This window comes from Cupressus sempervirens, chromosome 5 (assembly GCF_028749045.1).
Source record: "Cupressus sempervirens isolate cs-2001-9-10 chromosome 5, ASM2874904v1, whole genome shotgun sequence".
In the NCBI taxonomy this organism is placed as follows: Eukaryota; Viridiplantae; Streptophyta; class Pinopsida; order Cupressales; family Cupressaceae; genus Cupressus; species Cupressus sempervirens.
In genome coordinates this window covers 675261818-675333906 of record NC_143122.1, presented here as the reverse complement: position 1 = coordinate 675333906, position 72089 = coordinate 675261818, and the positions used below count along the sequence as shown (strand labels likewise).

General features: G+C 33.7%; 1 pseudogene; it reads left to right on the top strand.

Annotated features, from left to right (window-relative positions):
• Positions 1 to 40942: 40942 nt before the first annotated feature.
• On the top strand, positions 40943 to 43845 carry LOC149557750 (1-aminocyclopropane-1-carboxylate synthase 3-like; annotated as a pseudogene).
• The last annotated feature ends 28244 nt before the right edge of the window (positions 43846 to 72089 follow it).

Here is a 72089-nt window from a genome sequence, read left to right as displayed (position 1 = left end):
GATACTCTCGAAAGAAGAAATGGTACATCTTCCCATGAAAATGAATTATACCGACAAGATAAGATGTAATGGATAATCTATAGAGGTCACAATGATCAAATGGCATCAAATTAACTTACCGTTGTCAAAGGAAAAAATGATATGTTGTCTCATTGAGAAGGAATGAAATAACATATGCAAAGTATGGGTGAATCATTCATATAATCGAGCAAAGTTAAAATGATAGTTTGTCTCTATTTGTTTACATAGCACTAAATGCCCTAGAAAGAGTGTTTAAGCTATACAAAACATATCATTTCCCTTTTTCATTTGAGGAATTGGGAGAGGAATATGTTAGGCATGACACTACAAAAAAACGGTGGAAACTAGCTATCTATAAGAAGAAATTATGAGAAAAGCATGATCCTTTTATAGAAGAGGATGGTCCACCTTTCAATTTTGAGTTGTTTAAACCCCATTTTTAGTATAAGTATTAATATTTTGGATAAGTTGGGGATATTAACGTGCTTGATTTCATGTCAATATGCCCAAAGGTGTTGGCAAGAAACATCTAAATATTTTTTCCTAGACCATTTGATTATGCTCAGTATGTGTTGAAAGAATGCATGCATGCATAGTTTCTTTTCAACAGGACAATGAACACACACGACTCAAGTATTATTCAGTATTGATTCATGTGGTTCTTTTCTATGGATATAGTAGAGAGATGTGGTTAGATTAATTGAGTTTTTTTAGTAAGGGAATAAATGGAGAAGATCAACCGATTCTGTTGTGGACATCTTTTTGGGATTTAAGGTATGACAATTCTAATTTTGGTAAGTTTGAACAATGTTTTATAAGAATAATCTACCAGATGTACAATTGCACCTGTGACCAATCGATATCCATGGAGATCAAATTTTTTTTGAGGCCTAAAGTTTTGATGATAGAGGATTAGTCCAACACAAGTAGGGTGATTCATATGTACATACTAATTTTACTTGAATCAGAGTTAGTGGTTTTGCAGAGAGCCTATATAAATTACCTCATATGGTATTTGCTATATTTGCATCTCTTGAGATTGCAAGATAATTTAGTCTTTCAAATCAATTACATTTGGTAAGCTACACAAATACACTTTCTTGCCTAGATTTTTGAGTTTGCAGAGACTTTACACTTGTCTCTGAAAAGGCTTTTGAGGTAGCCAAAAGTAAGATACAAAAAGAATTCAATTTAAACTAGCACTTTCCTTCAGAAAGGGTATGAGCCTGGAGTCTATATCTACTCTTGCAAAAGGAGAGAAAAGTTTGAAGATTGTCTCCATGTGTCAGTGACAACAAAAGGTATATTCCAGAATATGGAGAAGGTAAAGGCCATTGAGGTTACTAACAATTAGAACAAGGAGTTAGACTGGGGAGATGCAACAAATCAGGGAATCAGAGGCTCAAGAACTACACAAGAACTAGATGAGGAGTCTCAAGAGAATGTATTTCTTCAAGGAACAAAATGTTACAATAAGGTTGCATATTGGGAGTTTTAGGATATTTTAGACTGATTTGTTTAGGTAATTGTTAAATTATAAATTTCATTAGGATTGAATAGGTTGTAAGTGTTAGATTTATTACATTAATCAAGTTAGTGTATCAGTGGATTTATTGAAGATAGGTTTGAGATTTATTGTACAGATATTATAATGTTATATTATCATGAATATGTTATGATTATATTTCTTTATTAGGAATAAAACAAGGATTAATTGCAGATTACATGCATTACTCAATTTTTCAATTACATTATTTTTTCTACGCTATTATTTTCTAAACAATGGATAAATTAACTACAATTCCCAAATTTGAAGGGCCTGAGTTTCACAGATGGAAAATTAAGATACAATTGCTTTTGATTGAAAAATATCTGTGGGACATTGTTAATAGAACTATTTAGAAAACCCAAGACATAGATGAAATAACAAAGTGGACAGCTAAAGTTCATAGGGCCTCTACATTGATTGGACTTGGTCTATCAGATGCATATTTGCACCATATTGATCTTTCAAAGACTTAAAAAGAAATATGGGATGGGTTTCACATTTTGTTTGATTCACATGCTTCTAGTGCAAAAATGTCCATAAAATAAAAGTTGTTTAGGTTGAAGATAAATGAAGGTGATAGCATTGTTCAACATATAAGTACTTTTCGTTCACTTCTTAATCAACTTGTAGGTGTGAACTCTAAAGTTGTTGATGATGATGCCAAAGCAATCCTACTTAGTAGCATGCCTTCAAGATTTGATCATATTGTTTTTACCTTGAACAAAATTAATCCTAACCTAGAAACTATAATTTCTTCTTTAATTGATGAAGAAAGTAGAGCTCATAAAAGTAATAATTATACTGAGGATTGTGCTTTATTTTCTAGAAAGAAATCTCGTGTTACTGGCAGAAGAGAACTAAAATATTTTATTGTCAGCAAAGTGGAGATTTTACAATACATTCAAATAATGATGATTGTGATAGTCCACCTAAACTTGATACAAGATTTGTGCATTAAAGAATAACAAATAAGTAAATATGAGGCTAGAGGCAATGGAGGTTGGAGGATTTTTATCATCTCAAGATAGCTTCTCTCTCAGAGATGATTATTACATGGGAAGAAACTATTTGTGTCCCTATAAAGCTGGGGCTTGGAAAATTCATCCTTGAAGATAAGAGGGCACTTGATAGATTTGTGTACCTAAAGAAAAGAGGGGGCTTGGTTGCATGATTGTCCTTCTATGGAGTTAAGTTGGCAAGATTTGAAGAATGGCATTAGAGACACTCAGAGGATATGTCAAATTTTGGAGGAAAGGCATCCATGTAGTGGCGATTATTTCTGTGGCACTTGAGGAGGCGTTAGACACACTCGGAGGAGATGTGGACTTTCAAAGGAAAGACATCTCATGTGCAACACCAAAGGAGGCATCAAGCATACTCCATGGAGATATGAATTTTTGGAGGAACTATGTCTCCTTGTGTAAGGAGGTGGAAACAACCTTGATATGAAGACAACTTCAAGATTTACAATCTAAAGTTGGGATATTAGGATATGAGGCCAACTTCAGGATTAGGATTTTCAATTTGAAGTTGTAGAGAGAGATCTACTTTCAAAGATTGGTGAATGAGCTTCATCAAATTTTCCAAAGGAATAATATTGGTGAATGCTTTCACTTTTATTGGATTAATGTAATAAGGGGAGAAATATTGGACTTATTACATTAATTAGGTTAGTTTCTTATAAGGGGGAATGTTATATTTGTTGGATTAATGTAATAAGGGGGAATGTTAGATTTATTAAATTAATCAGGCTAGTTTCTAAGTTTAGTTTAAATAAATAAATTAGTTAAATGTATAGTTTTTGGAAGTTATTCCCATAAGTAGTTTGTGCAAGGGAAAATAAGGCCATATAAAGATGCTCAGACATCAAGTCTGTGTGTATCCGAATGTATCCAAGAAATCTGAATCAATAAAATCAGCATTTTAGATTTTAGCTCTTTCAATAAGACCATAACATTATTTCTTTTTAGTGACATTTTTATAAAGTGTAAAGAACTTAAATCTATTTTATTCAATATGAAAGCAAGAGAATCAAGGGAATCTATAACACACATTACCCTTAATAATTGAAGGAAATTCATAGAACATGCAAATGCTAATATAGAATGAGAAATTTTGAATATGAATCCGAAAGGAAAATACAGTTTTTAATTGAGTCACATGTCATAATTTTCCCATGTGGGGGTTCATGTAGCTGCTAAAAACTTAGGGTGCACACCTTTTTTTTCCCCTTCCCTATCTCACCATTACAATTCTTCACTATGTTTATATTTATTTGGTTTTTTAGGTGCTCATAAATATTCATAAGGAAAGTCTTAGAAGGTTTCATATGTAGTGCCATGCACTTTTGACTTATTGAGATGAATATAGTGCTAAATGGACATTTTTATAATAAGTTTGAGTATAACTTGGTAGTTTGAAGTTTCTTGTACTTAAAGTTAAAGATCAAGTAGTTAACAGAGAACTTTTTTTATTTTTTTCAAGTGGGAGAAGAATTTATCACTTTCCATTGCATCAAAATATCAAACTATGAATGTCTGATAATCCATGGGAAGTCATTAAGCTATGTTAGGAATCTCCAAGGAGGTGGTGGCCACCATGTCAATAATTCCCCTCAATGTAAACTAAGCCTTCAACACCCACTAAAGGTAGAGTCAAATCTATACTCAAGGTTCTGATACTAATTGGTAGAATTATTTCCGCTGCATAAAAAATATCAAACTATCAATTACTATTATAAATGTTAGATTTAATTGAATAGAGAGAAAAAACCATATGATGAAAATATCAATGTTGATGGGGCTATTGAGATGGGTTTTGTAGACAAAAGGGTAGTGTAACACAACCCAAACTCATTTTCTTTATTTGTTAGGTTTTATTCAAGTTTTGAGATATGATGTTGTACTTTATATTCATATTTATATAAGGCATTTTGATTAAGTAAAAATAGTTTTTGAAAGGACCCAAAACCTTGTACAAAGGGACAAAAAAGATATAACAATGAGGATCTTAAAACAACTGTGGAATACAACAACATTATGAACCAAAGCCACCAAAGGATAGCAATGGAATCATTAGAATCAACAACAAAATAAGAAGGGTTCGCAATAACATTTTGAGTCAAACCCATTGTAGGGACAATATTTGAATCATCAGAGACAACGACACAATCCTCAAGCAAGGAAAGATCAATATTGGAAGAGCTATCCAACCCATCCACATATGTGGATACTTTTTGAATTGTATAGTGATCATCTGAAACCCCCAACCACCAAGAAGGTGATTTCTTCAATCTTACCTTGTCAGAGGAGCATTGCACATCAAGATGGCTGGTCTTATGATGTTTCCTTCATTTGACGAGAATACCCTCATAATCAAGAAGCTAAATCTAAGAACCAGTTGGAGAAGCCAACTTAATCTTTTCAGGGAGCCCCTTAGAGACATCCATCTCCACAAGGATGTGAGCATATGTTGTCCTATAGATATTGGAGTAAATTGAAGCAACCAACAAGAAATCCCCAAGGGTATCCTCCATAACCACCAAGACTGAATCCAACCAAAAGTGAAGGGGAATATTTGATGACCTTACCCAAAGAGGAATCTTATTAAAGGATTCAATAATTAGATAAAAATTTTGATACCAAGGTTTGGCCATCAAGGGGAATCTTTCCTCCCAAAAGAAACCATGGAACAGGATGGAATTTTGATCTTCAACATTTTCAAATTTCACAATAAAATAACCCATTTCCATAGGGTAAATCTAAACTAAATACGAAATGATTAATTCCCAATATTTGGAAATCCAAGCATGCAAATCTGAAAGAGAGGGAAAAAAACCGCTAAAACAAAAAAATAGTAGCAGTAGAAGAGTAATCCTCCACAATATGTGGAAATATCATCACCAATTTCTAAATCTAGATGAAGCACAATTGGTTTACTTACAAAAATAGGCACAACCAAATTACTCACAGACCCCTTCTTTAGAATAGAAGGACCAATACCAACCTCAAAAGTAGCCACATTCGCATAAGAAATTATAGATCTCCCCACAACAACTTGAGCCATAGAAGGAGGGCAGAAAACCTCCACAATTGCAGCCAAAGGATGATGGGAATCCCTAGAAGTAGCTTGAGAATGATGGGTGGGAGAGACTACATGTTGAATCCTAGCATGGGAAACATGGGAAGTAGCAAGCATAGGAGCCAGAGCGGGAACCTTCATTTCAAAAATACTAGGAGGTTTGTTATATACTTATATAAGGTGTTGGATTATATTCTATGATTCATTATCTAGATAAAGGTAAAAAAAATGTATTATATTTGATGATTTGTTGTATCTAGTATGCACTGTAAATTGATATTTTCATGTTTTGCAAATTTATTGGATATTTCCATCTTATTTTGTCACTCATAGTATTGAATTTGAAATATTTTAGATTGGATAGCATCTGTGTATTTTATGTAAGTATGTACATGCATATTTTTCAACACAAATTTATTTTCTGTCATATTCCATCACCTGTCATTAAGATAAGGATATTTTTTTTATCATATTCGATGTTTTATCATCAACATAAGAATAAATGTCTTGGATCACATTCTATGATCTATCATCAAGATAAAATATTCTATGGATTTGAAAGTCTATAGATTTGAGTCTAATTTTATTTAAATAGACATAAATATTTTGTATTATTTATTATAAATGTTTAATCATAACTCAATGGCCATATTTTATGTACATTTGAAAGGTTTGAAATTTGATATTGTGTAAAAACTACCCCTTGCAAAACCTATCCATGTCAACAATCTCCATAAAAAGAGAAAATTTCAATGAGAGTCAAGGTCATTTGAATTTTGACCAGCCAAAATTAATTAACATTAAATTTAAAATCATTACAATGAAATTTATATATATACCACAAGTCATATTCCCCAATACCAATATGGTTTCAATAGGATGACTGAGATGAAAGGAGCTCCAAACATGTTCAAGAAAATACAAGTGAGAGTATATTGTAGGAGCGCTTTTTCACCCTACCATGGAGTTGTTAATCTTCCTTAATGTCCTTTCTAACACAAAAGATACCCAACCTGGCATTGAGGAAGAGTAACCAAGCATAACTAAAAGAGGTAATAGAATAGTGTAGCAAAAAAATGTCCCTCTAAATGAGACAAACTCACATTGTTGAACATATCTCCATCAATAAGTATCACAAGTTAATCATAACGAGATTCTATCGAATTAGACAAATCAGGTAACTCAAAATGCATGAATTAAGGAAAACCACAAATTTCTTATCAATCATCGATTCACTAATTTAGAAGACACTTAGAGTGTGACTACTAAAGAATCACATAGTCATTTCACAACTACCCAATTGAATTTAAATATTACTGAATTTTTCCAAATATGAAAACTTAATTGAATTAATGAAACAATATCTAGTTGACTAATCTTTTTTCCAAGAAGGTACTTTAGGGTTCTAGAAAATTTCAATCTCATAAAATAAAACATGTCACATATAACACTATGGCTATTTGGTTTCTATGCATCATATCAAAATAACAATTAGTCCTCACTTCACATAAGAGACTCAATACTAAAGTAGATAACAAGAAAATATTCTTCTATGTTAGATAGTTCATTCTTTACTCATGAGAAGTTTCAATATCAACAAGTTCAACCCTTATGTGCATTGATGCCTAGTCACTTGGGTGAAGCATTTAACTACTATGAGAAAGGTAGCCTAGCCAAGCTCAATACCTTTTATGTCAAAAAAGAAAGTTGAAAATCATCACATAATAATTTGTAAATTTAATAAAACTTCAAGTGTGACCCATTTATTCATAGATTTTAAGAATGTGGACCAGCCACATAATCATCACAACAACAAACAACAAGGAAAATAATCTACTACTATCCAACATATAAAATAACACGAGTAGTCTAAGAAATGATGTAGATTTTTCAATGAAAATGTATGACTTTGAATGGCATCTTAACCACTCAATTAAACCATTTCTCTCCTTTTAACTTAAATGCATAGAAGTGATTTTGGCATACACAACTAAAAAATGGAAGACATCAATGTGATATCAAAAGAGGCACATCACATTAACTAGACTAGTATTTCAATTAGAGGCAAATAAGAGACACCAAGGAAATGTTGAGAAATTTATCTATAAAGGAATTATCACTTTACCATTAGGGTTGATGGTCTCGCAACCAATAGAATAAAATTGAAACTTTCCTATAAAGATAGTGGTAACCTATACAATTAAAATAATAAAATCAATATAGAAAAAAATGACTTGTAACTATCACAATTACCTTGAGGTTATCCCAAAATGGAAAACCAATTACTTATAGTCTAATTAACATTGTAACATTGATTAAAAAATGTGAGACAATTTGAAGATCTCTCCACACACTATGGTATGGTCTCACAATTACCAAGTAAAGGTCACTTATATAAAGGCATAAATAAAGGTTGAAATAAATCCCTTCACCATCAACTTATCAAATCATGTAAGATGAGCCCAACTCTCTCTCAATGCTAGTGGGTTGGTCATTGAGATAAGAGTTCAATCATTTCCAATAACTTGGATGCTAGTATACTTTAAATATTTAATTTGAGTAACAAGAATACTTAGAATAAAGAATGAGACATCATTTATGAGTGAATGTGATGATTTTATTGAATAGAAGAAAGTAAACTACCGGCTTACAAAAGAATGTTTAATATTTGTGCAAGCCATCCCAATGACAATTTAAATGAAACACAATATTTACGAAAGAGAGACCAAAATAAGGAAATGCATTAGCTGAATTTAGACTAAGCCTAGAAGGGTAATTGTTGGCCTAGGAAAAATAAATGTCAAAGATATAATTTGTGGCTTCGAAATTTAAGATTAGGAAAGACCACATTCTACATATCCCTTACACCCAAATTATATTACACTAGTTGAAGCATCAATTAAACAAAGAAATAAAAATAGTGATGATTTTGTGTTCCACGTGAATATTTATTCTATGATTATATTATTTTCCAATAGTAGTATATTATTATGTATGCTCCTTTTTCATCTAACAAGAAAACTTATGTTCTAATTTAGAAAATCCTAAAAAGGTTTAATCCTATGGAAAAACTACAATAGACTTTCAATTCAATATACAACTTCTTCCCATAACTCCAAATGATGAATTAATCATGGGCCTAAATAACTAAATAATTTAATTTGATATTGGGTGGTAGATCAACCAAACTAACTTATAGTAACAAAATCTAAATCATTATACATTATGTAAGGCACCAAAATATTTTAAAAGAAATATTGTACCTACTTGATATGCAACTAAAATTATTGTGCAACCTATACCGTTGAATCCTATACAAGAAATTTACAAATAGAGTAATTAAAATGAAATGTGCAAGCATAAGCAATGCATGATTGATCTATAGAATTATTTAGGCATAACTCCAAAATTATTACATACACAATTATGTTGTGATGCAAAATTGCTTCTTGTGGTAGTATTGAGCTGTAAGGGATTACGAATTGTAATAAGGTTGTAATCACTAGATTGTAATAATATTGGACTTGTAGTTTGCTGGGCGTAGCCCAGGGATTGCGTGAACCACATTAAATCTTGGTTCCTTGTGTTCATTTCTGTGTGATCTATTATTTTCTATTATTGGTTATATTTGCATATCTTTTTAATTTTTGTCCATAGTTTTATCCTAAGAAAGCATATAGAAGCTACAAAGCTTTATCAAAAGTAACTATTAATCTAAAAAACCTCCACTGAAATAGAACCTAACTAGGTAGAGAAGGTTGTAATCTACATTAAATTAGGAGGCACACAAAGGAAAACAATTTAACTCAAAGATACAAATGGCATAAAAACCAAAGCCTAAAGAGATGATCAATCAAACCAAGGAAGCATGAGAAACAACAGAAGACCCCCCTAATGCAAACAAGGGTGAGGTGACAGGCAACTAGAAAAGTGGGCCAAAAGAAATGCATGTCAAGGAACCATGATCAAGATGCACAAAAGAGTACATATGTGTGTACTAAGGTGATCAATCTCAGACACGTCATGAGGCTAACGTAATGAAAATGACACTCACTAGACAGAGGAAGATGGAAAACAAAGGCAAACATCAACCCCCCATGACACTTTATCAGATTAGTGCATGTACAATAAGGCACAAGACATAATGAATCCCAATAATGCAATAACCTGCATGAGTTTCCTCAAATGACACTACTCAAATCAGAAGGAAAAATAAGGCAAACAACTGAAATGAAAATACAAATGCAGTATGGTACTTTATCTTAGTGCATTTGCAAGAATGCATACAAATGGTGTCTAAATAAACTAGAAGAGATAGAAGACTAATACAAAAGATAGTACAAGTCATGAAGAATTATCTGAAGCAACGAAATCAATCCCCAAACTTGAAACAACCAAGTTATCCACTAGAATGCAAAAATGTATAAGACTGAATAGAATGTTCCTCGAGCAAAATTTGGAAAAATAGCTAGCATCATTGGAAAGAGCTCAGAAAGGCCTTTCCATGATATAAAGATCTCACAAATCAGACATCGGATGCTCAATATATGTCTCCTAGATTGCAAACATGTACCCTTGACTTTGACAATAGAAAAAGCCATTAAAAAAAAATCAAAATTGAAAATGAACTACATGACTATGATGGGCTCATAATTAGCTTTCTGGCAATTTCTTGTTTTCAGAAAAAGGAGTCTGTATGCCTAAGATATCAGAAAAAACACAAACATAGGTCCAAATAGAGGCCAAGGAGGTGATAGAAAATATTAATGCAGTGCTGATGTGGTGTTGATGTTAGCAAGCGATGAGCCCAAATTTGACGGTAAAATGACCATCGATGCAAAAAAAATCACAAAATGACCCCTAACAGAAAAAAAAATCCAATCACTGCACACAAAATAGGATGTCGAGAAAAGACATTGTCATTGGATCAAAGGATCGACGTCAGATTAAAAATTGGTCGCCAAAGAAGGAATGCAAGTGTTTTTAGAGTAGTTGTCAAATAAGCCAAAACAATGGCCTTGACAATAGATATTAAAACCACATACATTGATGGACAAAAAAATGGGTGGTCCCACACCAAATAAGTCATCCTACATGTCAAGAGTTTTGGAAAAAAATGATAGATAAATCATCAAAATGCATCACAAACTCGCCCATGTATATAATGTCGCCCACAAAATCTTAGAAATTGATAACTAGTTTGTATCGTGTTAGAAAAAAAGGTCATGGGGCTAAGTTAGGAAGATGAGCTCACAGAATTAGCGCCACCCAAGACCTAAGCAAATTCAAGTGTGATGTCATTGATAGAGGATACAAAGTCTGCATGAACGAAGGCCAAGGTATATTGTGCATAGAAGGGCCTCCAATCATGTTGGTTGCAATGGCAAGAAGACTGATGTAGATTGTTCTACCGAGCCCCAATCTACTCAAGCCACCCATGTCACCAATACTCTTGTCATACTACAATGTAGATTATATGAAACTGGCTATGAAGCTTACAAATTCCCTACCCCATGCCATGCATAGCCCTCCATACACCATACCATTCACTCTACATTGCAGAAAACATACTGAGAGTCTTTTGCCTTTATAGTCAATCTTATTAGAAGGTAATATTTTAAAATCATTCTAAAGATTTAACTTAATTTTCCTTTTTACTATTAATATAATATAATATTTATCCTTCAATTTTTTGACATAGTATGAAATGGTTTATTGATAATATTTAAAAAATTTAAATTTTTTACAATATATTTAATTTAAATTTTTGAATTAAGTTATTATTTAATTTTTTTATAATTTTTAAGTTATTTTAAATTGTTTGATTCAAATTGAAAATTTCACAAATTCTTAAACAAAATGGCTTATTGATTATATTAATCTACTATAATATTTTTGTTCCACTTAATTTAATTTTTTCTTTAGTTAAATTATGATCTTTTAAAAAAAATTCTTAAAAATTTAATATTAAATTATCGATTTTAAAAATAAATTATATTATTTTTCTTATAGAATCTTTCTTTAGTCTCATTTTTAAATTAATTAATTAATCAGTCATTTTTAAAATGTGTTTGAATCAATAGAATAAAGAAATTAGTTATGTATGAAAAAATAAATTCTAAATAAAGTTCACATTTTCCTAATGTATATGTTAGTTATTTTTATATTTTGATAATGTTATAGGCAGGTTTTTAGTTTTGTCATTTTCATCATACTACCAATTTTCCTAAGCATTTACTTGTTAGATTAAATTATTTAATTTATTTTATTATCTCAATATAATGAATTATAATAATAAAAATACTTTACAATCAACTAAATCACAACAATAACATTAGTTAAATTTGTTGATTTTAAAAATAGATAATATTACTTTTCTTATATAATCTTTCTTTTGTCTCATTTTTAAAATAATTAATTAATCAGTCACTTTTAAATTGTATTTAAAAGAAATATATCTAAATATTAAGTTTGAAATAGAGTAAATAAATAAATTATGAATGGAAAATTAAATTCTAAATAGAGTTCACATTTTACTAAGGTACTTATTATTATATTTTGATAAAGTTATAGGTGGGTTTTCAATTTCTATTATTTTCATCATACTACCAATTTTTCTAATCATGTGCATGTTAGATTATATTATTTAATCTATTTTATTATCTTAATTTAATGAATTATAAAAAAATTAATACTATACAATCAACTAAATTACAACAATAACATTGGTCAAATTTATTAGTTTTAACTAGTATAAAATCAAATCAAAACAAATAAAATTGTTTTAATCTTATATAATAATTTTTCTTTATGTAAGGTTGATATAATCTTCCTTTTCAAATTAATAAGAATAATATTTAAAAAAATGGCTAGCAGACATAAGATTGTGAAAAGAGTGAACTGTGCAAAATGTGTGAATTTCACCAGACCCTTCCCAAATAAACATTCTAAGTGATATGCATTCGAACAAGAAGAGGCATCCAAATAGTTTTCCCATGGATTGTGAAGCCCTAAAGCTTAGAATAGGATGGAGGATTCAAGTTATACAGGAAAATTAGAGGTCAGTACTTCTAATTACTTTGCCTCGCTAATAGATCTTTAGACTGAAAGGGAGGAAATCACAACACAAGGTTTTGGTTGGGATTCGTATGCTAAAGGAAGGGGCATTTCCCCAACCAAAGTATACTCTGTATCAAGCCTAGATAAGCAGACTTTCATGTTTAATTCCACCAAATATGCTAGTCAAAACCTAAATTCTCTTTACCTAGGGCAAGAGGGTTTCACTTTCCATCCTTGTGCAGGTGTTCCCTCACATTCACTAATCCACCCTCCATTGTTTTCTCCATCATTCACATCCCTCCACATTGCAAAGAGACTACTAATATTCATCAAGATCCTTTGTCCTCTAAAGTCTTCCATCAATCTGCAATAGAAAATGAAGACACGATTCTCTTCATCAGCAATCAAGATAGTGAAGAGCATTGGGAAGAATGCCAAGAGGTAGGTCTTTTCACCTTTATGAATGGTCCCATAGTAGAAATGCACAAATTGATTGAATGGTTTGAGGAATTTTGTGGCTCCCAAGTATGCATCACTCATTATTTTGATATAATTATCTTTATTCATTGTTGTGATGAGTTGGTAAAAAAGGAATTTCTTATGGTTTTTGACTATATGTTTAGAGGTCATGCTATATATATTTTTGATTGGATCCCTAATTTCAATGAAGATAATCTTCATTTTACGATTCCAACCTAGTTTGTAGTTAAATCATTACCTCTAGAATTAAATCACATAAGTATTTTAAAAAGGATTGGCAGATCATTAGGAAAACTGATTGGTTTGGATTTGTCATATGAAAGAAGTAATAATCTTAAACTCTTAATCAAATGTCAAATTAATAAAACAAATCTTAAACCTATAAAACTCATCACAAAAAGATATACATATAACTTAAAATTTCAAAAGTATGAGGGCAAAATATTAGATATCATCAGGCTTGATGATGAGAGAAGGTTTTCCTTCAACATGTTATCAAAAACCACATATCTCAATAGGTCTTTATCTTTGATCAAAAGAAGGTAGCTCAGGATGATGCAAGATGATCATGATTTGGAGGATCACAATATAAGTTATGATTCAAATATGACAAAAGTAAAGATAGAAAAGAAGAATAACAACTCATGTCAAAAGAAAGGGAGTCATTAGGTCAGTCTGAATATATCTGCAAAAAGGGATACTTGGAATCTTCAGTTAGATAGGATCAATTCTACAATCAGTTGTAAATCCAATTAATCTCCACTAGAAGCACCTAGACAAGATAATATTCTTAGTGATAAGGAAAGGCCTCCTAAAGTAAGTGGTAGACCTAGGCTTTAGAGCATTATTATGGACAAAAAAAAATAGAGAAAGAATGATAGGAAAAACAAAAGAAAGAAGATAAGTGTTAGAGAAGATCAGTGTTCATAGGAACAATAGGTACATATGGAAAAGGGAAAGAGATCACTCAAAACTAATTCAGCCAAGCATAGGAAGGCAGAGGTTAAACTCAAAGATAAAGACATAGAGTTTAATTTAATCACACTTGCGAAGTTGACAAACATAAAGGGACTTCAAAATTTCAGCAAGCAAAAGATACAAGGGATAATCAAGAGGGCAAGTTAGAGGAAATTGAGAACTTTATGTTATTTAACTCTATGGGGGAAAGTAAAGAGGAAGTTAATATTCAAAAGGATATGGATCAAATGGAACTTTGTTAGCTCCAGGTGCAAGATAACAAAATGGTAACTCCAATCACAAAAAGACAGTTTTGGCAAACCTCAATAGCCACAATAAGCTCACCATTTACACCTACTAGCAAGCAATAGAATAGAGAAAGGTATATAGAACACGTAGATAAGTTGCTGATAAAGGAATTTCATGAATTCTTGAACAAGGATAGTACTCTGGATCCAGTAATGGATGACTTAATCATATCAAAATCAGAAGAAGTTAACCTAAATCAGCTTATTGATGAATTAATCCAAGTGTTTTATTTTGAAATTGTTGATAAAAGTGTGGATGCTTAGAAGGGAGAACTTATTCAAAGAATCCTCAAATTAGGTGGGAAAAATTACACTTGTGAAGATCTAAGAAAAGACCTGTTAAATATTGAAAATGAGGATAATAATCTAAGACAATCTTAGATGATAGTGTCTCGTTTAGGTATGGAGCAAACGAATAGTGGTAACAACAATGACATCAAAGTGGTATATGATTTAGACTTAGAAAATCGGTCTGGTCTCTTAAATCAATATTTAAAAGAATTTGTAAAGGAAGAATATGAAAAGAACTCAATCGAGAAGACCTTTATTGTTCAGAAGGATGAATCTAATTTAGATTAGCTTGGAATCCATATGAATCAAGAAGGTCTCAAATCTCCTATATGTGGCAAAATAAAGGGTAAAAGAGGAAGAAGATCACTAAAGGAACTCAAGGAAGTAGATGGACATAGCAGAGAATAGAAAAAGATAGACCAAATTTTGAGCAATGGGAATGGGAAGTGCCTTCCTAAGTAGGTATGAAAATCACTACCTAGAATGCTAGGGTTCTTAATGCCCCTAGCAGAAAGAGGTTACTAAAACATAACCTCAAATCCTTTGAATCTGACATTGTTTTAATTTAGGAAACTAAATTAAATAAGCTAGAAGAAGTTAAATTAGGTAAGGTGATAGGATTGTGGAGTTCTATATTTCAAGAATTGATAGGGGATTTTGGGGGTTTAGGTATTCTTTGGGATCCTAGAAAGGACTATATAAACATTCTAAATATTACTAGTAACTAGATTAGTGGTAGTGTATAGAGCTTAAAATCAAATCTTAAATTTTCTCTCATCATTGTTTATGGACCAATTGGCAACATTGGTAAAAAAATAGTTTGGAAAGATAGTGTCTTATTTATGAATAGCAATAAGGGTAGTCTGTTTGTTTAGGAGGTGAATTTGACACAATCTTAAATATTGATGAAAAGGTAGGTGGTATTCATCTATTATCACAAGCATCCAAAGATTTGAAAGATTGGTGTGCATCGCATAATTTGATTGATATCCCAATTAGTAATGGAATTTACACATGGAATAATAGGAGAAATGATTTTGCATATATTGCAAAAAAACTTGATAGGTTCTTGATTAAAGGTGATTTGGATGTTAGTAATCTAAACATTCAATCTTCTATTTTTCTTATTGCTAGGTCACATCATTTTCCAATTAGATTTGAATTTTTAGAGCCTCACAAGCCTGTTAGGAATCCATTTAAATGTGAGAAAATGTGGTTCTTAGACCCAAACTTCATCAATAATATTAAAGTATGGTGGGCACAAGATAACTTCAAAGGCTCAAAGATGGTTTTTTTTGTTCCCAAATTGAAAATGCTCAAAGAATGAATATTTAGATGGAATAAGGAACACTTCAATAACATCTTTAAAGAAAAATTAGATATAGAAAAACAATTGAAAGATTTAACTTCAAAAGTAATTAGTAAAGATATGGACAATGACAACTATCTATTAGAGAAAGATTTATTAGCTAGGCAAGAAGATATTCTATCCAAAGAGGAGATTTTTTGGAGACAAAAATCAAGAGAGAGGTGGCTAGCTAAACGGGATCAAAATACAAATTTCTTTCACAATTCCACATTATATAACAGATCAAAGAGTAGAATAACATGTGTCAAAAATCATTTGGGTGTTCTAATTGATAATCCATGTAAAATTGCAGATACCTTTGTCAAATACATTTAGAATATTTTAAATAATCACGAAGGTTCAAATAGAACAACACAAGCTAATCTTCTAAAAGTTATTCCAAAACTTGTCATACTTGAAGATAATAAGGTTCTAAAAAAACCTATAACAATGGAAGAAGTCAAGAAGGTAGTATTTGATATGAATCTAGATAAATCCTTAGGCCTTAATGGATTTCAAGCTTTCTTCTTTCAAAAATGCTAGGATATTATAGGTACAAATCTTTGGAAAGCAATTGGAGCATCCAGGAATGGGGGTGTTCTATTATCAGAATCAATTACTCTTTTCTCAAGATGATCCCTAAAAAGTCTAAACCTGAGACCTCAGGTGATTTTAGACTGATTGCACTTTGTAATACGGTGTATAAAGTTTTTTTCCAAGGTCTTAGCTAAAAAGCTTAAAGGTATCCTTCATAAAATTGTTTCAGAGGAACAAAATGGCTTTATGCTAGGTAGATCTATTCTTGATGGAATTATTATCATTCAAGAGATAATTCACTCAGCTTGCTTGAATAAAGAAGAATGCATGTTCATGAAACTGGACATTCAAAAAGCATATGATATGGTTGATTGGAGGTTCTTATGTAAGGTTTTGGAAGCTTTTGGGTTTTCCCATCAATGGATCAACCTCATTTTCAAATTTATATCGACTCCCAAAATCTCCATTCTTATTAATGGAATGCCAGATGGTTTTTTTGATATATCAAAGGACATTAGACAGGGAGATCCATTATCTCCCTCTCTTTACATCATCATGGCAAAGGAATTTGGGAGAGTAGCGACTGATGCACATAAAAATAAAAGGATTTCAAGTGTTATGGTTACTAGAAATATGCCTAACATTGCTCACGAACATTATGCAGATGACACTATCTTACCTGGCAAAAGTACCATCAAAAAGGCTCCTAGTTTGAAAAACATCATAAAAATGTATATGGAAGCCTCTAGATAGAAAGTTAATGAGCTTAAATCTAAGATTGTCTTTATTAATACTAGACTTGATATAGAACAACAAATATGCAAGATCATGGGATATAAAAAAGGTGTTTTTTCCTTACAAATATCTTGGTATTGCTCTCAAGAAAGGAATGAAATCAAGTAAGGTATGGTGTAATAATTTGGAAAAAATGGATGCTAAGCTCAACTATTGGAAGGATAAATGGCTAACAAAGGTTGGAAAATGTACCAAGATCCAATCAGTATTATTAGCCATTCCAACCTTCCCTTTAACTTGTCTTCCTTTATCCAAGCAGAACATCCTTAAATTTGAAACCAAGATGTGGAATTTTCTATGGAAGGACTATGAAGATGACAAAAAATTGGCACTTATCAAATGGGAAAACATATGTAAACCTAAGGATATGGGTGGATTAGGGATCAAGAATTTACAATGGAAAAATGAAGCCCTTGGGGTGAAACTTATTTGGCATCTCTATAATGAAAGAGAGCACAAATGGGCCAAGATTCTTTAGAATAAATATCTTAATGAGGATGACCCTCTTTCAATTTTTAGAATGAAAAACCCACCTAGGGGGTCATAAAGTTGGAACTTCATGATAAAATGTCACCATTTGATTTGCAAATTTTTAACTTGGGATGTCAGCAAGGGTGATGAGGCCCTCTTTTGGGAAGATTCTTGGGATGGAAAACCCCCCTTTCTTCAGAGTAGTATCCCATCAGAGCTCAAAAATAATTTGATTAATCTATGGGGTAACAAAGCTAGTGACTACAAGACTTTGTTTTATATAGATAGTACTCCTAAATGGGTGTGGAAATCTCTGGAGGGTATGGGTATGGATGTTGAGATAGTTAAAGTTTTCAAAAATTTACTAGAAGATAGGAAGCTTAAGCAATCATAAAAGATAGATGAACTAATTTGGGCAGCCTCTATTGATGGTAAGTATAGCGTAAAAAATGGATATAGGGCTATATTTGAATCTCAACATTGGAAAAAGGTGGATATTCCTTTAAAGCTCTGTTGGGATTCGTCATACCTTCCAAAAGTAGGATCCTTTTTATGGTTGGCTTTCCAAAATAGAATTCTAACTATGGATAGGTTATTTAAACTCAATTTTTAGGGTCCATCTAGATGTGTTTTATGTAAACAAATTTACGCTGATGCGGATCACATTCTTTTTAATTGTCCTTTTTCCCAAAACTGCTAGGAATGGCTTAGGCACATGTTGGGATGGTCAACCCCTTTCCCAAAATATTTTTCTAATCTTCTTCAAGGTTGGCCCACGAATTTGGTAAAGGGTATATACAATAAGCTATGGAATATCTTCCCATCCATTGTCGCATGGGAAATTTGGAAGGAAAGGAATCACTGTATTTTTTCATAACTTAGAATTGAAACCTGAAGAGTTAATTGCAAAAATAGAAGTTGTCATTGTTGAGACTACTATTTTGTACTATAGGAATGTGAGGATAGAGGAAGGATCCTTTTCTATTTGGGATGGGCAAATGAAGAAGCATATGTCTAATTTGATTAATCTTCCACTGTTCTATATGAAGAATAACAAAGAGGCTAGAGAAAAATGTAGATGGATTCTACCGCCGAATGGTTGAGTCAAATTGAATTTTGATGGTGTTGCTCAAGGTAATCTAGGTGTAGCTGGTATTGGATGTATCATTAATGATGATTTTGGACATTGGGTAGCAAAAAAAACTATGTCTATCAAACCAACCTCTAACAATCTAGCAAAATTAGAGGCTCTATATCAAGGTCTTCAATTGTGTCTCATTCTTAAATTATCTAAGGTTGTAATAGAAGGAGACTCATTGATTGTCTTAAATGCTGTCAGGAAATGATCTACTCCTAATTGGGTACTCAATTCTTAGTTAGAAGAAGTCCTTGTTTTGCTGAATAAGCTTGAAGATAGAAAGATATGTCATATTTTTAGGGAAGGAAATTAGAAAGAAAACCACTTAGCAAATATGGGGGCGGTTGGAGTTAAATCCTTGCTCTTCAAAGATGGCTCATCTTCTCCAGGATAATCTTGGTTGCCTAGCTTATATCTTGTTTTGTTCTTTTCTCCTATTTATTTATCATTCTTTTCTCTTATATATATATATATATATATATTTGTGTGTGTGTGTGTGTGTGTGTGTGTGTGTGTGTGTGTGTGTGTGTGTGTGTGTGTGTGTGTGTGTGTGTGTCATATTTTTAGGGAAGGAAATCAGAAAGCAAACCACTTAGCAAATATGGGGGTGGATGAAGATAACTCCTTGCTTTTCAAAGATGGCTCATCTTCTCCATGATAATCTTGGTCACCTAGCTTATATGTTGTTTTGTTCTTTTCTCCTATTTATTTATCATTCTTTTCTCTTTTTTATATATATACACACTCCTTTGTATATAATTCTTTTTAATTTCATAAATAATCTATCCTTTTATTGATTAATCCTATCTCTTCTTTGTATGGTTTTCCTATTTTCTACTTTGGCATGCCTCAGTAGAAATCTTATTAATACATGTTATACTATCTTTTTATAGTGCTATTGAATCTTTAGTATTCTTAGCTTGATCATTAGTCATAATGAATTAGGATGGTTTTCAAATATCCTTGTAGTCATGGCTGGGTTTAGTTTTTATCCTATGACATAATCATTTATAGGCTAGGGCCAGTTCATGCTAAGTTCTTTTGGATGACATCATTTTCTAGTGTCATGCTAGGCTATTTCTGGATGCTTCCTTCTCCTTTTATCTGGGTGTCGGTTTCTATCTGTATCACTTTTCAATCTCTTTCCTTGGTCATGGATTTGAATTTTGTAGAATAGCCTAATGACATTCCATAAGTGATAATGGTATATTGGAAGTGAAGGAGCTGCCTCAAATGGCTTTTGGGATTTTGATAGGGTTAGTACTTTGGTAGCCAATAGGAAACCTTTATAAGTTGGTTTCTAGTGATCCTAAGGACTAATCATTTTATGAGATTTCTCTACTTATAATCTCTATTTGATTGACAAGTAGTCCTACTTAGACTTATATGATTAATGTTTCGATCTTGTTTAAATATTATGTTTATATTATTATGAATATATGAAGATTTCTTATTTTTATAATTTCTCTGTTTTAGATTTGTTCATGAATGCCCATAGGGCTTTCAATTTCTAGGTTTTTTTACTCTATTTTAGGGTTCATTTTTTTCAATCATGGTTGGATATAGTGTGTTATTAATTCTAGGGATTCTTATCATGTGTTTCCTACTCTCTATCTTCATTCTTATATATGTCACTCTTAAGATAGCTCTATTTAATTGTTGATATGTTTAAGTAAGATTTTTCATCAAATTTCATTGATTTGATGCATTTATGCTCTGTATTTAGGACATGGAATGACAATGCATATCTGCATCACCTCCTCGAATGGTAATAAACTCATATGGGTGGTATACTGTATAAGCAATTATCTATTATATTTCTTTATATTCAATTACTTTTCTCCACGGAGGTCTATTATTGTTGTCATTTTCAATATGTCCTATTCATTTTGATTTGTTTTAGTTATGATCAATTGAGGGTTTTTATGATTGGTTATTAAGGGGTTTGTCGTAATGTGATAAGTTGTTAGTATAGCTTCATAGCTTGTTTGAATATTTATTTAGATGGGTTTATGCAAAGTAGGATTTTAGATTCATTTAGTCTTTCTCTGTTAGTGATCCCTCAATGCATATTGGATGATCTAGTTCAAGGTTTGATTGGAATTTTCAGTAAAGGCTAATAGTATTTTCTCTTTTAGTCTTGTGAATCATTTAATTCTATTTTGCCTGTATGGAAGTAAGGTGGGCTTTTTTTTCCATAAATTCCTATTTTAATGAATCGATATGCTCATAGCTATTTGATTGGAGATTATGGATGTCTATGGTATAATGCTCTACTTGTTTCTCGAGCTTCATTTTTGGTTGATTTCTTTGAATTAAATCCTATATCGAATTCTCTTAAAAATAAGGAGGTTCTCCCTAAGATCTTGTTTTAAGAAAGGTACTCTGTGCTAAATAAAACTTGGTGATTATCTAGGATGGGTTACTTTAAGATATTCATTACTAAGTTCCCCTCATTATGTTCGCATAGTATTGGTTTAATTAGTGGAATTCATAGCATAATGTGATTAATGCTATTGGTTTTCACTAATTTCTTCTCCTATTATGCTTATGTTACTATTTAGTAAAATCCCTTCATCTATTTAAAGCAAACTAGAGGAGTGATTTTCTGCATAAAGGTTAGTCTTGAGAAGAGGAATAAGAAGTCTTAGGTAGTATGAGTTTGTTACATGTGATGGATACTCCATCCATATGAAGTCTAGGAAGAGGGAGATGTCATTTTGGGGTAAGGTCAAAGAAACGAGGATTAGGAAGATGGTCAAGATGAAAAATAGGTGTATTCATAAGGCCATTAAAGTCATTGTAGGGAAAGAATTTTTGCTCATGGTAGATAGGCATAAGAATAATACATATGTAGTTTCCATGTTTATAGTCATGGTCCTCTATGTTGACAGAGATGTAGTGGCTATTATGGATCTACGTTAAGTGGTGTTTAAAGGGCATTTCATTAGGGAACTAAACATGGTCCTAGAAAATATTGATGATAACCTCTAAATTCGAAAGAAGAGCAATTATGGAGTCAAAAAGTAAGGTGCCAAAGTCTACACAATTTTGAAGATCAAAGATCATTAGAAACTCGAGGAAGGAGATAGAAGATTGTGAGAAATTGGATGTTTCTCTTGGGAGTTACCAAGATTCAAATCTATTTCGATTGGCAAGGGGTGGAATAATACTTACATGTGGAAGGTTTCAACTGAGGAAGAAGTTTTTAGTTTTTGTCCATTTTTTGACTCACATGTGTTAACCTATTTTTGGCTGCTAAGGGAAATTTTTGACTATCATCTATATATATATATATATATGTAGGAAGAGTAAGTTGTTTATGTCCTTTTCTATTAAAAAGAATTCTAGCAAGGGTTTCCTTTATCCTTAGAAGATAGTTAATGCATCACAAAATATCAGGGTAAAATTCTCAATTTTTGGTTATGATTATTGTAAATAGCTCAATGATCAATGATTATTCACTATGTTATGATCAGACCAAAATCTTATGCCTTTGAGCTTCCAAGAAAATTAACAAACTAGCTTATATGATTCAATAATAATAGAATGAATAGAACCAAAAAAATTAAAGTAATTCCAAGGTATCTAAAATAAAGGAAATAGAGATAAAGCTAACAGGGCAAGATAATTACCCTTAGATCAAGAAAATTGATGAGCTTGGTTTAGTGGTATGTAAACAAAACAAAAACTTAGAAGAAAAAATAACAAAATCTCAACAGACCAAGAGAGAAATAAGTAAGCTAGAATGATAATTGCATCAAAGGGAGTTTGGATTGATAATGGAGGCTCGAAGAAAGAAACAACTGAGATGTTGAAAACAAATAAGGAAAATATAATTGAAATTGCTAAAAAAATGTAACAAAACCAAAATTGCAATGCTAAACATGTGCTTAAATAGTATTGGCTTTAAAACCCTTTTCATCTTGCACTAACCCATGCACATATAGGGCTCTTTTGTTATCAAGAGCATATGGAAAGCTTGTGAAGCTGTTAAGCCTTGGCTTTGCTAGTCTAGTGATGAGTTTCATGATGGACTCTCTTTGAACCAGCATAATATTTGGTGGTCTCCCCTATTTTCCATTTAGGGTATTCCCCTAGCCAAGACTCAAGGTGTCAATGCTTTGCATTTTTTCAAATGAGGCATCAAGAGTCCTAAATATCTTTTCTCTAGGGTCTCCATGAGTCTTAGATCTTGGAAAGATATGCAAGTCTAGTATTGTCTTGCTCATTTAGATTGACTGACTGTTGACTTATTGCTTTCTACAATTCTAGATCACTTAATTCATAAAGTGGATATCCAATCCATTCAACCTTGGTGGAATGATTAGAAGTGGTATCCTGTCACTCCTTTCACCAACTACAAACAAAGGTTGGGTTATAGATGACTTTCTCGCCATCTACCAGTGGTGGAGTATGTGGCCTCACCCCGACCCTTCGTAGCCTTAGTTGTTACTTTATTATTTCGATACTCATGACTCGAGATGTCGAGACATTATCTAATGCTTAGAACATATTATATTATTTCATGCTATGTGATGTTACTTTTAGATATTTGATGTTTTTCATTTAATGTTTTATGTATATGTATGTTGATGAAATTAGTAAATGTAGGATTGATAGTTTGATTTACGAGATTTTAATGGTTAAGAAATGAGAGAAACCCTGATTGATGTATGTTTCAATTTATGTGAATTTTTGATACGTATATACATATGTGCATGTGATTTTATGGGACTACTGATGTGTGCAATGAGTGTGCAAATATTTTAGCCAAGACAACTGACGGAGGAACATAAATGATCCCTATGTGCTAATTTTTGAAACTTTGTTGATCGTAATCAATTTATTGTGAGATGTATGTATGTATTTTCCTGTGATCAGTGAATGTCAATGTTTGTAACTATGTCCTTTTAGTGTCGCTTGACACTCATAAATTGTTTATGCTCTTCACCGTACTAGTTAGGGTTAGCTATGTAACCTTTGGACATAAGTCAGATTTAGTTAGTGTTAGTTTGCTAATTTGGTTCTTAATCGAGTTTAGTCATCCCTAATCTAGATTAGTGCTTAATCCTACCTTTCTAGAGTTGTTAGATGGTCCTATTTATCCCTAGCCTTTGTTTGGCTCTAAACCTATTCTTAAGGCTTTAAAACTTGAAATAATTATACCCAAGGGGTATGGGTATGGGTTGGGGGTCTTTTCCAACCCCTAAGCCCCTTTTATTGATTTTTGAGATCACTCAAAAAGTCTCTTTTTGCCTTTGTACGAAAATTGACTATGGCTACCATGAGTTTCATCACCTCACCTCCACTTAGTGTTTAACCATAGTGTGGGTTGAGTTAGGAGCTTCTAGATTTGTAGGTGGGTGGGTGAAGTTATTGATCCTTTTGGTGGTTGAGTTTGAGGCTTATTTAGAGGCCCTTCTTGGACTAGTGGAGGTGGTTACCTAATCTCTACATTTAGAGAGGAGTCTTGGAAGATTGAAGGAAGGAAGGGAAAAGCTCTACTCAAACTTGTTCATTGCCATTACCTCTTTGTGAAGGTAGGAATTCTCATCTCCCATGTTCAGATTTTCATGTTTGTTTCATGCTTATGCTACCTTGTTGATGTTTGAATGCTTGTATGATTGTGGGTATGTTGGGAAGATTGAAAACCATATTTTTTTTGAATGCTTTTCTTTCATGTTTATGTTTGAATTTTGAAATTTTCTTGTATGGGTGTTTTGGTATTACTTACCCTTGGATAGGGCAGAAGTGACCAATTTTGGAAAAGGTCCTTTTAGTTGGACTCCAATAGTGTAGAGTCTCTTCTCAGGACAAAAAGAGGGAGAGAGGGTAGGGTGTTATGGGCCCCTACCTGTTAGCACAAACCACATATGAGTTTTGGCATGTAAGAATGGAAGAACGAAAGTTCTTGATTTATAGCCCCGATTGGGCACCTGGTTTGGTGTTGCGTCTGACATCTCCTGTTGGAAAAATCCACCTTTCCCTAGTTTTGATTCATTGTGAATCCTATTGTGAAAACCTTGTATGAATATGCATGTTTCAATTGTCTCTTGGTCATGTTTGTTGTCACCTGATCAGATTCTATTCCCTCTATGGTTCTAGTAATGTATTGCAGAAATTGTTATGAATCCCTTGATGAGGGTCATGAAGAAAATTCAATTAAATTGTTGTAATTTGGGATTGAAATCCTATGTAATTTGTATTTCAAACTTTTTTGTAATGGCAAAAAAGGCAAGTTTTCTTCCTAGTTCTTTCTCGGCTAAGCCTTTGAATCAGGTTTGCCAATAAAATTGCTGATTGAGTATAATTTGGTTATCATGTGATTTAATCTTAATTTTAAATTAGATGGATGCACATCAAAAATAGGATGGAAATGATGTTGATTTAATTAGACTAATATTTCAAGTTTCCTTGTATGTTGAAATTTTTTTTTTTTTAAAAATCATATTATGGATGTAGATTCATTTTTCATGATTATCAGAATCAAACAATTCTTGTATTATTGAATCAAATGAACAATTCTCATCCTTGGTATATTAAGTTGTAACAATCCTTTTAGATTTTCTTTGAAAATAAAAATAAAATAATATTACCCCCTCTTGGTAAGATATCAACTTAATGATCTATACTTAGAAAAAAATTCTGAAAAAAAAAAAAAAGTATTCCAAGAGAGTGAAAACTCTTTGGATTTTTGTATGAGGAGGCAATTTAATTCCCCTCATTGCAACAGAGAATCTTTAAAAGATTCTTTCTTATATTTTGTTTGAAAAATAATTTTAAATTAACAAATTTATAAATAAATTTATATATCAATGCAAAAATAAACTTTTAAAATATCCTAAGTCTAACTACATCACTTTATGTCTTAAATGCTTGCTCATCTTTCCTTGGGCGTCAGTTGGTTGTGCACTTTAAAATGGTTTTTGTTTAAAAACAAAAACAATTTTCATCATGGGGGGGTGACTACCATGTCACATCTCCCATCTTCTCCTTTACTTCTGAGCGCTTACTTCATGTTTTGGATGGGAGTTAAATTGTTTTTAAGAAAAAACAAGCATTATAAACTTTTTAAACTTATGTATCCCCCTCCTTCCTAGGCGTTGATGGACAAGATGCCATCATGATGTGATGATGTCATTCTGCCATAACTCTCACGGAGGTCGATGCATGTGAATTTCCAATGGTTGTGTTAACCTTGCTTTATGTTTTCTCCTCCTCTTTTACCCTTTTTCCTTGCATGGGAGGTGCTAGTTTTGTTGGGCCTATCTTAGTATTGCCCACGTACTTTGACCAAGGCTAATGGGACTTCGTTTTGTAGACCTTAGGCTACATAGGGCAGCTTAGGAATCTGCCAAGGCATGTTGGGAATGAAGTTTTTTTTGTTGTTGGGGGGGGGAGGGGGGGGGCGTGGTGGGTGGATTTGATAGGTGGGAAAGGAAACCAACTTGTCAAATGGGCTAGGTTAGTAATGATGTTAGGTTAGTATAGGTGTTAGTAATAGGGTTAGTGTTAGGATAGTTTATTTTGTTAGTTAGTTTAATTTATTTAAATTGTAGGTTATTTTAGATTTAGCATGTTAGTTTTAAGTTAGTTTAAATTAATATTAAGTTTTTAATTGTAGTTTTGAGTTGTTCTAAATAGTATTAGTTGTTAGTATTAGTCAAATATCTCTCATCATTTCTCCACACTTAGTCAAATAGTTCATATCCTAACTCATTTATGCCTCCATGCTTTAATGGGCTGGTTACATATCGTAGCACATGTTTACAAGGAATATAATGACAGAGGCGACTTAAACACCTTACTTTGAAGTTACTCTTGAATATAGAAAGGCTTAAACATCACACACTAAACTTAATTCCTAGATCAAAAGTGTTAAATGGTCAAAATTGACCTTTTTTTTCCAAGCTTAATTCTTCTCTTAATATAATGTTTAAGAATGACTCTCAAACACTTACACATACCCGTCAACATTCACATTCATACTCAAACCTCAGCAAGGCTCTTATCCTGCGGTTGAAGGATGATAAAACAAGTCACTAATGAGATCACATCTACAGTCACACCGATCGCATGAGGGATCAATATTGTAAAACATTCATACTCAAACCTCAGCAAGGCTCTTATCCTGCGGTTGAAGGATGATAAAACAAGTCACTAATGAGATCACATCTACAGTCACACCGATCACATGAGGGATCAATATTGTAAAACAATCTGTCAAATAGTTTGCCTCCCCAATTATTTGGCCTGCGACTCTCCATTTAGAATAATGGCGCAAGGCACTCGTGTACATACTCCAAATTACATGTGATAATGCTACTTTCGGATTGCAATAGCACCAAATTCATCTTCAGTGTGAAGATCTTTTGAAGATTTTCCAACCGAGTCATTATATTTTTATCCACTGAAATCGATGCTCCTTGGTGATTAGGCTAATCCTGAAAATGAATTAGCTTTTACTCTTTGCGTCTCTATCTGCATTCACAAATTCGTTAATTTCTCTTTTCAATGATGGAACTATCTGTAACTTTCTTCATCGACCACAAGGACATTTCAGTAAGGAAGAAGCTGAATTTTGGACAGTTCCGACTCTTTGATCATTTTCCTTCTCCAAATTGATCTAGTGTGTATGCATCATTTCATGCAACTCGGCACCATTTTCTGTGCTTCCATCAGAGTGAAGGGAATATTCATGCATTCTGTACTTTGGCCTGAACATTCAAATAACTACATTATTGATGTTCATTAACCGTTGGATTCTTAACCTCTTATATTTGGGCGAAGACGCTAAGAATCATCTCCAATCTTAAGCTCTCGTTTTTGGACATAGAAGTTAAGAATCATTTCCAAAACACAAGCTTTGGGACTCATGCTAAATCCTTTTAGTTTTTGATGTTAAGGTTTGGGGTTTCTAACATGTGTTTTGAACTTCGTTTCTTAACTTCTTAAAGTTTTATAAATACTCATTTTAAGAGCTTCCATTAACTTGCCATAACTTTTAATCCAGATATCAGATTTCTAAAATTTGAAATGCTAAATATAGCTGAAGCTGAGCCCGAGACACTAAGATCATTAATCATTTGAACTCTCCATTTCCAGCGCCATTTTGAACTATTTTCAGCCAATTCTACCAATGATTTGATTTGACATGAAACTTTTGATTTAACTGTATTTAATTGGGAAAATACAGATGTGTCAGGGTTACCTGTGGTGGGAAACTAGCTTAGACTGAGGGAGAAGAAGCCTCGTCACACATTAATAAAGCTAGCTAAAAAATATGGTCCTATTTATTCCATTTGCACTGGAAATGATTCTTTGGTTGTTCTGAACTCATCATAGGCTACAAAAGAGGCAAGCAAGAATCAACATATTTTATTTCTTGTTTGGCAGAATTAATGGTAGATGGAATCCTATTTCACCTGCAAAATAATCATAAATCAAAGAGGGTTTTTTATAAATGCGGATCACTGGCTATTTTGATCTATGCAATAATATGGTTGTCCTTTTGGTAGTATAAGTGGAGAGATGACTAAAATGGTTTGTAGAGCATCCAGAACGCCATCCATCCACTCACTATATCTTGTCTCCAAGCGCTCAGAAGTCGGAAGCAAGCCCCCAAATTCTAAGAATGTTGAAGAATGTTCGAGATGAGAAGCTGGTTGGAATAAAGGTTTTAGTTTTGTTTTGTAGTTATGATGTTCAAAAATTATGTATTTTGAAATCAGGGGCTCTGCAACTTGGAGGGCACGCTACCACCAAAAGATGGTGGAGAACATTAATAATGCATGGAAAGTCTCCAGGTCTGCATCATTCCTCTGTTGCTGTTACAAAACCGATTGTCGCGACGTTGGAGGAACCAGCGTCAGGAGCAGTGAAGACTTTTTGGCAAGCGTTGAAGAACGACTTAGTTATTCTCGATGGAGCCAAGATCGACCAGAGGAAAGGAGAAGACAATGGAGGAAACCAATCGTCAAATTCAGTTAAGAAGCTACAGTCCTCTTCCCGTAGTCTCGTTCCTAATTTGCAAATGAAAAGTTGTATTAAAGAAGAGATCTTAAAATTACATAACACTTCTATTTTCCTGCCCGCCCAAGACCTTTACAATCTACCCTCAAGAGCCTTTCTGAATGAATGGTTTCACAATGTCTGGAGTAAGGAGCTTGGCTTCCACTTCTCCTTCCCACGAATGGTCCAAAAAGGTCTTTTCCTCGTTTCCTTTAACAACCTTGAATCCCTGAAGAAATTAGTCGATTTTTTTTTTTTTGGAGAATTGGACAATCCACCTTTAGGGTTATTCCTTGGTCGACATAAGAAATTATGGCCGAAGTTTTAGCACTCTCAACACCTAGATGGATCTCTGTAGGAAACTTTCCACCCTTCCTTTGGAACTTGATTCTTCAGGCACTAGAACCCCTTGGCAAGGTCATCAAGTTCGACCAATCATCCTCCATGATACCACATTCTGATGCTAGGATATTAATTGACATCGACCTAGGTAAAGAATTTCCCAGTGAAGTATTTTTTGATATCCAAATTCACATATACACTTGTCCTATCACCTTCTTGGGTGATATTAATGCTTGATTCCTTTGTAGTAAAGAAGGGCATTAGAGGAAGAGCTGCCTAATTCTAAAGAGTCACAGGAAAAACTCTAAATCTTCTTGGAATTCTGAATTGTGTAATAAACATAGGGGCCACTCTCTTCCTACGCTCGCATTTTAACCTGCTCCTCTTTCTAAGAATCTTTCTGCAAAACTTGACAAGCTTTGTACGAGGCATTCCAAACCCTTCCTATCAATCTTCCAACACACTTTATTAGTAACACTTTTGACATTGAGGTCCTTGTCCCTGATACATCTACACTAGGTTTTTCTAAAGATGGCCCAAACCATCAAACAATGAATGCACAAAAACTTATGCTCAAAAAGATAAAAAAGAGGTCATAACACAAATTTAGAAATAGTGGTACCTATTCCCCAGTTCTACCTCCTCAGAATGAAGTTGATGTTTTTCTTTTGGATAACATTCACCCACTCCCCTCTCTGAAGAAGGATATTAATAATAATAGCATGGAGGTTGATAAAGACTCTCAACCCTCCATGACAGTGCACAAGGGATCCTCCGCGAGTCCTAGGGAAATCAATAATTCAGAAACTATAAATGATAAAATTAACAACTTTGAAGTCCACGGTTGTTATCCTAGCTTCAACTGGTAATCCCCTTCCTATCCAAGATGCTATTCAAAACACTAGAAAACTAGCCTCCACCATTCATATTCCAAAGAGAGAAGAAGACCAATCAATTGACAAGTTAGAGAATAATTTGTGTGAAGAACATAGTCAAGAAGGAAGAGAAGAAGGTGATGCACTATATGTCTTTAGAGAAAAAAATAAATCCATAAAAATAATGAGAAGATCCATAGATGGTGGTAAAGGTGGTGGAGGATAAGTTTCTTGTAGGGTGAAGCTGATAAATCTGTATCCAGGAAAGGAGGTAGACATTCTAACTCTATTGCTACTTCCAAACTAGACAAGATACAAAAAATGTAAACTACACAACTTCTTTAAGAAAGTTGAACTAATGATTGATTCTGACACAAAATAATTCACCAATGAATGTTAAATGTATTACTTGGAATGTCAGAGGATTAGAATCCCTTGACAGGAAATATATTATCAAGAGGCTCCTCAGAGCTCACTCAGATGTTGATTTTCTCCTACTCCAAGAGATCAAAGCCTCAGGGTTCTAATTTGATGTTGCTTGTAAATGTATATGGAAGGATGGAAAATTATTCTTCACTCATCACCCTAAAGGAAGAGGAGGTTCTACCATCCTAGTCAGCCCAAGATGGTCCAATTGTGTATTAGACTGGGGGATTTCTCCTTGCAACAAAATGGTTTGAATATCAATTCTTTTCCATGGAAAAGAGACTATAATCAGTTGTATATATGCGCCAAAAGATTTAGACACTAGAGAAAACCTTTGGAACTGGTGTTGCCAATGTAAAAATATACTGTGGAAAGTGGCTAGAGATTTCAAAATGATGAAGAATCAATAGGACAAGGTGGGAGGACATAAGGTAGAATGGAAGAATGGAGAAAATGTATCATGGAACTAATTCTTCAATAAATTAAAAGTCTTTGATCCCCTAGCAGGTAATAAGGATGACCATAAGGGTATATGGTACACGTGGACCAAATTTTAAAAGAGAATAAAGAGAATATATTCAAGATTAGATAGATTCTACGTCAACAATGATACCTTCTCCTTCCATTTGAACTCTAATGATGATGCTACCAAGGTATACCCCTTCACCCTTTTTGACCATCACCTTGTCATTTCTTAGACTATACTTCTTATCCAAGGCCCTTAGGTGCCTTGCAAGAGAAAACTTGGCTTTTTCCTTAACACCTCTCTTCTAAAAAACAATGAGGTTAAAAATCTTGTACTCATCATTAGATGGTACAATACTCATAGTCAGACATAGAGATGATATTCAAAGATCTCAAGTTGGAAAATACTTTTTCAAACAGTGGGTAAGAAAAAGGCTAAATCTTATAAGAAAATTGAAAATGCTCTACATGAAGAACTTGTGGAGGCAGAAAACAAGCTACAACAAGAACCTCATGACTCAACATCACTAAACAAGCTAGTTATAGGTAGAGACTCCTTGATCAACTTTCATAATCAAAAAATTCAAGGAGCTAAAGTGAGAGCTAGAATGGAATGGGTGGAACATGGTGACAAGGGTTCCAAATATTTTTTCCAATTGTTAAAATATAAAGAAGCAAAAAAGAGGATAGAAATGATTGTAGAAGGAGTAGATACCATCTCAACCTAGGACAAAACCCTCCAAGAATTTGCTAAGTTTGATAAGGTACTATTCACTATAGAAGAGGAAGGGAACAACATGGAGGAGATAAGGGATAAAGTTAGTAGTCTGATACCAAAGAAAGTGCATGAAGAGGATAAAGAGAGATTGGAACAACCATTATTTAAGGATGAGATTGTTGAGGCAATTAGGCAGATGAGTAATGGTAAAACCCCTAGGCCAAATGGTATCCCAATAGATTTCTACAAGAAGCATGTTGAATGGACCTAAAAAGACATACTAGGAGTATATAACCAAGCTATACAAGAAGGGTCTTTGGGTCCAAGCATAAAAAAAATCCTATCAAGCTTATAACCAAAGAGGGAGATAAAACACTCATTCAAAAAAGGAGACATGTAGCCTTATTGAATGTATCACATAAGATATTAGCTAAGGTGCTAGCCAACAGAATTAAATAGGTACTACCTAAGATTGTTTCGCAAACTCAGACAAGATTTGTTAAAGGAAGGTACATTCTGAAAAACCTTATCGCATGTTGAGAAACTATTGAGTGGCTAAAAAAATTAGAGCATAATTCAGCCATGTTCATAATAGACTATGAAAAAGCATATGATAGAGTGGAATTTGGGTTTAATAAAATGGTGCTAAAGTGTTTGGATTTCTTGAAAATGTTTATCAATATGGTATTTGTTCATGTGAAGGATTCTTCAACAACTGTAGAAGTCAATGGTGCAAGGTATTCCAACTTTCCATATTTATTCAACAAGGTTTTGCATTAGCCCCCTACCTATTTTTTGCAGTTGTTGACTCTCTCCATTATATTCTAAGGGATTCCTCCCTCTCCTTGCCTATCAAAGGTATTCTATTCCCCAATGATGAAGTAGTTTCTAATGTTCAGCTTTCTAATGACATGTTCTTACTTACTGATCTTTCAGACACTAATGTCTATATCCTTTTCAATAAGTTAACCATTTTTTGTAGAGCCTCTAATAGCAAGATATCCATCAACAAGTCCATAATCTTGGGATGGCAAGACTCCCCAGCTAATTGGTACAACACATATGGATTCTCCTAGGGTGCACCTAATCAATTTTTTAGGTACTTGGGTAGACACTTCTTTGTATCCCCTAACCTTAACAATATGTGGAACTGGGTCAAAAGTAAGACTTAGAAGTAGTTGGGAAAGTGGAACAAAAATTACTTATCCCTTGCCCAAAGGGTGCAAATTTATCAGAAAGTTCTTGCAACTTATACTATCTACTACTCATCTTCTTTGTTATTTAATGTATCACACTTCAATTATGTTCAAAAAGTGATAAGGAGTTTCCTCTAGTCCGATGGAAAAGGCACTAAAAAAAGACATGTGGTAAAGTGGGAATATTGTGTTAGAAGGAAGAAGATATGTGGTTTAGGATCGAAAGATTTGAGATTGCAAGGATGTTCTCTTGCGGTTAAATGGATATACAAAGCTCTCTAGGGTAATGACCCCTAGAAGGTCCTCATAATAAACAACATCTACAATGGAGTCCCCCAACTAGGAAAATTATGGAAAAACCTTCACAGCCATGACCTCCTATCTAAAAAGTGGAAAGTAAAAGTGGAGTGCGAGGAGGGGGGGGGGGGGGGGGCGCAGAGGGGGTCTAATATATTCAAGGCAATCTAGAAAGGATGGGAACATACTAGGCATTAGATAGGTAGGAATAAACTACCTGACAGTACCTCCCATCCTTGTGGTGAAAAGTCCCCATGGTGGAATCTAGAAAGGAATGGAAAGCCATTAGCTCTGCTACAATGATGCTCAGCCAAGTACTCGAATAAATGCAGTATCTCCAAGTTCAATGACTTTGTAAAGGATGGTTCTCTGATCAAATGGGAAAACCTAAGGTCTGAACATGCCCTTCCCCCCTCTCATATTGGAACCTATAATATTATGAAAGATGCCTAGTTTCGGGCCGATCTCCCCTTCCAATTTGGAAATAATATCTATAGACTACCCAAATTAAGATGGTCAAATATTTCGTTGGTCATAGACACTCAAACCAAACTAGTATACAACCTACTATCAGACTCCTTGGATATTATCAACCACCTCAATGTTGTTTGGCATAGTAATCTTGATTAACCCAAATGGAATAAGTTGTTATATTATCTTTGTCATAGACCTATTGAACCAAAGATTACCTATTTCTTGTGGCAAGCCTTGTTACACACAATCCCAGTCAAAATGATAGATGTTAACCCCTTCATGTGCATGGCCTATCATCTACCTGGATCTATTAACCACATCCTGGCTAATTGTACCTTTTCCAAGGGAGTCTGGATGATCTTTGGTATTAAGTTAGATTATCACATATCTCTCTTGCATGTCATTACCACTCATATTCTAGATTTACCTAAGAAACTTAATGTTGTTTGGTTGATTTTCTCTTCTTTGTTAGTTTGGCAATTGTGGATAATGAGAAATGTGGATAGATTTAACAGTAAAGTTGGGCTTCTTACCGAGTCTCTGCAAAGACTCATTATCAAACAAATGTGCATGTAGGTCTCAATTATCTTCAAGGTCAAAGGAATGAACTATCAATAGAATACAGAGGATTGCACAAGAATTTTGAAAAGGGAGAGCATAACCTTTGATATCCTAGTAGAATAGTTTGACACGTGAGAAGGAGATCGCACGCTTTGAGAGATGCTTAATTAGATTAAGCTGAAAAGGAGGATTGGTAATGAAACAATGGGTCATGAGGCACTCCATGTTAATGAAGAAAAAGAGAGGGATGCATCTATGAGCACCCCCCTACACTTAGCACCATTACAAATCTACATAGAAGGTAATGCTAGGAGGAAAGAACCTAATACGATTGGTGACTTGCTAGACAATATGAACCCCAACAATAGGGCAGAGAAATCCTTGATCTTCCTTTATCATGCTTCAAAAATTAGGGCTAGAAGGAAGCCAACCATAACTATCACTCCTATCCTGATGCCTCTTGATATACCACCATATCCATTCTCAATAACCCCTTCAACATGTTACGCGGTCATAAAGTATTTCAATTTTTGAACCTGTTAATCCCATGGTTATGTGTGAAATATGTCCCATTTTAATCATTGGAATGGTCATTTTATCTTTAAGTTTTTGTGAGTTTCTAAATCTTCATATCTCCGGCTCATTCCTAGCTTCGCCCAGCACTTGAAATTTTCAAAATCTGACTTCTAAACCCCAAGTTATCACAGGTTAATGGAGTGACCCAAATTACGTGTTTTCAAGTTTATCATTAACCATTAACCTTTCAAACAGTTTAATGATAACTTTCAAATTGCGCATTTTGGAGTAGGCTAATTAACCTCTCCAAAAACACGTATTTCTTAACCTTTCAAACAGGGTAATGATAACTTTCAAATTGCACATTTTGGAGTAGGTTAATTAACCTCTCCAAAAACATGTACTCATTAACCTCTTTGAAACAATTATTAACCTCTCTATTTAGCTGATTAAGGTCAAGGACTAGAGGAACCATTGATGATTGTAAATAAAGAAATTTCCCACAGTACCCTTTTATGCTTAACAATAAAGATACTCCCTTCTTATAACTCTGTTCACCCATATAATCGAGCATGGTTTGATAATTAACATGGCAGACCTTTGGATGGTTTTCAGAATAGGACAAAATGTACCTCCCTACAATTCACAAGTATCCTCAAAGGTGGAATCATAGGGTCTTTTTCTTCATTCGTAGTAGTTTCCGTGTGTGCTTGTGGGATATGTTGGTGTTTGAGGAGGTGTCATTTGAATCTTGCGAAAGAAAGGAATTTTGTGCTAAAATGGAGGCTTTAGAGCAGGGTTTGAGAATCCATCAAAGGATAATCCAAAGTGGATTTTTATGGGATGATGTTCTCATGACTTGCCTAATAGACATGTATGCAAAATGTGGAAGAATACATGATGCTTGAGAAAATAAGTAATGCAAATGAGGTTTCCTGGACTACTACGATTACTAGATATGTGCAGAATGGTATTGTTGATAAAACTGTAAAGCTTTTCTAGGAAATGCCTGAATCTAATGTGGTCTCATGGACTACAATCATTGTAGGATATGCTCAGAGTGGACTTGTAGAAAAGACCGTGGATGTCTTTAACGAAATGCAATTGGCTGGCGTAAAGCCAACCTCGACAACTTATGCCAGCATCCTACCAACACTCTCTTCCAATCATTTCCATGAAACAACATGCCTTAGAATCTGGTGCTATTCAAAATTAGTGAAAGTCTTCGAGAAAAGAAGACCACTTCATGGAAACATTCACAAAAGGCATGGGTACTAGGTGATCCGAGTCTTTCTATCACATGAATTGCTCAGCAAAATGTCTCTTTTCTCAGTCGTTGCTTTTCTTCTTCTCTCAACCTATGACACTCAATGACTTGGCCATTTAGAAATAAAGAAGTCTCAGGTGCCAATGAATCAAAATATTTAAAATTCAAAGGGATTGTGAGCTAAGAACTCGGCATGAATGAAGCTCACACTCATCAAATCCGCGCTTCATATAAACGTATTTTCTTCCACTGTCAAAAGTGTAGAGATGACAGGGTGGAGATTAGTTAGTGAAGAAGTGTGCAATGTGTTTGACATTATGTCCAAGCTGATTCAATGGTGTCAGTGTAAAGAAGGTGAACAAGGATCGATAACCACTTTGAAGAATTGGTCATCGGGGCTCACAGCTAGGATGGTCTTTATCTCTATGCGATACACAATATCAAATGCCTAGTATCATTGATTAATTTTTGATGGAAAAGCCTGCCAACTGTTTGACAGAATTCCCAACCTTCAAGATGTGAATGGTAAGGCATGAAAGCCATGTGATCAAGTTTTTCATCCCTCATCGGGCCATGACAAACCACGTGAACTATTTGGACGAAGATCTCTATTCTTAGCCATGGCTTTGCTCCACCTCTCAACCCATTCAAAAACATAGACAAGGCATGAAAGCTGATCAAGGAATACATTTGATATGATAAAGCTTGGAATGTTTCAAATGCATAGCATGCCATGGTGAAGAAATGGTCTTATGTGGAATCACAATCATTTGCTGCACCCCCCTTTGCAGTGTTGTTTCAAATCTTGATCGTCTCCATGTTAGGTTTATTACATTAATCAGGCTAGTTTTTGTGTTTAGATTAGATGAATAAAATTAGTTTAGTATATAGTTGTTGTGAAGTTATTCTCATAAGAAATTGTTGTAAGGGAAAATAAAACTATATGAAGATGCTTAGACATCAATGTAATTGATTTAGTATTATTCAGTATTATTCATATCATTCTAGTATGATATTCAGTATGGTTTCCGCATCAATTCAGTTTGTATCTGAATGATGATCTGAATCAATAGTTTCAACATTTTATATTTTTTCTCTTTCATTTTTATATTCTTAGTTTCACATTCTTTGGGCCTATTATAGTGATATCACAGCAGGTTAATCAATGGGTAGAAGAGTGCTTTTAATAGATTTTGGATGACTAGACCCTATTTTTTATGAATAAAACAGGAGGCTGGAGGCAATGGAGGTTGGAGGATTTTTATCATCTCAAGCTAGCTTCTCACGTAGAGATGATTACTACATGAGGAGCCACTATTTGTGTCCCTGTAAAGTTGGGGCTTGGCCAATTCCTCCCTGATGATAAGAGGGGAATTGATAGATTTGTGTCCCTGAAGAAAAGAGGGGGCTTGGCTATGTGATTGTCCTTCTATTGAGTGAGGGGGGGGTGCAGGATTTCAAGAATGGCATTTGACACACTCGGAGGAAATGTTGAGTTTCGGAGGAAAGACATCCAAACATATTAGTGGTGATTGTTTCTACGGCACTTGAGGAGGCGTTCGACACACTCGGAGGAGATGTGGACTTTCAGAGCAAAGGCATCTCATGTGCAGCACCAAAGGAGGCATTAGGCACACTCCATGGATATGTGAAATTGTGGAGGAACTATGTCTCATTGTGTAAAAGAGGTAGAAACAATGTTTTATGAGGCCAACTTCAGGATTTGCAATCTAAAGTTGGGATATGAGGGCAACATCAGGATTAAGACTTGCAATCTGAAGTTGCAAACTATTTTCAAAGATTGGTGAAAGAGCTCAACTTTAGGATTAGGATTTGGAATCTAAAGTTGGAGACTGGTGAAGGAGCTCAACTTCAGGATTAGGATTTGTAATCTAAAGTTGGAGACTACTTTCAAAATTTGGTGAAGGAGCTTCATCAAGGTTTATAATATTGGTGAAGGTTTTTCAATTTTATTGGATTAATGTAATAAGGGGGGGAATGTTGGACTTATTACATTAATTAGGTTAGCGAGAATAATTGTTGAATTAATGTAATAAGGGGGGAATGTTAGGTTTATTACATTAATTAGGCTAGTTTTTGTGTTTAGATTAGATGAATCAAATTAGTTTAGTATATAGTTGCTGGGAAGTTATTCCCATAAGGAGTTGTTGTAAGGGAAAATCAAACTATATGAAGATGCTCAGACATAATGTAATTTATTTAGTATTACTCAATATTATTCATATCATTCCAGTATGATATTCAGTATGGTTTTAGCATCAATTCAGTTTGTATCTGAATGATGATCTGAATCAATAGTTTCAACATTTTATATTTTTTCTCTTTTAATTTATATTACAATAATAACTCTAAAAAAAGCCTAATTAATGTAATAAACCTAATTATTGGCATGCTAAAGTCTATTTTTGTTGCTGGTGTTATTGGCATTGCACTTTTCACAGATGTAGTATGTTAGAGGGTAACAACAAAGAGACAGGCAGCTAGAATGCAACATACATATTTAAGTTCCTTGTCATACCAAGACATATCCTTCTCTGATACACAAATGTTGAGGTCGAGAAGACTAATGTTGGGATTGCTCACAAACTTAGCACCATTAGAAATCCACAATATATTTGTGTTCTTAAGTAAAGAGAGCTGATAGAACAAGGCACTCATTCATATTTGATAAAGAGGAGAGATGGTGCACATACTTAGATGGCCAAGAAACAAGAATTACAAGAAGATGAAACAAAGGATTCTGATAGTGATAGTGAGGATATTGTTGAGGATGTTCCAACTAATATGTTTGACAGATATAGTCACAAATCTGAGACTTGATGAGCATATAGTCACTATTCGATGGACATAACTAATGTCCAATTTTTAGGTCATATAGGTTAATTTTGTAGAGGTTAATTAACCTCACCTAAATCACGTATTTGGGAAGTAGTTATTAACCATGAATAGGTAGTTATTAACCTCTATGTCTATATAAGGACTCTATTTGGCTTTGTAAAAGGGGGGGCGGGGGACTTTTTGGTTTTAAAAATAAGGGAACACTATGCTGAAATTTTGATTGAGAAATAAATTTTGGAAAGTATGTACACTTTTTATCTCTGAAATTGAAAAATCTCTATTGTCTTCTTGGTGCAAGGATACGAAATGAGATGTGCTTTGGTTTTCTGATTCTAAAATCAAAATTTTTATACGTTGTAGTACACATTCTCATGGTACTATGCGAGTGTTTATGAATGACAATGAATGTGCTTGGTAATACTGGTCGTTTTCAAGCATAGTCCTTGATCACCTTTGTTATCAATCTTGTTTACCGAAGAACGTTGTGAGGACGTGTGGTGCATTCGTCCCGAATAGCTTTCTCTTAATTTTTGAAGCTTTAGATTCTTTATTTGAAAACCCTTTAAAAATCATATCATACGAGGGAGCTGCCCCTCTAAACGCAGAGGAAGGCTGCATACCAAGGGCCTATCCAACTGCTGTGAATAGTTTGCCACACACTCCGTTGGGCAAATTCTATTGTGACAAATCTGTTTACCAACACAACATCATCAAAGTAGGGAACATGTGCTTCAAATGGGCTAAAGGATTTTTTTAGCTTGGACTACCTAGGTTGAAGAATGATTGGGTCTAGTTCCTGAAGAACTAATTACCTTATATTAATTTTCATTGTAGACCAGATGTTATGTGGGAATAGATCTTTAATTGTCTACTACTCCTTACTTTGTGACTTTTATTTTGGTGAACTCTTCCATCTGATGTTACTCCTTTTTTATTCGGTTATGCTTAATTTTTATTTTTTTTAAATGTAATTTTAATCTTGAAATCTTGAAAAATCTTAGCTCAATCTAATGAAAGTTCAGAAAAATGGTATATATTTTTACTAAAAAGAAATGTTTAAATCTGATTTAATGTAGAAAATCGAAAAAATTAATATTTTTGTTTTGATTGGTTCATTGACCATTCAAAATTGAAACTTAGCACTAACGACACATTCATAATCCCATCCCATTCTTTTGACTCCACTACTTTTATTTACAAACATAATAAGTGTTAATTTGATTAGACAACTATACGCTTATATTCATCTTATTCAGTGAATAGTCTAATGCATCTAAGTCAAGTTAGTTTTGACTAACTACACCCTCTGTGAAATCTGAGTAAACTATAGAAGGATAAACCTTCATCATTCCAACTGGATGTGTTAATGGAAGACACCCACAAACTGTTTTAAGAGCCAATTTCAATATGTCTGCAGTACGACTTGGAATAAAATTAATACAAACGACTGTTCAAAGTTGGACCGTGATTGAACTGTATTTACCCGAACGTAGTAATTTGAATAGGGCTTGACAAATCCGACTTTTCAACGTCTTTGACTTTCTGATTCCTATATTAAAAATAGTTCCATCAAGTATTCAACTTTGAAACGGCATTTAGCTATAAAACTCTAAAAGAAACAAGCTTCTATAAACGTTTCGCACTTCAAATTCTAAGGCTCTGGCCTTTCCCCATAAGGGATAGTTAAAAATTATAATAGTTGTATCCAAGTGCTAAATAAATGATCAATAATTAAATGTTATATGTCAATTGTCTGTACATAGAATTATAATACATTCTCACGTTCACATTTATTTGTTTGGTCAGTAAGGGGCCGCCACCTGGTACTTGTGTCCCCTTAGGGCAAGTTCAGGGAAAGCTACAAATTTTATATCACTCGGATTTGAACAAAGGTTAAAATGAGAACAATCTTATGCGAAGAAAACATGAACTGCCTGAGTGCAAGTTTCAATGATGTTGAGAGTGAAACAAGTCTGTCTAAGATGGCAAGTGAATACACGAGGAGGATTCTCCTTACTTTGCTGGGTGGGAGGAGTATCGAAAGAATCCATATGATGAAAAGCTCAATCCTCATGGGGTTATCCAGATGGGCCTAGCTGAGAATACGGTATTGCAAAACTGTCCCAAAACATGTTTTTGTTAAAATAATTTCATTTAATTTAATTTTTTCATTTTTTTGGGGGGTGGAAACTCAAATGTGTTCTCCTTCGAAGGATGTTAAATTTTATGGATTCGTAGTGGAATTTTTTTAATGTATAATAATTTTTGGGCTCCATTTATTATAAAGATAAAATATAGATGTTTAAATTCATATTCTATGATTCATGGCTAAGATAAGAATAAATATATTTGAATAGTATTTTAGGATTCATCATCTAGATCCACATTTGGGCTTTTGTATACAGTCGGAGAATATTTCAACATTAGCTTAGAAAGTTAAATTTGACAGAATATAAAGTGAGTTTGAACTTTTCTTGATGGTTTAAGATATTACTTATTTGTAGCTGATCAGGAAGACAAAATTATGCTCAAAAAGAAGAAACTAAACGACGTATTTGGAATAATTGTCTGAATTTTACTGCCCAAATTTGCAGCTCTCATTTGATCTGATGGAGAAGTGGTTGATAAAGTACTCAGAGGTGACAATTACTTCTGAGCACAATTTGGATTCATTCAAGGACTTGGCCATCAATGGGGATTATCATGGATTATCAGATTACAGAAAGGTAACAATCATCCTATATTGTTCTTGGTTTGAAGTTGTAGATTTTACAATAAAATTATGAAGATATAACTTTTATTGCAGCACATCTAAAAAGATTATGAAGAGCTGAATATAAAGAATTTAAGCCAGAAGCAAAAAAAAATATATAAGTTTTATTTACTAAAAAATAAAATAAAATTCTAAATATATATGCATATTTTAGCACATTCGTTATTTAAATAAAAACTTAAAAATTAACTAAAATCATTGTCAAAAAAATCTCCGTTTTTTCACCAGCATCAATTATCGAAAGAAGTTTTAATAGATTTGATTAGAATGTAAATAATGGTAGATTGAAACAGTGTTAGGAGGCTAGTAGACACGTAGAATCATCCTCATAATATAAAAATATTTAAAAATTCATTATTTTGCAGACAAACATTTTGTGTGACACCAAAGATTGGAAATGAAGACAAATAATTCTTTTTATTTTAAAAACCAAACTTTACTTCAGCACATTTATTTTTAATGAGTTCTTATTAATTATGATTACAGGGTGTGACATATATCATGGAGGCATTGAGAGGAAATAGAGTAAAATTCGATCCTGATAGAATAGTAAATACAGCTGGGGCAAGTGCAGCCAACGAGGTGTTAATGTTCTGCCTTGCTGATCCAGGAGATGTCTTTCTAGTTCCCTCTCCTTATGACCCTGCGTAAGTTTCATCTCACAGAAATGATGTCTTATATATATATATATATATATATATATATATATATATATATATATATATATATATATATATATATATATATATATATATATATATATATTTGTATGTATGTATATATATAAAAGTTTTGGTAGGTATATATTTAGATAAATTAGTTTTATATACATTAGTTTTCTATATATAGGGTTTTAATTCACTAGTTTATTTATTATGGTAGGTATATTTGTTTTTTATTTATTTATTAGATTTGAAGTATTTTGGTTTAGTTCTCTTTTCAATTATTTTCTTTTCTGTAGCATTCTCTCATCTGAAGATAGATCAGAGAGTGTAATGCCAAACCTTAATTCTAATGAAATTTACATAGTCAATCTAGAAATCAAATCATACATTTTAAAAGAATTATAGAAATGTTGATGTGTTTCAACCTTATGATAGTTATAACAATTAGAATAATGATGGATATATTGCAAACAGTTCTTATCTAAAGTTTCCTTTTTACTGTAGTTTTGATAGAGATCTGAGTTGGTGTGCAGGAGTAGAGATTGAGCCAATTCATTGTCACAGCTCAAACAACTTTCAAATAACCAAATCTGAAGTGGAATCAGCTTTCAGGAGAGCTGAAGTTCTTAATAAGAAGGTGAAAGGAATGCTGATAACAAATCCATGCAACCCATTGGGCACAACATCAAGTTCTGAGACATTGAAGATGCTGCTGGCTTTTGCAGATAAAAAGAAAATACATCTTGTTTGTGATGAGAATTATGCAGGCTCTATCTTCAACTATCCAGAGTTTCACAGCATTGCAAATATTGTTGCAAAGGAAAATTACAGCCCAGATAATGTGCACATTGTGTACAGTTTATCAAAGGAAATGGGTCTTCCAGGCTTCAGAGCTGGGGCAATTTATTCCTATAATGACACAATTGTCACAATAGCTAGAAGAATGTCCAGCTTCACCATGATTTCAACTCAGACTCAGCATTTATTGTCCACTATGCTTTCTGATCAAGAATTTGTTAGTTATTACATGGCTGAGAATAAGAAGAGGTTACAAGAAAGGCATGGATTGATTGTTTTAGGGTTGAGGCGAGGTGGAATGAAAATCTTAGAAGGGAATGCAGGGCTTTTCTGTTGGGTAAACATGAGTCATCTACTTCCATCAAATGATAGAGAGGGGGAGATAGAATTATGGAAGCGTTTTTTGTACGAGGCAAAACTGAATATTTCTCCTGGGTCTTGTTTCGAGTGCATGGAGCCTGGCTGGTTTAGAGTCTGCTTTGCAGAAATGAATACGTCAACCATGGAAGTTGCATTGGAGAGACTTCAAAAATTTGCCGAGAAATACATTAAATCCACATATTGACCTTTGGTAATTCTATTGTCTAAATAAAGGGGATTCCAATGTTGCAATAAAATGCTCCTCCTAAGCCTATTCTTCCACAAAATACAAAGCCACCCATTATTCTTCTCTTCCTCTTGACAATTTCTGAGATTCTATATATATAGATATATCTATGAGAGTTAATGTTCTAACTGTACTCACTAATAATTGTTGAACATGTCGCAAGCCTGCTAATTTGCTGGCAACAGAAGTTTAGTTTAGGATTGAGTCAAAGGGTTTTAGTTTGAGTCAAGTTCTTATTGTAGATTTGTTGAGTTAGTTGTCATAAGTTTCAGTTAGTGTCAAGTTTGTGTGTGTGTTGTCAATCATGAAGTAGTTTGTTGTCAATCTAAGTATCATTTATGAATGTTGTTGAGTCAAGCTATTGTATAAATTGGCATCTATTATTCCATAAAAAAACAAGTTAGAAGTTCCATCTCTCTATTTAAAATCTTTTGTTCTATTTTTCCAATAATATCGTCTATAACATCTTAACATAAGTCAAAACAAATATCATACATCATAACTAATTGAAAATTCTCTCTCTTAACTACTATCCTATTGATTCAAAATAGCAAATTTAATCTCAGTCATGCCATGCAAGTCACATCAATGGCAATGCTCTCTCCAATTGTAATCAAATTTTTTAAATATATGTATTAGTCAATTCAACTAAAAAGTAGGCTAGCGAGATAATAATTTAAATTTATTTTATGTATTTAAGAGTATATTTTTTCTTATTTATTTATTATATCTAAAGACTTAAAAGTTGTATGTGGTTTTATTTTAAAGATATTAAATATTTATATAAATATGTAGATTATAAAAAAAATTGTTATCATACTTTTAATTTCTAATTTCTTTATATTTTTAAAATTCTTTTATGGTGGATAAAACTCTTATCTGATTTAGAGAATTGTCAAATGATAATTATAAATTGTGGAAATCTAATTTCTATAATATTCAAAATACATTAATTTGAAGGAAATTTCAATCAAGTTAAAATGTTTAGGAGATATAATTCAAGTAGAAAATTAAGAATTAATACATAAAAACACAAATCAATAAGCACACCTGAAATCTAAAAAAATAGATTTAAATTAAATCTCTGATCATCTACGTCTTATCCTATATCTAATTTCTTTATTCTAAAAATTGACAAAAAGAATATATGAATCTGCAATCTGTTTGCTAATCCAATATCTGAAACCTTATTATAAAATTATTAAAAAAACAAAAATACAAAACAAAACGAAACAACAAACAAGAACAAAAACAAAAACAAGCCAAGCCAAACCAAACCAAAAAAACCTTTGAATGGATGAATTATTACTTTATCTCTAAAGAATATGAGATCTTGCTTATAGAGTAAGTTTAATGTTTGAATCCATTGATCTTTCAACTACTCGAATCTCACCGACTGCAAGTCACACGTAAAACTTTAAAAGCGTGTCATTGAAGAATAAAGCAGGAAAAAGCAACCAGCTGGCACTGTTATTTATCTTGTCAAATTCCATTTAGATTATTAACAATCTCCGCGAAAATTTTGATGTATGCCATAGTGCATTCCACGTTAATATTGTTTGACTTCTTTTAATAAATTTCTTAACGGAACAGGTAAGGCCATGCCTATTTGCATATTTGACATGATTTGTTTCGGATATTAATTAATTAATATATGGTCGGAAAGGATATTTGACATTATTTGTTTTAGATTTTAATTAATTAATATATGGTCAGAAAGTCATTAGAGTGTTTATGAATTATATAATTTAATAATGTAAAATTTAATACAAATCATTAGATTAATACAAATCATGTATTAGCAAGAATCTAAGAATGGAATGTCTATGATAAAGGAGCTATTAGTGTAGGAATACAAAAATGAGTGGAATAGGGATATGTAAATTCTTAAAATTTTGAATTCTCTATTTGGGTGCACCAAATCGGAATTGTTAATAGGAATAAATATTCCAATTTTGGCCAAAATGAGCATTTGCAATTCCACCTAAATATAATTATAAATATAAAATATAAATTTTTGGGTCCACAAATTCTCCATCTCCATCAAATTTTGACGAAACAAGAATAGGATTATGTATTCTTATTTTCTAGTCTAGAATGTTGGAATATCAAATGTTGTAGTTGTTTGCCCCTAGAGCCAAATGCCCACCTACCACCTCTGACAACTTGCACAACAAAAAGAAATTTGAATGCGGTAGGTGAGTTTCAAATTTGGAAAAGAGGGGGAAACATTTTTTGGAAATGAGACAAAAGGAATGTATTGATTCATTCATTCAGTGAAGCAGATTAAAGAGAGCAGATCAGAGCAAAAGAGTTGCATAGCAGAGCTATGGAAGAAGTTGATCAGCAGATCAAGTCAGGTTCAAAAGACAGAAGGAATTGTTGTCGTCTCTACAGTTGCACGTATTTCTTCTTGTTATTCCGTAAGTTTGTTTGTTGGATTTTTCCCGTGAAGCAGTGATTGCTCTAGGCATTATTGTATGGAGCCATTAGAGTTGCAAGTTAAAAGTTAAAAGTTAAAAGTTTTTAGAGTTATATTAGGTTTTTCTAGTTGAAGTTGAATGCTACCAGATTTTGTAATATTTTTAAATCAAAGTTGAATAGAAGGCAAGAAAGCATACTTGAATTCATTGTTCTCCCTTATTCATTGCATTCGAGAAGTTTATTGTTGAATACTTCAAGCTTTTCCTTCTTGGTTTTAATGGTGGAAAAGTTCAAGTTATAAGCCTGCTCACTCGGCTTAGTCAAGGTTGAGTTTGATCTCTGTTGTTATTGTTGAGCACACTTGGCATCCATTTGTGTCAAGTTTCCTTTTGAGTGCCAAGATTACTTGGCTTCCTCTTGTGCTGAGCTCACTTGACACCTACTACCTGTCACTCGACATCCATTGTTGTCGAGCAAAAATTGCCACTCGACACCTTCACGTGCCGAGCAAAACTGGAACTCAACAATAGTTGTTGCCGAGTGAATATTTAGGGTTGTGATTAATATTTTTCCACATGGTATTAGAGCTTTGAGGCCCCACATCCACAGTGAGTTAGGGCAACTTTTTCTGGGATATTTGACATGGCAAGAGACGTAGGAAAGATATGGCAGCAGCCACCACGCTTCAATGGACAAAATTATGATACATGGGCAAAGAAGATGAAGAAAATAATGGTTGCAAATGATTTAGGGAAATCTGTGATTAATGGGTTCAATGGTGTGACAGACCCAACTTAGTATGCTACTTTCACAAATGCAGAAAAGACTCAGATGAAAGAGTCAAGGAGAAAGGATGCTAAGGCATTAAGTTTGATTAAGGTAGCAATGACAGAGATAGTTTTTCCCAAAATTGCATCAGTAAATTATGCAAAGGAAGCATGGGGTATCCTTGAGATGAACTTCAAGGGGACTGATAAAGTTTGTATAATAAAGCTACAAAATATAAGGAGGGAGTTTGAGAACCTTTAGATGAAGGAAAATGAATCAGTTGCAAATTTTAGTTCAAGGACCTCCAATGTGATTAACCAACTGAAGTCAAATGGAGAAGACTATCGAGAGTAGAGGATAGTGGAAAAGATATTAAGGAGTTTATTTCATAAATATGACAATTTGGTCTTGACAATAGAAGAGGTAAAAGACCTCACTATTTTGACAATGGATGAGTTGATGGGTATTCTTCAAACCCATGAGGATAGGATCAACAGATCTACATCTTCTTCTTCCCAAGAGTAAGCATTCAAGGCTCAGTCAAATCCAAGAGGAAGGGGGAGAGGAAGAAATGACTTAGGTAGAAACTCCAAAGGCAGAGGTTGAGGTAATGGAGGACAAAGAAATGCTGTAGCAGAAAGCTTAGGAAGTGCAGAGGGAGCAAGCACTTCTCAAAACACTTCAAGAGGAGATAAGAAAAATTACAACTCAAATAGGAGTAATGTAGAATGCTACTACTATCATAAATATGGGAATTATGCAAGTGAATGCTAGAAGAAGCAAAATGATCAGTCATGACAAGCAAATGTGGTTGATGTGAATATGGGAAGTGGAAATAATGCCACTGCCTTCATCATATGTAATGTTGGTGAATAAGGAAGCCATGAAGTTTGGTACCTCGACAGTGGATGTAGCAACGACATGAGTGGTAATGAAACTTCGTTTTCATTTAGTCACAAGAGTTTCAAAATTTTCATTAAAATGGGTAACAATGGAACCCTACCAATAGTGGGCAAAGAATCTATTATGGTCCACACCAAGCAAGGTGAGAAGAAGAAAATACAAATTGTGTATTTTGCCCCGGGTATGAAGCACAATTTGATGAGCATTGGTCTGCTCATTCAAAATGAATACAAAGTGCTGATGGAGAATGATAGGTGTGTCATTCATAAAATGGATGGAAGCAAGAACTTACTTGCAGCAATTCAAATGAAAAAGAATAGATTTTTTCCCTTGAGGATAGAGACATGTTTCTCATCTCAAGTTAGTGTTGCACCTCCCACACAATCAGCTCTAAGGAGTGTGATTGAAGAAACTTCATTACTATGGCACCTTAGGTATGGTCATCTTGACTATGATGGTTTAAATTTGTTAACAAATAAAAGAATGGTACACGGTTTTCCATGAATAGGAAATTCATGTGACAAGTGTGAGACTTGTATTTTGGGTAAGCAACATAGGGTTCCCTTTAATTCTAAAATTTTTAGGAGGGCTAGATATCCATTCGAGTTAGTGCATACTAACCTAGTCAGTCCTATGCAAGTTACTTCCATTGGGAGGAGTACTTATTTCATGACATTTATTCATGATTTTAGTCATAGGACATGGGTTTATTTTTTGAAATTTAAATCTGAAGCATTTGATAATTTTCTTGAGTTCAAAGCCCAGGCTGAAAGAGAATGTGGACACTATATTAAGGTTCTAAGATCAGGAGGGAAGTATACCTCCAATTCTTTTGTAATTTTTTGCAGGAAATATGGCATAAAGAAATATCTCACAACTAGCTATACACCACAACAAAATGGAGTGGCTAAAAGAAAGAATAGGACCATTGTTGAAATGGAAAGCAACATGATGAAAGAGAATGGTCTTCCAACTGAATTTTGGAGTGAGGCTATGACAATAATAGTTTACCTAATTAATAGGTGTCCTACAAAGAAAATCTTTGATAGAATTCCAATGGAAGCATGGTCACAAGGAAGATGGAGAGTTGAACACCTAATGGTGTTTGGATGTGTTGCATATGCACATGTGCCTAAAGAGAAAAGGAAGAAATTGGATGACAAAGGTGTGAAGTGTATCTTCACAGGGTACAACTTAGAATCAAAAGCATATAGATTGTATGACACATTGAACAACAAAATGATTCTCTTAAGAGATGTGAATTTTTCCTATGAAGTAGTGATTGCTCTAGGCATTATTGTATGTAGCCATTAGAGCTGCAAGTTTAAAGTTTGAAGTTTGAAGTTTTTAGAGTTATATTAAGTTTTCCTGGTTGAAGCCGAATGCTCCCAGATTTTGTAATTTTTTAAATCAAAGCTAAATAGAAGGCAAGCAAGCATACTTGAATTCATTGTTCTCCCTTATTCATTGCATTTGAGAAGTTTATTGTTGAATACTTCAAGCTTTTCCTTCCTAGTTTTAATGGTGGAAAAATTCATGTTATAAACCTTCTCACTCAGCTTAATCAAGATTGAGTTTGATCTCTATTGTTATTGCCAAGCACACTCAACATCCATTTGTGTCAAGTTGCCTTTTGGGTGCTAAGCTTACTCAGCTTCCTCTTGTGCCGAGATCGCTCGACACCTACTGCCTATCGCTCAGTATCCATTGGTGTTGAGAAAAAATTGCAACTCGACACCTTCACATGCCGAGAAAAATTGGCACTCGACAATAGTTGTTGTTGAGTGAATATTTATAGTTGTGATTAATATTTTTCCACAATAACATTTCTAGAATACTTATTCCTATTATTCCCCAAACAGACCCTAAATGGACAATCAACCATTTGAACTTTACCCTAATGAACAATCAATGAGACTCACATCAATATAGTGATAGCATATTGAAAATTGAGCAATTGGTAGTACCAATATTGATAACAAGTAAACTTTACAATAGATATGGAGCAGAGTAGTAATTACTGGATGATTAATATAACTTGAACATACTCTCGGAAGAAGAAATGGTACATCTTCCCATGAAAACAAATTATACCGACAAGATAATATGTAATGGATAATCTATAGAGGTCACAATGATCAAATGGCATCAGATTAACTCACCATTTTCAAAGGAACAAATGATATGTTGTCTCATTGAGAAGGAATGAAATCACATATGCAAAGCATGGGTGAATCATTCATATAATTGAGCAAAGTTAAAATGATAGTTTGTCTCTATTTGTTTACATAGCACTAAATGCCCTAGAAAGAGTGTTTAACCTATACAAAACATATCATTTCCCTTTTTCATTTGAGGAATTGGGGGAGGAATATGTTAGGCTTGACACTACCAAAAAAGGGTGGAAACTAGCTATCTATAAGAAGAAATTATGAGAAAAGCATGATCCTTTTATAGAAGAGGATGGTCCACCTTTCAATTTTGAGTTGTTCAAACCCCATTTTCAATATAATTATTAATATTTTGGATAAGTTGGGGATATTAAGGTGCCTAGTTTCATGTCAATACGCCCAAAGGTGTTGGCAAGAAACATCTAAATATTTTTTCCTAGACCATTTGATTATGCTCAGTATGTGTTGAAAGAATGCATGCATGCATAGTTTCTTTTCAATAGGACAGTGAACACACACGATTCAAGTATTATTTAGTATTGATTCATGTGGTTCTTTTCTATGGATATACTAGAGAGATGTGGTTAGATTAATTGAGTTTCTCGAGTAAGGGAATAAATGGAGAAGATCAACCGATTATGTTGTGAACATCTTTTTGGGATTTAAGGTATGACAATTCTAATTTTGTTAAGTCTGAACAATGTTTTATAAGAATAATCTACCAGATGTACAACTGCACCTGTGACCAATCGATATCCATGGAGATCAAATTTTTTTTGAGGGCTAAAGTTTTGATGATAGAGGATTAGTCCAACACAAGTAGGGTGATTCATATGTACATACTAATTTTACTTGCATCAGAGTTAGTGGTTTTGCAGAGAGCCTATATAAATTACCTCATATGGTATTTGATATACTTGTATCTCTTGAGATTGCAAGATAATTTAATCCTTCAAATCAATTACATTTGGTAAGCTACACAAATAGACTTTCTTGCCTAGATTTTTGAGTTTGTAGAGACTTTACAATTGTCTCTAAAAAAGCTTTTGAGGTAGCCAAAAGTAAGATACTAAAAGAATTCAATTTAAAATAGCACTTTCCTTCAGAAAGGGTATGAGCTTAGAGTCTATATCTACTCTTGCAAAAGGAGAGAAAAGTTTGAAGATTGTCTCCATGTGTCAGTGACAACAAAAGATATATTCTAGAATATGGAGGAGGTAAAGGCCATTGAGGTTACTAATAATTAGAACAAGGAGTTAGACTAGGGAGATGCAACAAATCAATGAATCAAAAGCTTTAGAACTAGACAAGAACTAGATGAGGAGTCTCATGAGAATGTATTTCCTCAAGGAACAAAATGTTACAATAAGGTTGCATATTGGGAGTTTTAGGATATTTTAGACTGATTTGTTTAGGTAATTGTTAAATTATAAATTTGATTAGGATTAAATAGGTTGTAAGTGTTAGATTTATTACATTAATCAAGTTAGTGTCTCAGTTTAGTTTAAATAAATAAATTAGTTAAATGTATAGTTGCTGGAAGTTATTTTCATATGTAGTTTGTCCAAGGAAAAATAATGCTATATAAAGATGTTCAAACATCAATGCATATAATATTCAATATCAATTTAGTATCAAGTATGTGTGTATCTCAATGTATCAGAGCAGGTTGATCAATGGGGAGAAGAGTGTAAATGGATTTTGGATAATGAGAACCCTAACTTCTGTGGATTTATTGAAGATAGGTTTGAGATTTATTGTAAAAATATTATAATGTTATATTATCATGAATATGTTATGATTATTTTTCTTTATTAGGAATAAAACAAGGATCAATTGCAGATTACATGCATTACTCAATTTTTCAATTACATTATTTTTTCTACACTATTATTTTCTAAACAATGGATAAATTAACTACAATTCCCAAATTTGAAGGGCCTGAGTTTTACACATGGAAAATAAAGATACAATTGCTTTTGATTGAAAAAGATCTGTGGGACATTGTTAATAGAACTATTTAGAAAACCGAAGATGCAGATGAAATAATAAAGTGGACAGCTAAAGTTCATAGGGCCTCTACATTGATTGGACTTGGTCTATTAGATGCATATTTGCACCATATTGATCTTTCAAAGACTTCAAAAGAAATATGGGATGGGCTTCACATCTTGTTTGATTCACATGCTTCTAGTGCAAAAATGTCCATAAAATAAAAGTTGTTTAGGTTGAAGATAAATGAAGGTAATAACATTGTTCAACATATAAGTACTTTTCGTTCACTTCTTAATCAACTTGTAGATGTGAACTCTAAAGTCGATGATGATGATGCCAAAGCAATCCTACTTAGTAGCATGCCTTCAAGCTTTGATCATATTATTTTTACTTTGAACAAAATTAATCCTAACCTAGAAACTATAATTTCTTCTTTAATTGATGAAGGAAGTAGAGCTCATAAAAGTCATAATTATAATGAGGATTGTCCTTTATTTGCTAGAAAGAAATCTTGTGTTCCGGGAAAAGAGAACTAAAATATTTTATTGTTAGCAAAGTGGAGATTTTGCAATACATTCAAATAATGATGATTGTGATAGTCCACCTAAAATTGATACAATATTTGTGCATTAAAGAATAAAAAATAAGTAAATATGAGGCTAGAGGCAATGGAGGTTGAAGGATTTTTATCATCTCAAGCTAGCTTCTCTCTCGAAGATGATTATTACCTAGAAAGCAACTATTTGTGTCCCTATAAAGCTGGGGCTTGGTAGATTCATCCTTGAAGATAAGAGGGGACTTGATAGATTTGTGTCCCTAAAGAAAAGAGGGGGCTTGGTTGCATGATTTTCCTTCTATGGAGTGAAGGGGGCAAGATTTGAAGAATGGCATTAGAGACACTCAGAGGGGATGTCAAATTTTGGAGGAAAGTCATCCATGTAGTGGTGATTGTTTCTGTGGCACTTGAGGAGGCATTAGACACACTCGAAGGAGATGTGGACTTTCAAAGGAAAGAAATCTCATGTGCAACACCAAAGGAGGCATCAATTATACTCAATGGAGATATGAATTTTTGGAGGAACTATGTCTCCTTGTGTAAGGTGGTGGAAACAACCTTGATATGAGGACAAATCCAAGATTTACAGTTTGAAGTTGGGATATTAGGATATGAGGGCAACTTCAGGATTAGGATTTCAATTTGAAGTTGTAGAGAGAGAGATATACTTTCAAAGATTGGTGAATGAGCTTCATCAAAGTTTCCAAAGGAATAATATTGGTGAATGCTTTCACTTTTATTGGATTAATGTAATAAGGGGAGAAATGTTGGACTTATAACATTAATTAGGTTAGTTTCTAATAAGGGGGAATGTTATATTTGTTGGATTAATGTAATAAGGAGGAATGTTAGATTTATTAAATTAATCAGGCTAGTTTCTAAGTTTAGTTTAAATAAATAAATAAGTTAAATGTATAGTTGCTGGAAGTTATTCCCATAGGTAGTTTGTGCAAGGGAAAATAAGGCTATATAAAGATGCTTAGAAATCAAGGTTGTGTGTATCCGAATGTATCCGAGAAATCTAAATCAATAAAATAAGCATTTTAGATTTTAGCTCTTTCAATAAGACCATAACATTATTTCTTTTTAGTGACATTTTTATAAAGTGTAAAGAACTTAAATTTATTTTATTCAATATGAAAGCAAGAGAATCGAGGGAATTTATAACAGACGTTACCCTTAATAATTGAAGGAAATTCATAGAACATGCAAATGTTAATATAGAATGGGAAATTTTGAATATGACTCCCAAACGAAAATGCATTTTTTAATTGAGTCACATGTCATAATTTTCCCATGTGGGGGTTCATGTAGTTGCTCAAAACTTAGGGTGCACACCTTTGTTTTCCCCTTCCCTATCTCACCATTACAATTCTTCACTATGTTTATATTTTTTTTTTTTTTCAGGTGCTCATAAATATTCATAAGGAAAGTCTTAGAAGGTTTCAAATGTAGTGACATGCACTTTTGACTTATTGAGATGAATATAGTGCTAAATGGACATTTTTCTAATAAGCTTGAGTATAACTTGGTAGTTTGAAGTTTCTTGTACTTAAAGTTAAAGATCAAGTAGTTAAGAGAGAACTTTTTTAACTTTTTTCAAGTGGGAGAAGAATTTATCACTTTCCATTGCATCAAAATATCAAACTATGAATGTCTGATAATCCATGGGAAGTCATTAAGCTATTTTAGGAATCTCCAAGGAGCTGTTGAGCACCATGTCAATAATCCCCCTCAATGTCAACTAAGCCTTCAACACCCACTGAAGGTAGACTCAAATCTATACTCAAGGTTCTGATACTAATTGGTAGAATTATTTCCACTGCATAAAAAAACTCAAACTATCAATTACTATTATAAATGTTAGATTTAATTGAATAGAGGAGACAAAACCATATGATGAAAATCTCAATGCTGATGGGGCTATTGAGATGGGTTTTGTAGACAAAAAGGTAGTGTAACACAACCCAAACTCATTTTCTTTATTTGTTAGGTTTTATTCAAGTTTTGAGATCTGATGTTGTACTTTATATTCATATTTATATAAGGCATTTTGATTAAGTAAAAGTAGTTTTTGAAAGGACCCAAAACCTTGTACAAAGGGACAAAAAAGATATAACAATGAGGATCTTAAGACAACTATGGAATACACCAACAATATGAACCAAAGCCACCAAAGGATAGCAATGGAATCATCAGAATCAATAACAAAATAAGAAGGGTCAGCAACAACATTTTGAGTCAAACCCATTGTAGGGACAACATTTGAATTATTAGAGATAATGACATAATCCTCAAGCAAGGAAAGATCAATATTGGAAGAGCTATCCAAGCCATCCACGTATGTGGATACTTTTTGGATCATATAGTGATCATCTTAAACCCTCAACCACCAAGAAGGTGATTTCTTCAATTTTACCTTGTCAGAGGAGCATTACACATCGAGATGGCTGGTCTTATGATGTTTCCTTTATCTGAAGGGAATACCCTCATAATCAAGAAGCTAAATCTAAGAACCAGTTGGAGAAGCCAACTTAATCTTTTCAAGGAGCCCCTTGGAGACATCCATCTCCACAAGGATGTGAGCATATGTTGTCCTATAAATATTGGAGGAAATTGAATCAACCGACAACAAATCCCCAAGGGTATCCTCCATAACCCCCAAGACTGAATCCAACCAAAAGTGAAGGGAAATATTTGATGACCTTACCCAAAGAGGAATCTTATTAAAGGATTCAGTAGTTAGATAAAAATCCGGATACCAAGGTTTGGCCATCAAGGGAAATCTTTCCTCCCAAAAGAAACCATGGAACAAGATGGAATTTTTATCTTCAACATTTGCAAATTTCACAATAAAATAACCCATTTCCATAGGGTAAATCTAAACTAAATACGAAATGATTAATTCCCAATATTTGGAAATCCAAGCATGCAAATTTGAAAGAGAGGGCCAAAAACCCCTAAAAGAAAAAAATAGCAGTAGTAGAAGAGTAATCCTCCACAATATGTGGAAATCTAATCACCAATTTCTAAATCTAGATGAAGCACAATTGGGTTACTTACAGAAATAGGCACAACCAAATTACTCACAGACACCTTCTTTAGAATAGAAGCACCAATACCAACCTCAAAAGTAGCCACATTCGCATAAGAAATTATAGATCTCCCCAAAACAACTTGAGCAATAGAAGGAGGGTAGAAAACCTCCATAATTGCAGCTAGAGGATGATGGGAATCCCTAAAAGTAGCTTGAGAATGATGAGTGGGAGAGACTACATGTTGAATCCTAGCATGGGAAACATGGGAAGTAGCAAGCACAGGAGCTGGAGCGAGAACCTTCATTTCAAAAATACTAGGAGGTTTGTTATATATTTATATAAGGTGTTGGATTATATTCTATGATTCATTATCAAGATAAAAGTAAAAAAAATGTATTATATTTGATGATTTGTTGTATCTAGTATGCACTGTAAATTGATATTTTCATGTTTTGCAAATTTATTAGATATTTCCATCTTATTCTATCAAGTGATCAAAGTATTGAATTTGAAATATTTTAGATTTGATAGCATGTGTGTATGTATGTATGTATGTACATGCATATTTTTCAACAGAAAATTTATTTTGTGTCATATTCCATCACCTGTCATTAAGATAAGGATTTTTTTTTTATCATATTCGATGTTTTATCATCAACATAAGAATAAATGTCTTGGATCATATTCCATGATCTATCATCAAGATAAAATATTCTATGGATTTGAAAGTCTATAGATTTGAGTCTAATTTTATTTAAATAGACATAAATATTTGGTATTAATTTATTATGATTCATAATCAAGATAAAGATAAATGTTTCCAATCATAACTCAATGGCCATATTTTATATATTTGAAAGGTTTGAAATTTGATATTGTGTAAAAACTACCCCTTGCAAAACCTATCTATGTCAGCAATGTCCATAAAAAGAGAAAAATTCAATGAGAGTCAAGGTTATTTGAATTTTGACCAGCCAAAATTAATTAACATTAAATTTAAAATCATTACAATGAACTTTATATATATACCACAAGTCATATTCCCCAATACCATTATGGTTTGAATAGGATGACTGAGATGAAAGGAGCTCCAAATGTGCTCAAGAAAATACAAGTGAGAGTATATTGTAGGAGTTCTTTTTCACCCTACCATGGAGTTGTTAATCTTCCTCAATGTTCTTTTTAACACAAAAGATACCCAACCTGGCATTGAGGAAGAGTAACCAAGCATAACTAAAAGAGGTAATAGAATAGTGTAGCAACAAAATGTCCCTCTAAATGAGACAAACTCACATTGTTGAACATATCTCCATCAATAAGTATCACAAGTTAATCTTAATGAGATTCTATCTAATGAGTCAAATCAGGTAACTCAAAATGCATGAATTAAGGAAAACCACAAATTTCTTACCAATCATCAATTCACTAATTTAGAAGACACTTAGAGTGTAACTACTGAAGAATCACATAGTCATTTCACAACTACCCAATTGAATTTAAATATTACTAAATTTGTCCAGATATGCAAACTTAATTGAATTAATAAAACAATATCTAGTTGACTAATCTTTTTTCCAAGAAGGTACTTTAGGGTTCCATACAATTTCAGTCTCATAAAATAAAACATGTCACATATAACACTATGGCTATTTGGTTTCTATGCATCATATCAAAATAACCCTTAGTCCTCACTTCACATAAGAGACTCAATACTAAAGTAGATAACAAGAAAATATTATTCTATGTTAGATAGTTCATTCTTTACTCATGAGAAGTTTCAATATATCAACAAGTTCAACCCTTATGTGCATTAATGCCTAGTCACTTGGGTGAAGCATTTAACTACTATGAGAAAGGTAGCCTAGCCAAGCTCAATACCTTTCATGTCAAAAAAGAAAGTCATCACATAATAATTTGTAAATTTAATAAAACTTCAAGTGCGACCCATGTATTCATAGATTTTAAGAATGTGGACCAGCCACATAATCATCACAACAACACACAAGGAAAATAATCTATTACTGTCCAACATATAAAATAACACGAGTAGTCTAAGAAATAATGTAGAGTTTTCAAAGAAAATGTATGACTTTGAATGACATCTTAACCACTCAACTAAACCATTTCTCTCCTTTTAACTTAAATGCATAGAAGTGATTTTGGCATACACAACTGAAAAATGGAAGACATCAATGTGATATCAAAAGAGGCACATCACATTAACTAGACTAGTATTTCAATTAGAGGCAAATAAGATACACCAAGGAAATGTTGAGAAATTTATCTATAAAGGAATTATAAATTTACCATTAGGGTTATGGTCTCGCAACCAATAGAATAAAATTGAAACTTTACTTGAAAGATAGTGGTAACCTATACAATTAAAATAATAAAATCAATAGAGAAAAAAATGACTTGTAACTATCACAATTACCTTGAGGTTATCCAACAATGGAAAACCAATTACTTATAGTCTGATTAAGATTGTAACATTAATTAAAAAATGTGAGACAATTTGAAGATCTCTCCACACACTATGGTATGGTCTCACAATTACCAAGTAAAGGTCACTTATACAAAGGCATAAATAAAGGTTGAAATAAATCCCTTATCAACTTATCAAATCATGTAAGATGAGCCCAACTCTTTCTCAATGCTAATGGGTTGGTCATTGAGACAAGAGTCCAATCATTTCCAATAACTTGGATGCTAGTATACTTTAAACATTTAATTTGAGTAACAAGAATACTTAGAATAAAGAATGAGACATCGTTTATGAGTGAATGTGATGATTTTATTGAATAGAAGAAAGTAAACTACCAGCTTACAAAAGAATGTTTAATATTTGTGCAAGCCATCCCAATGGCAATTTAAATGAATCACAATATTTACGAAAGAGAAACCAAAATAAGGAAATGCATTAGATAAATTTAGACTAATCCTAGAAGGGTAATTGTTGGCCTAGGAAAAATAAATGTCAAAGATATAATTTGTGGCTTCGAAATTTAAGATTAGGAAAGACCACATTCTACATATCCCTTACACCCAAATTCTATTACACTAGTTGAAGTATCAATTAAACAAAGAAATAAAAATAGTGATGATTTTGTGTTCCATGTGAATATTTATTCTATGATTATATTATTTTCCAATACTAGTATATTATTACGTATGCTCCTTTTTCATCTAACAAGAAAACTTATGTTCTAATTTAGAAATTCCTAAAAAGGTTTAATCCTATGGACAAACTACAATAGACTTTCAATTCAATATACAACTTCTTCCCATAAACCCAAATGATGAATTAATCATGGGCCTAAATAACTTAATAATTTAATTTTATATTAGGTGGTAGATCAACCAAACTAACTTATAGTAACAAAATTTAAATCATTATATGTTATGTAAGGCACCAAAATATTTTAAAAGAAATATTGTACCTACTTGATATGCAACTAAAATTATTGTGCAACCTATAACATTGAATCCTATACAAGAAATTTAAAAATAGAATAATTAAAATGAAATATGCAAGCATGACCAATGCATGATCGATCTATATAATTATTTAGGCATAACTCCAAAATCATTACATACACAATCAATGAGTAGTAGTTGTTGTTAGAAAGAAGCTACCAGTTCTCTTCCTAGCTTCCTAAAATAGTTTATTCACCTAAATTTTGTAACCTTTAGCTAGAGTGGAAATTACGTAGAGGCATTGAATTAGACAGTTACTATTGGTAGCTGTACAAGTATTGAAAAGTACTGGGGGGTGAATTTGTACTTCACTTTTTTACTCTTTCGAACACTTTCTTTATTTTGCTGATAATCACCTTGAACATTTAAACAATAGGATAATTTATTTTGTTTGGTAAATTGATAGTTAATAATTTCCAAAAATAAAACACAATAAGCTTTCAAACCAAAACATGAAACACATAACACAATTATTTTGGTATCACAAAAGACCCTTGATCAGAGGGAGAAACTATAGTGGGGATGATGCCTAGAACTTATCATTATACAAAATAAGTTTCCTAGTTAAGAAATTTATAATATTATCATCTTCTAAATGACCACACTCCATTAAAAGTTTCTAATACCCTAAAAAGAGTATCAAGAGTCTTATTAAAGACTGCTCTAGTAAGAGATTTATCGCACTCTTACAATGTTCACTTGATTAAATATTTACATAATGAGTTCAGGATAGAACTTCAAAAACATTGTTAAAGCCCACTTTATAAAAGGATTTAACAATCTTGTGGATAAAATGATTAGGTATAAACAATAAGTTGTTATTGAAGTTGATGAACGATCAACCTTATAGCTCCCAAGAATCACCTGCCTGCAAACACCTATTATAGAAGAGAGAAGCAAAAAACTATGGAGGCATGAATTTCCAAATCCATAGATTAGATAGTCTTGATGAGCAAAAAAATAAGATTGCTATAATCAACAATGAACTATTCTCAATTCTCAATTGAATGTTTAAAATGAAAAATCATCTTTATAAAGAAGATTGAATCCCTAAAAAGGTCTAACCTAGGCTGCATCATAATAATTAATTATTAGATGCCTAAAGTTTAGCTTAAGTAGACTAGACTTAATAGGAAAATATCTAATTACTTGAGCACCCCCATTTAAGATAAACTTAGGGAGTAGTTGAAAACCTAGAAAATACTACTAAAAGTAGAATTGGGAGCTAAAAATAAGGCCTAATGAGGTATTCAAGCAAAACCAAATCTATGAAAAGAGAAGAAATAGAGAAAAAAACATGGGAAAAACCCTACTCCAAAAAGAGATGGAAAAATAGGCTAAAAGAAACTAGTGAAGGACTAAAGAAACCTCCAAAGTAGGGAATGTTCCAAAAGATGATCATGAAGAACACCATTGAAGCATGTTGTTTAGTGTGGAGCCTAATTAGTCTCCAAGTGGGAGATTGTTAGATTGTGGCGGCCGATGTTGTAGTTGACATATGGCCGACATCTTGTAACCCTAAAATGGCATAAAATACTTGTATAAAAGGTTTTAGGGTTAGGTATTTTACTTATGTTGTGATGCAAAATTGCTTCTTGTGGCAGTATTGAGCTGTAAGGGATTACAGATTGTAATTAGGTTGTAATCACTGGATTGTAATAATATTGGATTTGCAGTTTGGTGGACGTAGCCTAGGAATTGGGTGAACCACGTTAAATCTTGGTGCCTTGTGTTCATTTCTATGTGATATATTATTTTTTTCTATTGGTTATATTTGCACGTAGTTTTTATTTTTGTCCGTGGTTTTATCCTAACAAGCAGTATCAGAGCCTAGTTTTCTTTCAGTTATCCTTTGCAGGAAAGTCTCACGATTAAGTGGGAGTATCATGGTTGAGTAGGAGTGATGGCAGATGAGGGTAAGCTAAGGATTGATAGGTTTAATGGGAAAAACTTCCAGTTATGGAAGATGCAAATGGAAGACTATCTTTATCAAAAGGATTTATAGAAGCCGTTGGAAGGTAAAGCCAAGAATCAGGGATCCATGTCAAATAATGAATAGGATCTTTTGGACATAAAGGCACTTGGAAGCATTCGGTTATGCCTGGCACCATTAGGGGCATTTAATATTACATAAGTGAAGATGATAGTAGAGTTGATGAAAACCCTAGCGACACTTTATGAAAAGCCCTCCACTTCAAACAAGGTATTTCTCATGAAGCATTTATTTAATATGAAAATGGTGGGCATATGCACCGAGTTGTGGTGCCAAAAAGGTGATAAGGAATTTTTTTTTTCCTATTTTAAAAAGTGCGTACGCACTATAGAGCGTACACGCTTTAAAAAATTAAAAAGTATATATGATGGGCTGCAAACTCGTTGCCCATAATTTTCATCAGCATTTTCTTCTACTCCTATAGCGAGCAGCGCATACGCGAGTTGAAGACTCAACATTTGCACCACCATTTGCCAAAATGCCTCCTCGTCGACGAAATCCAAGACCACAAGCGCACCCATGACGACGCCATAAGTGATATAAACCTAACTTTGCATTGTTTGATATATTTTTCATATTGTTTTGTAAGTTTTTTATATTCTTTTGTAGGGTTTTTAAAAATTTCATTTAGATTTGTTTATTTATATGAATTTCAATTTATTTTTTATCAGGAAATGTTCATAATCAACTAGAAAATCCACAAGAACATCAAAACCCTCAAGAACCCCAAAACAAAAACCCTCCTCAAGAAGAAGAACAGATTCCACAACCTGAACCAATTGCAACACCTCCACCAGGCACACAAGAAAATATAAGAAATGAAATAGAGAGAGTTAAAACTGAATTAGAAGGAATCATTGCTCAGTTGAAAGAATCTAGACAAACCAATCCAATGAGGGCTCAATTGACATCATCCCTCAAATCCATTAACACTCAGATAGCCTTAGTTAGTGGTCAGTTAGATATTTGGTGGGCTAAGAGGGATGAACAAAAAAGATTTTATGCAAATAAATTGTTATATGAAGATATTAGAAAAAAGGAAATACCAAAAGGTAGTATATGTGAATTATTTAGAAAACTCGGCGAGCAAAATAGTGTTAGAGAGGGTACTAAATGATTCCCCATCCATTGGTGCATACATGATGCTATTAAAAATAATTTTTGGGATAGATGGTGGATGGTTTTTGATGCCCCTCCTTGCAACAATCACGAGGTCCCCATGTATTTTTTGAAGAAATTATATTGTGAGTTTGTCCTTGGGGAGATCCCCAATTATTTTGATATGTTAGACTCCCAGGGTAGAGGTGGGGGGTCATCATTTGAGAGGCCAAGAGCACGTCGTGACCCTAATGTAGTTAGGGCAGCCGTGGTCCATCCACAGCGTGAGCATGTGATTATTCCTTCAGTTGTGAAGGAAGATGGAGAGGCCAGCACTCTAGGGATCATTAATGCTTTGACGTAGACCCTCATCCATTCCACGAGTCCATTAGTTGAGGGGGAACCTTCTATATGCTGTGGTCACATGTGCACTTCATGTGGATCCCTATGCACATTTGGCACTCATGTCGGAGATGGTGCAGATGATGGGCTTGTCACCGATCAGTTCCTGAACGAGACATTTGGCATTGACACACAGGTAAATTACTAATTTGATCACATTTCATATGTATAGTGAATGATTAATTAATTAGGATTTATTGAAATTGTTCAAAATTTAGGGTCAAAGTGTTCCTGGGCCTAGCAGCGATCCTCCAAGCCCATTTTTTGTCCCTTCAACGAGTCCTAAGGTATGTATCAATTTAATCATTTTAATTAAAACATATATTTATTACGTAATAATATTAAGGATTGACCAAAAAAATATGCATCTGCATCAGTTCTCCACAGGACCCTCAACCTTTACCATAGACGCAGAGCAGAGACATCATACGAGCTTCACACAGGTACAGTTGTTTCATGTTAATTTAATTCATTTGATTATATTTATTCCATGTTTCATGTTAGATATAATGTGTATTATATGACATGCAACTCATGATGTCAGACACAGCTCCTCATCTGCGACAGTCTGTTGATAGTAGAGTGGCCACAGCTGTGGCTAGCTCATAGCCACTGACGGAGGTATGAAAGAATTTTCTTCATTTTAGTTGTTTTTTATAATAGTTAATCTCAAAATTTCTAGTGTTATTTATAAGTGATTATATTTATTGAATTTTTGTAGGGTCTTGTCATGCCTGATTGTCCACGAGCATTTGAGGTGGACTTATAGAGTGATTATTTGTTGGCGGTAAGAAAATAATTGATTTTGTGAGTACATATATTTGATTTCAACGTATAATTAATATTGATTCATATCTACTTTATTTGTATCAGTTGGACCTAGAGAAGAGCCTCAACAAGAGGTCAAGTGAGCGTGTCAGGAGGGCCCCATCATTTCCACTGTCTCCCTCCACACGACGGTAGAGGACATCGAGAGACTTGTTTCCTTCCCCTCATGGGAAGGAAAAGATGTAGTTGAGATATTTGATACATATATATAGAGACTTGTTTCCTTCCCCATGTATATATATAGGCATCTGAGAGACATATTCGATACACATTTGATGTACATATGACATTCTATATTTGATGTATGACATTATTGGTTAATATATGATATGTTTGTTCATATATGACATTATTGGTTATCATAATATATTATGTGTTTGTTAATGTATATGACATTATTGGTTATCATTTTATATTATATGTTTGTTCATGTATGACATTAAATTAGATATGTTCGTGTATGACATTAAACTAGATATGTGCATGTATGAAATTCAATTCAATTGCTAGAGAGTTTCCATTATGTCTACCAACTAGTAGATGTTCTTTTTTGCTTTATTAGTATTTCTCAAAAACTGCAAAGAAGTTGTTTCTGGTGAATAGTTGTAAACAATTGTGATCATCGACTTCATGTACTCATGACTTTGGCTGTGAACACTTGTAACTTTGGCTATAAGCATCCATGGCTTTGGCTATGTGCACTAGTGGCTTTGGCTGTGAGCATTTATGGCTTTGTTGTAGGAACAATATAGCCTTGGCTGTAGGTTGTCTTTCTTGCTGCATGTCGAAGTTACCTTCAAGAATATCATTAGTCTAAGATCATTACAATTAAAATACTATGACATAATACCTTGGAAATAATAATCTTTAACCCATTACTTTATTTGTTAATACATCATGTAGTATATACTATAGTCCTTCTACTCAAATATGTTTTCAAAAATACTTAGTATGGCAAAGAAATGTCTATGGAAAGCTTGTCAAATAGGATATTGAAGAACTAAATGTGGATAGTCATTAGTACCCATCAATAAGAACACAAACATCTTTCTCAAGCAAGCCATATGACATTAGCAAGTAATTTATAAATTTCCTTTGCAAATAACTAGAAGATGCTATGAATCTTAATACAGAGTTAATCACGAACTCATTATTCCATCCAAGAAGCATATATCACCCTAAGCCAATTAACTGACAGGATAAAAATTAATTCAATTTCAACAAAATTTTGAGTATAACAAGCATCTTAGGGATTCTTACAAGAATTAACATGATGTTCACAAGAGCATTACAAGTTCTTGTAATGCTATTTCACATATTGTAATCATATTCAGTTTTGAATGGCCATTTGTGTTACAAGCATAAATGTTCTTTAAGGTCTTTTAATTCTAGATATGAATTTTATTATGAATCTTTTTTATGACAACCCACTCAATGCATATATTGTTGTTCCACATTATGCTAATTTGACTTTCACTGGTTGATTTGGGTCTAGACATGAAGTTATTCACTACCTTTTTTATATATATTTTTTTGTAGTGAGGTTCTGGTCTGAATGAATGTATTAATCATCGAAGTTGTGAACCTTGGTTGAGATCCTTACAAATATATTTTCAAATTGGACCTCAAATAGTTTTCTCAGTCACCCCCTGTACACAGATACTGAAATTGTAGTTAATTACAAAATTAATACTGAATTAACACAAGTTTAATTGAGAAGTATTATGTACCTCAATAGGCTAGATTATTATTGACCGGGAAGCTTTATCTTAGAGCAGTTGGTTTCCTAAATCTTTAGCGCAATGACAGTCTTATGGAATGTGGAATTAGGTCTGCTAGCTAAGGAACATTCTTTAAAAGGTAGATGAAAGTCAAGACTCACGTGTTTCCAATCAATATAAATGTTTAAATTGCTTCTCTAATTTTTTCTATTTATGATCTTCTTAAAACTTAACTTTCTAAATGCATTGATGGGGAAATAAAGATCTTCTAGGAACTAAAGGCTAATCATGTTTAATACTTACAATTCTCTTTTTTTATCTAATAATTTAAAAAAGATTGTACAAGTGTTTTCAAAGAGCAACACTTGTCACTAACATCATAAGAAGGAATATCCAAGGAGACTTACCACTGATCCCCCACCACCAAATTCAAGAGAAAACAAAATTCCACTACTAAAGAGATAGTAACAATGATCATCCCTAGTCTCTCCCTTATCACAAAATGATTACCATCAAAATTTGCATTTCCAATTGCCTCATGTGCGTTGAAGCGATAATAACATTTTCACTCTCTTACCTAATGTCTCCCATTTCTGAAACTCCTAGGGAAGGGCAAGGCCATCTTCTCAGTACTTTAAAATACAACAAGTTCCATTTTTTCACATATTGATAATCGTTGACTTAAAGTATAGTTGAAGTATTGATAGCCCATAGATATGCCCCGTCAAAGATCACAGCCCTGTGCCATTTAGTGACCCTTAGGGACATTCTAGTTCAGCATGCCTTAGAACGTTCGAGCACTGAAGGGGATAGGAAGAGGTTGGGGATAGGGTTTACCCGGCCACCCAGAGCTAATGGAGCAGACAGTTTGATCCCACGACGAAAAATGAGAGAGATTTGGCAGTTGGCAACTTTCTATTGGCCAACACTAAAAGTTTCAGCATCACCCGAGATGGCATTGTAGAATGAAAATGGAATTTGATCTCCAAAAAGTGAGAGAGGTTATTGTAGGTCTCTGCAACACAGTCCTGTAGGAATTGGAATCTCATCCATATCTCGCACGAGCTCTGAGATATGCCCTATCAAAGATCGCAGCCCTGTGGCATTTAGTGACCCTTAGGGACATTCTAGTTCGGCGTGCATGAGAAAGTTTGAGCACTGAAGGGGACAAGACAAGGTTGGGGATAGGGTTTACTCGGCCACCCAGAGCTAATGGAGCAGACAGTTTGATCCCACGATGAAAGATGAGAGAGATTTGGCAGTTGGCAACTTTGTACTGGCCAACACTACAAGTTTCAGCATCACTTGAGATGGCATTGTAAACTAAAAATGGAATGTGATCTCCAAAAAGCAAGAAAGATTATTGTAGGTATCTACAACATGGTCCTGTAGGAACTAGAATCGCATCCATACCTTGCACGAGCTCTAAGATATGCCCCATCAAAGATCCCAGCCCTATGGCATTTAGTGACCCTTAGGGACATTCTGGTTCAGCGTGCTTGAGAATGTTCGAGCACTGAAGGGGATAGGAAGACATTGGGGATAGGGTTTACCCAGCCACCCAAAGCTAATAGAGCAGACAGTTTGATCCCACGACGAAAGATGAGAGAGATTTGGCAGTTGGCAACTTTGTACTGGCCAACAATACAAGTTTCAACATCACCTGAGATGGCATTGTAGAATGAAAATGGAATGTGATCTCCAAAAAGTGAGAGAGGTTATTGTAGGTCTCTACAACATGGTCCTGTAGGAATTGGGATCTCATCCATATCTTGAACGAGCTCTGAGATATGCCCCGTCAAAGATCGCAGCCCTATGGCATTTAGTAACCCTTAGGGACATTCGGGTTCGGCGTGCCTGAGAATGTTCAAGCATTGAAGGGGACAAGACAAGGTTGGGGATAGGGTTTACCCGGCCACTCGAAGCTAATGGAGCAAACAGTTTGATCCCATGATGAAAGATGAGAGAGATTTGGCAGTTGGCAACTTTGTACTGGCCAACACTACAAGTTTCAGCATCAACTGAGATGGCATTGTAAAATGAAAACAGAATGTGATCTCCAAAAAGTGAGAGAGGTTATTGTAGGTCTTTGCAACATAGTCCTATAGGAACTAGAATCACATCCATACCTTGCACGAACTTCGAGATATGCCCCATCAAAGATCATAGCCCTATGGCATTTAGTGACCCTTGGGGACATTCCAGATTGGCGTGCCTAAGAATGTTCAAGCACTGAAGGGGATAGGACGAGGTTGGGGATAAGGTTTACCTGGCCACCTGGAGCTAACGGAGCAGACAGTTCGATCCCACGACGAAAGGTGAGAGAGATTTGGCAGTTGGAAACTTTGTACTGGCCCATACTGTAAGTATGAGCATCACCCGAGATGGCGTTGTAAAACAAAAATAGAGTGTGATCTCCAAAAAGTGAGAGAGGTTATTGTAGGTCTCCACAACATGGTCCTTTAGGAACTAGAATTGCATCCATACCTCGCACGAGCTCCAAAATATGCCCCGTCAAAGATCGCAGCCCTATGGGATTTAGTGACCCTTGGGGACATTCTGGATTGGCATGCCTGAGAACGTTCGAGCACTGAAGGGGATAGGATGAGGTTGGGGATAGGGTTTACCCAGCCATGTGGAGCTAACGAAGTAGACAGTTCAATGCCATGAGGAAAGGTGAGAGAGATTTGGCAGTTGGCAACTTTGTACTAGCCGACATTGCAAGTTTCAGCATCACTCCAGATGGCGTCATAAAATGAAAACAGATTGTGATCTCCAAAAAGTGAGAGAGGTTATTTTAGGTCTCCAAAAAGAGTGTTTAAAAATGCAAAAATAGCGGGGGGTCCTTTGTATGGTTTGGGAGTTTGACCGTCAAAACTAGAAATTGTCCTAGTAGTAAGTGCTGGTAACAGTTTTGAAATTTGATTGTTGAGTGTTGAGAAACCTCAAGTTTGGGATTTTTCTTGTTGGTTTGAGTCTATAATAACCATTTCCATCTAAAAAGTTGAGTTTTTCAACCAGTTAAGAAGTATTTGCATAGTTTTCCCTAAAATTTGAGTGCATAAAAAGGGGTATGTGATTGCTCCCAAGGTGGATTTAGTGTTTTCTCCAAACAAGAGTTTCATTTTATGTTTGAAGTCATCTAATATAACCAAAGTGAAGGTGTTTGAACCATTTTGGGGTTCTAGAGACGTTGCAAAGTAAGAGTTCTAGAAAGCCCTAGGGTAAAGGGGCTAGAAAGGAGGGTTTTGTAAAAACCATTGTAAAGTTGATCATGAGACCAAAAAAATAGAAGAATCCTTGCATTTGAGTCATGTCTTAAGACCTTTTTGGGTCATGGGAGTTCCAAAAGTCAAGGGATTGTGAGTTGCTTTGTAAATGGCCTCAAACTAGGCCTAGTTGGCAGACTGAAATAGCCAGTTTTGAGTGATATTTTACCAAACAAGTGTAGTTGGTTTTGGAGTATATTTTAGAGTGAGGAAAAGGGTATTTTAATCACCCAATAGTTTAGGAAGTTCTGTGGAAAATTTTGGAGAAAACAACAAATTAGTGACTGGCAAGGGCTAGTTGGAACAAGCCTAGAAGAGGCAAAATTGAGAAAGTGTAAAAGATGAGTTGATGAGAGTGTGCAAGGAGTTGGAACATGTTATATGAGATGTTTTGAGATGATCCAAGGTGTTGAGTCCATGATATGATGCCAAGGACGAGTTTTGGTACTTGCATAGGGTGTTCCAACCAAGCTACAAATGCATAGGATAGGACCTTGTAAGGTACTTGCAAATTATGGTTCTAATGCCGAGAAAATAGAACTCCCACCAAACTTTGAAATTTACCTTATCTTTAATGTCAAGGACTAAGTTCAATATAAAGGGCCTACATTCATAGAAGGAAAAACAAAATCAAAGGTTGAAGAAGTCACTATCCCATTATAATCTCAGCCAAAAGCTGAAAAGGTTATGGATTCAAGAATCAAGAAGAAGACTTGTCATGGCACCTATATGGAGCATCTTATCAAATGGAAGGATCAACCAGAATCTGAAGTAACATGGATAGATGTGAGTGATTTTGGAAAGAAAGGTATTCCTAAAAAATTCCTTCAGATTTATCCACCATGAGTTCTTTGTCACATGGGGAGAATGGTGCAAGAGCACCTAGTGAGTTTGAAATTTTTTGCCTAATTGGGGCTCTAGACCTAGTAGATCAAGTAAGAAAGAAAAGGACATATATGATTTGGGTTGGTGAGTGGAGTCTTGTGATGATTAGGAGAGTTTGGAAATATCAAGTTGAGGACCATATAATAACCCTAGATATTGCATTGGGGTTTGTGCCCAATTTTTCCTAGTAGAGAGAAAATGCCTTCATTTGAATATTGGGGTGATTGAAGTTCACATAGTCAATTGGTGTGCATAGATCCTAGGGAAGGGGATAGTTGGGAGATATCCTCTTGGGAATAGGGTCAGGAAGAAACCCTATAGGATCAGAAGAAGTCATTGGTTAGTTTGGGCATAGTGGCCTAAACTAGCAGGGTGGGTCTCCTTACATTACTATTGGTTAGAGAATTCCAATTTTTATTTGTTCAAGGCTAAGAGACATATAAAAAACTACATTTTCAATTATGATCTCAAGGCCTACATGGCAATCCAAGTACATGGATGGATGATGAAATAATTATTCTTGAATTGGCTAGACCACTTTGTAAGAACAATTTCTTGTGGGGTGTTTCCCTCAAAAAGGTGTCTTCTAGTATTTGATGATCATGGAATTCATATGACATGGAAAATAATTGATAAAGCAAAGAAGTTGGGCATAGATTGTGTGTCACTTGTAGCGTATACCATCTATAGGTGTCAATCATTGGATGTTAGTTTTTTCTCACCATTAAAATCTTACTTAAAACATATTTGGAATGTGTGGTTGGCTAGGAACCCTCAAATCAATATTGGTCGTGAGGAGTTAGGAATGTTATCCAGCAAAGCCTCCAATTTGGCACTTACACCTGATAATATAATGAGTGGTTTCCATAGGATAGGGATATGGTCTTTGAATAGGGAGGTTTTAGTGAATGATATAGGCCCAAGAAAGTGCTTCATAGTTGATGAGGATGGAAAATAGGGATCTAAACCACAACCCACAAGTAGTGGATCAGAAGAAACAACTACTATAGATGATGCAAATATTGATGAGTTGTAAAGCGAGGGGGAGGAAATCACTATTGAATCCTTCCTAAAAATCAATGGCTTATTAGATGAACCAATTAACACTTTGTTGAGGAGTTATGGACAAAATATGAAGGGACTAGGTACAATTGCACCTAAAAATACCCAACCAGAAAACCTAAACCAGCCAGTGGACTATTATAGGAGATAAAACCTTGAGCATACAACAAAAATTGATATTAGATTATGCTTGCTAATGCAAGATTAACAACCAGATTGGTTGTAGGAGGTTGTCACAAACCTTGTGTAACCAAATACTTGTGGGGATAAAAATGTTTCCCTTTTAATTCCATCCCCACCACATGTTGACCCCAAGGACATCATCTAATGCTTTGAAAATGGTGGCAACCATGATGAAATAAATAGTTAATAATTTTTTGATACCCAGGCCCAAAATGACTATGATGGAGATGTTGATTTTATACGTTACATGCCACTAGACAGAAAACAACATAGTGGTTTACCTAGTAGATTCCTATAGCTACCAAAGAAAAGGATACAAAATTCTAAGGAACAAGAGAGACTAAGAAGTGATTTGAGGCTAATGCACTTTACATGAAGGAGAAGATCAGGGATAGGAAAGATGGGAGAGAGGAAAAGATTGCAAGAAATGAGATCTTAGATGCTATAGAGAGGGGAAAATGAGTTGCGGAGAAGGTTGCACTAAAGGAATAGAAGAGGAAAGAAAGAGAGGATAATCTAAATGTTTGAAAGAGATATAGACCAAATATTGGAGGTGCACCTTCAACAACTATAGAAATTATATTTACAACACTAGTGGAAGGAGATGTAATTGCACTAGCCCTAGAATCAATTAGTATGCCCAACATACCTCTTCTCCATAGCATAAATCACATTCTGATATGTTCAATGCTCTAATCCCTAGATTAGGAAATATTCTTACTTAATAAGTGTAACCCCAAGCATTGTCACCATAGTTGGCAACAAATGGTGAGAGTCCCAATCAACTTGTGAAAAAAATGACTAAGTTGGTGGAGCTGAATCCTACATTACACACATCTCATAGTAGTGGACAAGAGGATGTTGGGATTGGGAGCATAGCACCTATTCCCTTTCCCAGTTTTATGGACAATTGATGGGAACTCAAGTAGATGGGAGAAATTCCAATTTTTTTGAAGCGATAAAGTTTTGTGATGTATTTAGAATATCTAAGATAGACTTATTTTTTATGTGAACTAAACCATTCTTACATTACTATTTAAATGTATTTGTATTGTTATAATAGTTTGATTGTTGGTCATGGTGTACTACTAGCATACCTAAAATTTTAATTAATTTTTTTGGTAAATTAAGTCGAGAGATATCTAATTTAAAATATGTAAAGTTTAGAAATATAAATAGTTCATCATAGAGATATTATAGAATTAATTTATTTTAAATATTAGAAATAATCATAACAAATAGATAGAAATAAAAAATAATAATTTTATACAAAAAGTTTTAATTTATTTTAAATAATTAAATAATAGAAACATCATAGAATTAATAATTCAGTATAATCATAACAAATAGACACTAAACAATCCCAAATTCAAACATACGAAGGTCCAACTAGAATAATGACTTTAAATAACCAAATACCAAAGCCTAA